Here is a 71,507-nt window from a genome sequence, read left to right on the forward strand (position 1 = left end):
GTTGTCAGAGCGCCTGGTTTTTCCAGAGCAGCTGGACAGCTGGACTTTGTGTGGGTACAAGGACGCTGAAAGGGATTATCCCACAGCCTGAGAATTGTGGCTGAGGCCAAAGCTGGGCCAATGAGCTGCCACCTGCTGGGGTCAGACCTCGAATCCCCCTCCCCTCCCCCAGAGCTTACTAAATCACTCACCAGAGATGGGGATACCCTCAAGTGGGGGCTGGCCTCTACCTCCCCACAGCCAACTGAGGGTCACCCATCCAAGCATCCCTCGTTCTTTCTTTTGACAAAGATTTGAGCAGCTACTTTGTGCCGGGTTTTGGAGATCAGCAACAGATGGAAACACAGGGAGAGAACTCCCAGAGGGCTCCAGCTGCGTCTTCTGCAGCCCTGGTGTTTGCAAATACAGAAACAAAGTCTGTTCTGACCTGGAGGATTCCTGGGGTGGGAGGCCCAGGGGAGGGGCTCTGGCTGGCTTGAAGGCAGGCTGGTGTGGTCAGTGGGGAAGGTAGTCCTGCACTCCCTCCTGGAGTTCAGAGGCCCTGGAAGGGAAGTGGACGACTCTATTGTTCTGGGGACCCAAGTGTTGATACAGGTAGGTGACAGGAGGCTGGAAGCTGTGGCATGCACAGGTGACTGTACCCAGCTGCAGGGCTGTGAGCCTCTGGCCAACTGGACGGAGACCTCCAGGCCTCTCTGAGGGTCCAGGGAGAGGCTCTTGCCCAGTATGCAGTCAGCCCCCTGGAGACCCAGCGGCAAAACAGAACTTCCTCTCCCCAAGTCCAAAAAACTAGTAGGAATGAAAAGACACGTGGCTTTTGTCCCTCCTCATCCCTATCTGCCACCCTGGAGGAGCTAGGATCCCGAAGAGGTCAGAGGGGACCTCTTGGAACCAGATGAGTCAGAAAGGTTGCCTGAACTGTATTTTAAATTAAAGGGACCAGTTAGCTATTGGTTGAGCCCTAGGTGTCAAGATGGAAGGGGGATTTCACAGCACTCGGTTGGATGGAAAGAATACACTGCGGGTTCGTTCCCTGGATGGAAACTTCACACATTAAACAATTCACTTCTTAAACAACACACAGTGCTCTTTCTGTGCCAGGCCCTCTTCTTTGTCTGTACATCTTTCATCTCATCTACACTTCACGACATCACCTCCAGATTACAGATGAGGAAGCTTTGGCACAGGTGGGTTGTGACTTGTCAAAGGTCACACCCCTGATGAACATCAGTCACAACTCAAAATCGACTAATATGCCATCATGCATCTTAATAACACACAGGCCAGTCGGAGCAGGTTTGTGGCAGATCTGGGCTGTGGCTGCCACTCGGAGGCCTGTGGTCTATCTTAATTAGGAAGCCCTGTGCGGGGTACTGCTGGGCAGGCCCACGGCCCACTCAGAGCCATGGAGTCTCACATGGGCAGGCTCTGGGAGTCAAGCCCACCCTCACCTCCACTGTACAGATGGAGCCACAGGGGACAGGAGCTTGGAGTCACCATGGCTCAAGCCTCCTGCCCACCTGACCATTGTCGTGGGAACAAGAAGGGGAAGGATGAAACTGCTCCTGCAGGTGTATCCGAAGGGGAGAGAAAGGGAGGGCTCTGAACTGGAGGCAGGACTAGTAGGCGCAGTCCCCTCCTCTGGGGGATGTCTGCCTGTCACCAGAAGTGGGCCATCTTATCGGGGCATGGACAGTTTGGCTTAACTTGGTCCAAAGGCCTCCCAGGCTTCATGGGTGGTGGGTGCTGACCAGGGTGCTGAAGCAGTACAGCGCTTCCTAACAGCCCAGCGAGGGAGAGGGAGGCGACTGGGAAGAGGATCCTTCTATTTTTGTTACACTAACTATTTTGGCCAGTGTTTCCTGGGGAATTCTTGGATTCGAAGCCAGGATTTCTATGGTCTTTGTGGCCCTGGGAAAGTCATTGTCCCTCATCTGCTCTGCATTTGTCCTATCACCTGTTCATGAACAAAAGTAGCTTCCATCTCACTAAACTTGGAAGGCCAAGGAGAGCATTCCCTGGGGCCAGGTGATGGGACCTGCACAGAGCCCAGGCCCAGCCCTGGGGCTCAGGGAGGCACTCAGGAGCTCTCCCTCTCAGTGGCTTCTGGGACCCATGCCTCCCCTGTGGCTCTGAGGTCGTGCCGGGTGGTTTCAGGCGCTCCTTTCTAACCCTGTTGCCCTGGGCCCTGTGGCTAGAGGTGGCAGTCCTTAGGAACATGAGGAACACTTTGCAGACAGGACCAATTTCAGAGTCTAGATTCTCCTGGGGATTACGCGACACCTTTCTGTGCTCACACAAGTCCTGACTGGGCTTTCCCGTTTCTGGAATGGGTTTTCCCTGGGGCCCTGTCCTTTTCTGGTTGTGAGGTCTGGGCACGGCAGAAGAGCACTGGCTTTAGAATCAGGCCAACCAGATGTGCCAGCCCTCAGGAGCATGCCTCCGAGGATGCTGACCACGTGTTCCTTGAGTTTGTGGAGAGCATTACATGAGATGGGAAACCAGCATACTCTGGGCACCTGATAAACACCTGCTTCCTGCACGGGGCATGGGGGAGCGCAGCTGTCTTCTCTTGAGCCCCATTTCGCCTATCCGTATAACCACAGCAGCAGCTGACACCCACCGAGCACCCTGACACCTGCTAATAAGACACAATTGGTGGGACCCTGCACCAATTCTGCAGGAAGGGGCAATGATGCAGATTCTGCAGATGAGGGAGCTGCACATGGTCAAAGGGGGTTCTGGGAGTCACACCCTCACCTGCCTGATTCTGAGACCCCTGTCTGGCCTTGAGCAATTATCAGACCTTTCCAAACCCTCATTTTCTGGACTAGAACATGGGAATATCTCATCATTATCATGATTGGAAAGTGTAGTGCATGCTGGGTGCTGAAATATTTAAAGACATACTTGAAATGCATTGGTGTGACCCACAGGATAAGGGATGAATGGATACTGGGGTTACTTGCATGCATTAATCATTACTTGCCATCAATCAAGAAGACTGAGTGACTCAATTCTTTACATGTGATATCCAGAGGAAGGAAAAGAACAAAAGTTTGTATACTTGAGTTTCTTAAACTTTAGTGTGCATATGAATCACATGGAGGACTTGTTAAAATGCAGATCCTCATTGAGTCTGGGGTGAGGCCCGAAATGCTAAACTTATAACAAGTTCTCAGGAAATGTCGTCTCTGCTGCTGCTTAGTAGTAAGGATGTAGACAGTCTTCCGGTCCTAGTTCTCAAACTTGCATGATCCCATGAATCACAAGAGGATTTGTGGTTAAAAAAAAAAAAAAAAACAGATTTGAAGGCCCTCCTTTGGTGGTGTGGATGGGGACTCTGGATGTAAGTGTACTTAGAACAAAGGTCTCAGGAGATAGGCTTGGGCAAGCAAGGTTGTAGTCCCCATTTATGTCACGGCCTGTGCTGATGATCACAGGAGGTTGGCTCACCAGACATTTGTCCCAGTTTCATCTTCCAGAATGCAGAGGTGGGAAGAGAGAGCAGGGGCATTTTCCTAGGATCCCTTGCTGTTAGGGTCTGAGAGGTGAAGTAGGTTCCAACAACCAGATGCATTCATTCAATTGAGCCTTGAGCTTGGAACTGAGCTGAGTGGGGCTGAGGTGGTAGTAGGAAGGCTACCCACTTTCTGGTGCAGATGGAGGTGGTGGTTGTGTGGCTCTGGAGTTCCCACTCTTCAGATAAAGGCAATGATGATGTGATCCTGCTGCTTTCTGGCCCCAACCTTTGGGTTAAAAAGCTAAATTGCTTATGCAGCTGAAACCCAGGACCAGCACTTGAGCAGGACCCTCCTACTCCCTGTCCCTCTGAACCCTGTCACACTGTGATTCTCTCGCACTCGCACTCGCCTTCCACGGCTCACCTGTAACAAAACCATCCGTGTGGCCACCCAGGGTCTTGCTAGACTGCCATCAGCAGGTGTTCTCTAAGCACCTCCCACCAGCGCTGGCTGCTGCCAGAGGGTGCTCCTACTTCCTGTCGTTGCTGCTTCTGGCTCTGCAGTGTCTGTCTTCAGTCACCAGGACCTTGCCACCCTTCACTGCCCGCCCTTGCCTTCTGACCCTCTTCAGGGCCACGCCCAGTGTGAGTGCCTTGTGAGATCCCAAGGGCAAACAAAGCCTGGGGATGGGATCCTGCAGGCAAGTCTCTGCTCTGGAGCAAAAAAGTTGAAGTGGCCTCTAGGTGTGCACCTCCGACTGACTCTGACGCAGAGAAGGCTGGGGGTACACATGGGGAATCCCTCCTCTCCTTGATCATGGGACCTGTCTTTATTGGAACTGCACCAAAGTGCGACAAGACCAGGGAAGAGAGTAGGAACTGCTCCAGATTCTAATTTCCGCCTGTGAAGAGAAGCATGGATCAAACAAACTGTCATTAAGGACAACAGAAAGAGAGGAAGGAGGGAAGCTGGTTCCAGAGAGTGAGGCTGAGTGGGACTTCCTGCCCATTCCCTAATGCGCCACCAGTGCGGCCATCTGCGCTTTGAGCATAGTATACTGTTGGGGTTGAGGCCTTAATAAACTCATGACTTTCAGTGGAGAATGGCAGAGTCTCAGGCCCAAGCAGGCAACGACAAGGAGAAACAGGGCCAGCTCCAGGAACTCGGGAGGAGAGAGGCCAAGGAAGAGCAGGGCCATGGGCTGATGCAGCCTACAAACAGGATCAGTGGTGTGGCACTTGCACACCAAAGTGGATGATTTGGAACCAGACTTTTATTCTAGGGATCAACTATGAAATTTCAAGCAAAAGTGATGGTGTCAATCACTAGATCTGAAAAGGTCACAGGAACTTCCCTAGAGAAAGGACCTGTCCTGTGTCATGTCCATCCTGGAACCATCCCCCAAAGTCAAATCCAACTCCTCTGTCTCACCAGCTGCGGTCATCCCGCGTGGCTATTATCAAAGCCATGGTTTGCTCCCCAAAGGTGAGTGGCTCTGGGCCCTGCCTTGCTTGGGTTGGGTCAAAATGTTCTGTTTTAAAAAACACAGAAGAAAAACCATGAGATCCAACTTGACACCCATTAGGATGGCTACCAGCAGGTAGATGAAGAATAACAAGTACTGGCGAGGATACGGAGGAACTGGGACGGTCATTCATTCACGTTGGAAATGTGAAATGATGGGCTGCTGTGGAACACATCTGGCAATTCTCAAAAAGTTTAACACAGTGTTGCAGGTGGTCCAGAATGCCACCCCTGGGTATAGGCCCAAATGCACTGAGGACAGCTGCCTGCACAAAAACTGTACGCTAGCCTTAATAGCAGCATCATTCCTAATAGCCAAAAAGTAGAAGCAACCCAACTGTCCGTCTCCCGGCAGACAGAATGTGATATATCTTCACAATGATTATTCAGCCATAAACAGGAACGAAGTTCCGATATGTATCACGACACGAATAGGTCTTCAAACACTGTGCTACGTGAAAGAAGCCGGACACAAAAGGCCACATGTTGAGTGACTCTACTTATGAGAATTGTCCATAAAAGGCAAGTCTTTAGAGACAGAAGATAAACTAGTGGTTGCCTGGTACTGGGAGGGAGGAAATGGGGGTGACTGCTAAAGTTTATGGGGCCTGGGGGGTGGTAATGGTGAAAATATTCAGGAATTAGATACGGCGATGATACGCACTGTGAATATACTACAGCCCACTGACCTTGGAAAGGGTAAACTTTGGGGGTATGTGAATTCTCAATAAAGCTGCTATTTAAAAAAAAAATAAAGAGGAACAGGTTATTATTAATGGCTGATGTTTATTGTTCAGGTTCCAATTTTGGAGGTTCTGTAAGATACACACTGAAACATTCCCATTTGCTCCGTGTGGGTTTCCCATGGTTAGGAGAAGAGTGGCCCAGAACAGAACAAGCCCAAAAGCTTGACTAGGAAGTTCCTCACGGTCCCGTTCACTCCCCCCACGTGACATCTAGGACACTGTGCTCCTTGTATCCTTGATACAAGAAGATCCACACTAAATGGCTAGTTCTGTAGATGAATCACTAAATTTTCTCTTTTTAGAAAACAGAATTATGTACATTATTAAAATATGACAAATTTGTTTTAAATTTACCTTTTCTTTGAATCAGGGCCCTAAGTTATCTACCTTCCCTGTGTCTGATGTTCCTTTAAATGCTTCTCTCAATAATTGCTTTTTTTTTTTTTTTTTTGGTACCAGGAATTGAACCCAGGAGCACTTAACCGCTGAGCCACATCCCCAGCCCTTTTTCCTATTTTATTTAGAGACAGGGCCTCACCGAGTTTAGAGCCTTGCTAAGTTGCTGAGGCTGGTATGAACTCACAATCCTCCTGCCTCAAGTCTCCCAAGCTGCTGTAAAGGCGTGTGCCACCACACCTGGAGCTGTTGTAGGGTTTTTTTGGGGGGTTCCGGGGATTGAATTAGAGGCACTCGACCACCGAGCCACATCCCCAGCCCTATTTTGTATTTTATTTAGAGACAGCATCTCACTGAGTTGCTGGGGTTCCCTGCTCCTCCCAAAGTTTGAGGCCACATTTGGATGGAGCCCATTCTCCTATGCTCTTGTGATCCTCCTGCCTCAGCCTCCTGAGCCGCTGGGATTATTACATGTGCCACCATGCCTGGCGCTGTTGTAGTTTTATGAGCAAAGTGCTCCAAGCCCCTTGGTTGCAGGTATGGTCCAATTCCAAAACAAAAACGAACATTCCAGTCTGCCAACCCTAAGGAAGACTATGAGCAATGATGGTGGTTACATCTTTGCCTGATGCCTGGGTCTTTCCTCATAGCGGAGATGTTTTAAAGACTTCAAAGTGGTCAGCTCCCTGTCTCTGGGGTCTTTTACTATGTCAATGCACATAGTGGGGCTTGCTGGAAATACCAGGGTACCTGCTCATGCAAGCCTGCCCCCCCAGGCCAGCCTCTACCTCGACCTGAGGCTGGCCCTCCTGCGCTGGTCAGTGGTTTACCCTATCCATTTTGGGGCTAAGCAGACAGACAGGGAATCTTAGGCCACAAAATCCAGCCTAGCTGATACCTCAGAAAAGCTACAGTGTCCAGCTGCTGTCTATAGGGGAATGACATGTCCTAATTTAGGGAAAGCGACCCAGGCATGTTGAAATACTGTCTGCACAAAGGGCACAGGGCCTTGACTTCGCGCCTCCGCCTGTGCTCTCTGGTGCTCTTCCCACCGCAGCACCGGCCTCAGCCCCGCACACGCCTGTCGGGCTCCAGCTTCAGAGGAGCTGGCGAACGGCAGAGGTCAGGAGGGCCAGACACAGGACACAGCACACAGCTTCCAGAGGCTGGGGCTCCCTGCTCCTCCCAAAGTTTGAGGCCACATTTGGATGGAGCCCATTCTCCTATGCTTTGTCTAGGTCCCCAGAGGGACAAATAACACCATTACAGATGCCACACAGACCTTGAGTTTTCACTCTTTTCCTCTGCCCAATCCTAGGGGTTGTGGCCACTCATGGAAAGAGACTCCAGAATATTGGAGAGCAGGAAAGGCACCTCCAATTTCACAGGTGGGGACAAAGCCCTAAAGAAGGGACTTCCTTCCAATCACTCAGTAAGTTATGGGGCAAAATGTGATTAAATTCTGTTTATTCCTCTGCTTATAGGCCACTGCTGTCCAGGCCCAGGCGATCCAGAGGGTTGGCCCAGAACAGGAATGGCCAGGAGATTTTGCTCTCATCACAATGATACAGTCTTTGCACAACGTGCCTGTCCTTGTGAGAGTCATCCTTGTGACCTATGCGAATTACAGTCACTCACTGCCATCCATGTAGCTAGATTCACCTCAGTAACGTCAGGAGCAACAGTGACATGAAAGGGGAGGTCGGGAAGAATGGGTTCAGATGGGAGGAGCTATTCAGTCCTATAGTCTCAGAGCCTAAATTCTCAAAACTGGAAGGAGCTATGCATTAATGTAGAAAGAAAAGTGGGAGACTGGCAACACGGACTCTGTATTGACATTTGGTTCTCAATAATAACATCCAAAATGCGTTCTGTTCTTATAGCATCAGGTGGAGGGTGTATGTTGCCGGAGTCTCTCTGGTGGTGGGAGAGACACGCTGATTTCTCTTGGGACCTATGTGCAGCCAGGTGGAGGGCTGCTGTACCTTGGCTCTGATAAGGGTCGGGGAGGCAATCCCAGCTAGCCTGCAAACACATGGGCAGAGTCCCTTGCCCCCAGCCCGCAAGAACACGGTTGTTGGTGGGGCCGGCGATGGCAGCTCCAGGAGAGTGGAGAGGAGGCTGGGATGTTACATTCTTGAGGCCTTCACAGGTACATGTCATCGAAGCCCGGCGGGGGGAGATGGTCTGGGTTCGGTCTGAAATGGAAAGAGGGGCTGGTGAGTTAGAGGGAGGGAGGGCCGAGGCCACACACCCCTCGCCTTCGTGCTCTCCAGAGAGGCTGGTGGCTGTGGAGTTGAAGAGCATGCACTTTACAGCCAGCAGCCTCCATTTCCATCCTGGCTCTCCTACGCTGGCTAAGTTAACCCAGCCCTGGGGTCTCAACTCTCACATCTATAGAGAGGACAGTACTCTCCACTGCCACAACGGCAGTGAGCTCCAGGCACATGTCGAACTGCACTACGTGTTAGTTCCTCCTGCACCCTGACAGCTCCCTGGAGAGAAGGGAGGCACAGAGGCACAGAGGGAAGGTAACTCCTGGAGGCTCCCGGAAGGCAGCGGGCAGGGCCTGGAGGAGAGCCCACACTCCTGGCAGCAGCAGCGGGGGTAGTGGCAATCCTGCTGGCGGCAATCCTGCAATGCTGAGCCGGGCTAAGCTGCCATGAGGTCGATTCTCAGCACACCTGAGCACATACTTACCCAGATGGGCTGGTCCCAATGGGCCCAAAGGGGTCAAAGCGAGCTCCTGGGGGCACAGCGCCTGGAGGAAGACGGTTTGGGAGGCCTGAAGATGGGTCAATAAGAGCTCTCGGGAAACCGGATCTCAGGGGATCCACAACCATGCCACCTCTCCGACACCTGAGGCAGAAAGGACAAAGGTAAGCAGCTGAGGAAGGGACCGCCCTTGGCACAGAGCCAGGAGGGCCAGAATGGACGAGGATGACTGGGAGGTCTACTCCAGGTGCCCCAGCAGGCCGTGCCAGTCAGAAGAAAGCAGGCAAAAGCAAGCCCACAGAGAGCACCTCTGCCCTGCGGAGGGGCTGGTGACAGTGCAGGAAGATGCGGAGGGCTCCCTATCCCTGCCTGTCTGTATCCCGGGGTCACCGTGATCGAAAGTGGGAGAACTCGCCAGTTGGTGCACAGCTGTCTGCACAGGCTCTGGGAGGCACTCCCCAAGGTCTAGGGCTAACCGGAGCATTGAGACGATTCACCAAGCTGGGTTTCCCGCCACATCCCTGAGAGCCACATGGCAATTTCTCACTGCCTGTGTGCTGCCCGAGTCCAGCTCCTGATGGCACCTGCCCTCGCGGAGTTCTGCAGACATGACCTCATGTGCTCAAATGAGGATGAATGAGCTGGTGCTCCTTAATCCTGCAGTCACATCTGAGTGGCACTGCAGAGTTCCATGATCTCCCTACTCTCCAGCAGCAGGATGACAAAGATGAAGGCACCTTTCTGTGAGGTTAAGAGCTAGTCTCAATCATGCAGAGGATGGAGCCTGGCTGGGGCGTGATAACTCTGCTGGGTGCAAGGCGACCCACACAGAATCTAACGGGGCCCAGAGACTTCCCTTCCGCATGGAGGTGCCATCTCCGTAGCCCTGAGCACCTAAGGTTTGGGCCCCGACGGTGCTTAACCCAGATCTGAAAGACCCTGTGTAGCTGGCATCCAAGGGAAGGCTACTGTCCCCCACCAGGTGCAGGGGACAGAGGGAGGACAGAAGAGCTGCCTGCTGGGCTTGCCCCATCCTCTCAGGCACTCAGGCCCTGCTGCAGCCCTGGGTGGGAGAGCACCCTAAGTGGCAGTGCCTTCTCAGCTGCCTGGCAGCAACTGCCTCCTTCACCCCGAAGGAGAGACTGATGAAAAGTTCTAAGATTAGAAGATGAGCTGGGGCTCAAAGCCACAAGAGCAACTGACGCTGCTGCCACCTCCCGAGTGGTACTCACCCAAAAGGGTCTAGGTCTTCTCCCCCGACAGCAAATGGGCCCAGGGGATCACACCTGAAACAAACAAGGGACAATTAGCGCAAGTCCCAGATCAGCCAGGTGCCTGGGCTCCCAGGGGCCTGACCCTGATGCTTTTGGGTCTGCAAATGCATTCCTAGCCCCAGGGGACAGGGGCGACACCTGCATAAGACCACAAGATGAGATATTTCAAAGTGGTCCCTGGCACAGATTGACACCAACCATTATCACAAGACCACTATGTGCGAAGAGCTGAACAAAAGCCGGCAACATGGAGGATCCCAGTTCATTTTTTTTCCCCCTTTTGCTATCCTGGGAATTGAACCCAAGGGTGCTTTACCATTGAACTACACCCCAAGCCTTTTGATTTTAAGACAGGGTCTCGGTAAGTTGCCCAATCTGGCCTTGAACTTGAGATATCCTCTTGCCCCAGCCTCCCAAATAATTGTGAAAAAGTGTGCACTGCCAAACCCAGCCAGGATCCTAGTTCTAGGTAAAGATATATTTTAACAGGGGCGACCTCCAGATACACTATTTTATCCACACCTTCTTCAAGTTTTTAAACTTTGTATAAAGAACCAAGAACTTTTACACCAGAAAAATATTGCTCAAAAACCAAACACTAAAATCACAAAGTTAAGACTGAAGAGCTTCCCAGGTGGAGAGAGAGGGCAGCACAGTCCCAAGCCACACACTGTGTCTCAGCCTTCTCTCCATCACCGCCCTTGCGTGGAGCTTCAGTGCCCCGTGTGCTGCGGGCCTGCTCTGCGCCCTCCCCACAGGAGAAGCACAGCCTACAAACCTCTCCCCTCTTCCTTGGAGGAAGCAAGGTACTGACTTCCTCCTTCCCTGAGAGTGCGTGATGAAGTGGAGCAGAAATGAGGGGACACTTTCTTAGAGCAACCCCGCAGCACCTCTACCCACACACAAAATGGCATCCCTCTTTCACTGTCATACATAGCTTCACATTCTTTGATCCAATAATTTTACACCTAGGTGTCCCCCTTGAGGAAGGAATAAGCATTCACGTTAAAATGCATCCATGAAGACCTCCATCAGGGAAACTGGAATCGGCCTCCCTAGGGACCAGTTAGGTCCAGCACCATCTATCCCTATATGCAGCCATGGAAACAAGAGAAACAATGTTCCCAGAATGCTTTAAAAATTATGTAGAAAATGCTCATGCTCGAGGCCCAAGTGTGGGGGGAGAGATCATCCAGAGCCCAGGGAACAACTGAGAAAAGTGCGTGGGGGCAGGGAGGGGACGACAGGTGTGAATAAAACTAGAGAGGAGCGTGCTGCAAGTGTGACCAGTGGCACTCGCTCTGGGGGTCAGGTTCTTCTTTGTATCTCCCATAAAGGATATGAAGATGAATGTAATAAAGCAAAAAAGGTTTAGTATTTTAAAATGCGTGCTTTGGAGGCTGCTCAGAGCCCTGGTGAGCAACACAAACCTGACGCTCTGGGGCCAGTGGGTTCCTGCCAGAACTGGAAAGCTGGCCAACGGCAGCTGATCTAAGCTTACAGGTAAGAAGCCACTAACTAGAGAAGAAATCCAAAATGCTTCTCCAGTCAGCTCCACCCAGAGGGCTGGAGAGGATACGGAAGTCTGGGTGGAACAGGGCCAGGATTCCAAGGAAAGGAACCCTTCCTGACCCAGGTTACTACCCCCCAGCCAGGGCTCATGGAGCCAGAAGTCATGGTTTCTGGTGGCCTCCAACATCATGGGCCTCTCTGAGGACAGGCCAGGTGGTGCCTGTGGGCAGCAAGCATCTTATCTAGCTCCACAAAGTGCCCCCTATAGGGCAGCGGACACAGGGCTCTGGGTGGTTGTTAAAATGCCTGGGGAAAGAGTCTGACTGTTCCTGAAATAGGAAGCCATTTTCATTTTTCTCTGACCACAGAGAATGAAAAACGCAGAAACAGAACAAGGAAGGCTGGAGGGGCAGCCACAAGGCCCACTGCAGCCATCTGCGCACTCAAAATTGTCACAGCATATTCTGTTCACAACAGTCTCACTGCAACACACGCACACTTCTGGGAACTCACGGTGCGTGTGCTTAGAACCCATTGGAAATAAATGGCACCCAGGATCCCTCTTCCTCTCCACAGCTCTTTTGGCCAAATCATGGTCCTAGGTGTGCTGATTGAGACTCTAGGGATTTAAGTTTTTTCTCTCTCTTTTTTTTTTTTTTTTTGTATATGGTCCTTGAGCTCAATCCCTGGCTCCACCATCCGGAAATCAACTGAAGGACAGAGGAAACTAGCCACTGAGGAATGGCGAGGTCCTCTGGGGCAGGATGTCCTGGCTGCCAAAGCGGCCCCTCTCCTCAGGGAGTGGGTGGGGGTGATCTGGAAGACACAGGATTCCCTCCCAAGGAGCAGCCCTTTTATATCAAAAGAATAAGCCTCCCTTGGGCATGAAAGTTCAGTTGAAAGGACTAAGGACTGGGAGCAAGAAGTATGTTCTGGACTTTGGGTTTGGCCAGCAGAAGCCTGTCACAAAACCTCTGTATTTTAAAATACAAAATCTAGCAGTGCACAGAGGCCGCCATGACAGTGAGCCTCGGTTTCTGGTTGGCGGGAAAGGCCTACGAGGATGGGCTAACAGCGGTCCTGCTATTTACTGTGAGCTTGTGTCAGATCCTGTGTTAGTTTTTTAAAATTTAGTTTCTGAAAGATGGATTGTTCAGATTCAGTTTTCTGAATAGGTAATGCATTCCCCAGTTTCAAAATTCATGAATAAAAAAGGATACAAAGGTTCATCATTTTGGGTCAGATGTTTTGAAATTCATAATTTTTCCCTGTATTTTGGAAAGGTCAGATGGGAATACCAACATATTTTGTTTATTACTTCTAAGAAGGGCCCTGTAACCAATATGCTAATATTTGTCCAAAATGAATGAATGAATATTCACATTTAAGTGGGATTACTGGAGATATAAAGAATTTCATCCACTTCAGGTTAGGTTTTGCCATCGGTAAGGGTTTTTTTTTTTATATTTATTTTTTAGTTTTTTAGGTGGACACAATATCTTTATTTTATATTATATGGTACTGAAAATTGAACTCAGTGCCTCATGCATGCTAGGTGAGCGCTCTACCACTGAGCCACAACCCCAACCCCATCAGTAAGTTTTGATACCAAGCAAAATAAACTGTTTTGATTTCAAAATTGTGGACAAGAGATTATGGATCTGTAATAACTAAAATTCTCCCTCTTACTCTTGTCCCCCAGCCCACCCAGACAATACCAGTTTCTTATATGTTCTTCCAAAGATACTCTGCATCTCTGCAAATATGCATCTCTGCTACTTTTGAAACAAACCAATGTGCCGAGTTCCCCGTACACATAGTCCCGTCCTCACTGCAGCCCTGACTGAACCTAGTTATTTTTCGTATTTTATACATGAAGCTCAGAGGGGCCAGGTTTCCTGCACAAGGCCACAGATACTAGTAAATGGCAGATAGGATTCACCCTTGAACTGCCCACCTCAAAAGCCCAAAATCTTTTAATGGGGTGTGTTGAGACTAGTTACCCTTCATGTAATTATTATTATGTTCAGATTTAGATTTAGCATTTTATTATTGGTTTTCCAATCGTTCCCTTTATACTCCCATTTCCTCTTTCTTGTAATTACTTCATTTTGTTTTTGACTATTTCTTTTTTTAAATTTTGTTTTAGTTGTAGATGGACACAATATCTTTATTTTGTTTACTTTTATGTGTGCTGAGGATCAAACCCAGGGCCTCACACATGCTAGGCGAGCACTCACCCACTGAGCCCCAGCCCCAGCCCCTTGTCTATTTCTTTTTTTGTGCAGTTCTTTTTTTTAGTGGTTTCTCAGAAAGATTTCAATATACATAACTTTTCACAGTATACTTAAAAATAACATCTTACCATTTCAAGTGGAATGCAGAAACTTCACCAGTGCACACGTCCTCCATTTGCCATCTCTATCTCACCGTTGTCATATACTATATTACTCTGAAAACCCTATCCCAGAATATCATTAATGTTTGCTTTCAACTATAAAACACACCTTAGAGAGCTCAAGAGAACATTCTATTATATCACCCAGTTATTTTCCGTTTCTATTGCTCTGGCTTTATTTCTGACGGCCTGTTTCCATCCAGTGCCATTTCTTTCTGTCTGAAGAGTTTCCCTTTACAATTCTTTTTGTTCTCATTTTCATTTCATTGAGACAATCTTAATATCCTTCAGAAATGAAGGCAAACTAGTCACAATGGATATCGAATTCTGGATTAACAATTCGCTTTTTCTCAACACTGTAAGAATATTGTTTTACTTTTTGTAATCTCCATGGTTTATGATAAGAAATTAATAATCAAATTCTTATTTCCTGTGAGTAATATACTGGTTTTCTCTAGTTGCGTTCAAGGTATTTGCCTTTACTTTTCCGCAGTCTGTGACATGTGACATCCTAGGCATGGACTTCTTCAGCTTTATCCTACTTATAATTTGCCAAGCTTTTAAGATCATTGGTTGATTTCCTTTGCTAAGCGGAGGTTGTCAGCCATGATTTTCTTTATGTATTTCTCTCTGCTGCACTCTTTCTGTGCTCCTTCTAGGACTCTAATGGCCCTAATGTGAGACCTTTTATAATCGTCTCACAGGTTTTCCCAGACTTTTAAAAATTTTTCTCTGTTGTTCAGTTCTTAGTTTTTACCGCTCTATCTTTAAATTAATAGACTCAAGTCAAATCGATTCATCCAATAATGGAGTAATTTTGTTGTATTTTTCAGTCCTAAAATGCCCACTTCATTCTTCTTTATATCTTCTATTTGCCTTTGTCTTTCTATCCATCATTCATTACAAGACTATGTACCTTCCCATCTTGTAGTATTTTTATAATAGCTGCTTTAAAGTCTTTGTCAAATAATTCTAACATGTGTGTCATCTTGGTATTGGCATCTGTTGACCGTCTTTTTGTGAGCTGAAATTTTCTTGGTTTTTTTTACGCCCAGTAATTTTGGACTTTATCCCAGACATGGTGAACATTTTGCTATGAAAGGAAGGGAGAATCTTGGTATTTTTATTTTAGCAGGCAATTAACCCAGTTGCATTTGGGCCCCAGCTTCTGGTTTCAACGTCAGTTCTGTTTTTAAAGCCTTTGTGGTACTACTAAGATCTGTGCCATGTATGTGCTATCGGGGGGTCAGTCGGGGACCTGGACGGTGGGCTCTCCTGAGGCTCTAGCCTGGAAGTGTTTGACACACTATTTCAGGAGCAGATCCGCTTATGGACAGTTTGCAAGGAAGGCCAGGAGTTCGTTCTGAGCGCTTTCCTCTCTGTTGTCTTTTGGTACTTTTCCAAGGGGATTTTTAAAAATTTTCAATGTGAATAATACAAAGTCCCCTTCCTTGACAGAACCCCCAGTGGCTTCCCACTGCCCCTGACCTTGGCCCCAAGGCTCTATGTAACTGGCCTGCGCCAACACCACTGTGGCACCTCCTCTCTCCACCCAATGGTGTACTGGGCTCCAGCCACTTGGATTTTCTCTTCCTTTGTTGAAAAACTAAAGCCATGATCATCATCTCTTCTGAAAGTGCTGACACACATGTCAGGAGGAGGAAACACTAAGGCTGAATCCGGCTCTAATGCTCACGAGCTGCATTGCTTTGGGCAAGCTGATCAACCTCTTGTGCTCAGTTTTCTTTTCTAGGAAATGAGGATAAGGATAGCAGCTGCCTCCCTGTCTTGTTATAAGGATTAAGAGAGACTACGTTTACATGTATTTTACACTTAATGTAACTCCTGGACACAGTTAGGACTCATTTAATATTAATCATGTTAGCATGTTAACTGTCACAATCTTATTGGATTCCTTCAGAGAAAAAAAATCTGGGGGTCCCAACCAGGTCGTTTTTCAAAACATTCTGATGGCTCCCAAGGATCACCCAAGGATCAAATCAGCCCCGCAGCACACACTGCCCCTGGGGTCGGGTCCTGTGTTTATTTGCCTTTTCTCCCTTCACATGCTGGCACAAGCAACCCCCACTCTGCCCGCCAACGTACAGACAAGATGGTTTCATGACTCCACTAGTACCCACTCTTCCCTTGGCCATAAAAGCCAATTTCCCCAATGTCATAACATTTTTATTGGTCTTTTAAAGTTTGGCTTAGGCATCATCTCTGTGAAGTCTTTCTTTCTATCCTGTCCCACTTCAGGCTAATTGCTCTTCTCTGAATTTAAGCACATCTCAGACATATTTCTGTCACTGTTTTTTAAAAAAGACTTACAGTCTGGACCAAAAAAGGCAATTAGCCCTAATTTAATGGAAACTCCTTGAAGGTTGGGCCATATCTCATCGTGTATTCCGTGCCTAGGGACACATGAGGGACACTTAAACAAAATGACTTGGGGAAAAAAACAAAGGCTTTAGTTAGCCTCAAGTTCCAATTCTGGCTTCACCAATTAACAGCTCTATGACCCCCTGGAAGTCACGAGATCTCCAAGGCCTAGTCTTTTCTTCCATAAAATACAGATAATATTGTCTATTTCTCAGGACTGTCACAGACATTAAAAGAGAATGTTTATTGCAGCACCCTGCCTGCTACATCACAAAGCAGTCAAGAAGTAGTGCCAATATTCTACTATTATTATAACACAACTTTCGGTTCTTACTGGCTGTGATGAAGCTAACTGTATAGGAACCTCAGCTCCCTTGCATGTAAAATGGAGCTCTTACTGATCTGATGGAGGTGTTGAGATATTAAATAAGAACATGTGGATGAAATGCCTAGCAGGTTGTTGAGAACAGGTAGTGCTCAATAATTAAACACGACATACAGAAATATTATTGAACTCACTTTGCTGTCCATGGGGAAGAACTATAAGGTTCAAGATTATTTGGCTCCAAGAGGAAAAGAAAGAGAGTAAAATTTAGGAATAAGTAATAATAGTTTCACAAGTAATAAAAATGAAAATTATTCAGGTGGCATAGGCAGAAGATATTCTTTTCAAAATATGCTACTGAATGAACTGGCTACCAATAGGGAAAACTATGAATTCTGTCCTGCACATAAAAATTTATTCTAAGTGGATTGAAGATCTAAAAAGGTAAAATGACAAACTTCTTAAAGAAAATATATGATATTTCTTAAACAAATCAAAACAATTACCAACTGTATAGGGAAAGACTGATAAGCTAGATTCTATTAAAAATCTAGAATGTTTTAATAAAAAACCCACCATGCACCGAGTAGAAAGACAAGCCACAGCGGGAAGGGAGATTCATAATATAAATATCTGGCAAAGTTAAGAATATATAAGGAATGCCTGCAAGTCATAAAATGCCAGGTGAACCAACAGAGAAAATGGACAAAAGATTGAATTATATCTTCACAAAAGAAGAAATCCAAATAACCAGCAAACCCAAACACAAATAAACAAACCTCCAAACAAACAAAAACTTCAAAAAGAAAAAAAAGACATCTGGCCTCTACTTTATCTTAGAAGCCTTTGGCTTTTTCCACTGTGTTGCCATCTGCATTGAGGGTGCAGAAGCCGGGGTGGGTGAGCAGCTAAGGCCTCAGCATGAACCAAAGCAGTAACGCCACCTAGTGGCCACATGCCTCCCTCACATCGCCCCCTCGCTTCCTGGACAGAGGAGTAAACATCAATTTTTTAAAAATTTCAATCTCAATTTTTGAGTACATGTCTTTTTAATATTGTATGATGACATGGGAAATATTGTATGCACACAGGACTTCTATTACATATAGTTATCTTGGAAAAAAAGTACTCATGCAGTTGTTTTTTACCTGAACTGCCCATTTGTGCAAGGAAAACCATTTCTACTAGGAAGAATGACAAACCATGATTACTTGACTTGGTAGTCAATATTTTCTCCAAAACAAAGTGTCCTGTTACTGGGCTGGGGTTGTGGCTCAGTGGTAGAGTGCTTGTCTAGCATGCACAAGACACTGGGTTCAATCTTCAGAACAACATTAAACAAACAAACAACAACAACAAAAACTAAACAAAATAAAGGTATTATGTCCACCTACAACTAAAAATATTTTTTTAAAAAGTATCCTGTTACTTCAAGGAAAACAAGGGACAGTATTTGCAGTCAATGATAAAATTCAAAACTTTAAGCAAAAAACAGTCAATTTGGAAATTTGTTTCCAACATGAGCTTGATGGCATTCTAGTATTCTGATGAGAATTACCAATGAAAGTGATTTTGGGATATTATAAAACAAAATGTATCATTCTTTTACCATATCTGTTAATCGATATTTTCCAAATGGCCAAATAACCTGATCTTCCAATATCGTGCATAGGGAGGGGATCCATTCAAAAAGCAGGATCCACAGTAGATTTTAATGTAACAGATGTATGCAAAGTTCACAGATATGGATTCAGATTCCACGTCACCAACCCTTCAAGAAACTATCAGTTATTAAGTTTTGTGTAATAGCAAAGAAGAATAGACACACAAAGAATATTTGAAAAAGTTATTAAACTACTCTTTTTTCCAATAAAATACCTGTGTAAAACTTTAACAAAAACTAGTCCCCTAAAGATTGAATTTCACAGGCACAAGCGAGAATCCAGCTGGGGTGTAGCTCAGGGGTAGAGCATGTGCTCAGAATGCAGGAGGGCCTGGGTTCTACCCCAGCATCAGTCAGACAGACAAACTGAATCTAGCTATCTTCTATTAAGTCAGATATTAAAGAAATTTTTTTTAAATGCAAAACTATATCACTCTTCTCACTAATTTTTTTTGTTTTGAAAAGATATTTTCATCAAAGTTTGTTATTTAGGCTAACATGGGTTGCTATTTTTAAATGCATGAGTAACTGGGTATTTTTAAAGTTTGAGTTGTGATTTCTAATGCAGTAAGTGTTGGTAGACATCCAATAAGAGCTCTTTGGGGGCTCCAGTAAGTTTTTGAGAGTGCAAGAGCATTCTTGAGACCAAAAAGTTTTCGATCCACCAATAAAGGGGGTACAACTCAAGGGTAAGGGAAGTATAAGAAAAAAAAAGTGACACACACACACACAGACACTATTTACAATAAGAAATTACAAATGCTTGAAATACCCCATAGAGGTCAGACAAAAGAAGAAAAATAATAATCAAATATCAGATACTAAAAAAGATATATTTAGCATTTTAGTAAATGGATTATAAATATTAAAAAGAAAATAGAACACAAACTCTTGGGAACATTCAAAAATCACATGTAAAGACTGAGATTAATAGTGAATTTAGAATCACATAAACAAGAGTTTTATATCTAAAAGTGTATTTTTAGTGAAGCTGGCTAAGCTCAGGAAAAACTGGTTTTTCAAAACAAGGGACTATGGGCTGGGGCTCAGTGGCAGAGTGCCTGCCTCGCACGTGAGAGGTCCTGGGTTTGATCCTCAGCACCACATAAAAATAAATAAATAAAAGATACTGTGTCCAACTACAACTAAGAAAATATTAGGAAAAAAAAAAAAAAAACAAGGGACAAGATTTGGGGCAGTTTCCTGACTATCTGAGGACAGATGAGCAAAGGGAAGTGGGTGAGACTTAAAATGACAAGAATAAAAAGTTAGGCTTAGATAGAAAAACCAAACCAAGTCCTTTCCTGATAGACAGTCTTTGCTCGTCTTTCCTAGAGCACTTGGGAGAGGGACAGACCTGCCATCAACGCTCAATTCCCCACTCCAGTGGCCCTTCCTCTCCAGCTGTACTTCTAACTCAGAAGCACCCAGCAACTAACAGCAGCAGGACACAAACCTAGTGGCAGACCAGGCTCCCTCGACAGGCTCCAGACACAGCGCACCCACACTCTGGAAGACAGACGTCTCTATCTAATGTTAGGGCAGACACCCGACTTGGGTGTGCATTTGGAGGTTTCCAGGTGTGAGACAGGTAGAATGTGGGTATGTCAGTGCATGGGGCAGGGATACACCTCGATGGCTGCTCAGGGTCTAAAAATTTTTACTTCAGGTCTAAAAATCTTCCCCCTCAACTGCTCTCTGGGGATTATTTTCTTAAATCTTGCCACCGTACTCTAATTAGATCACAGCCAGAGCACTTCATAGGGAGTGAGGACATCTGGAGGCCCAGCTCTGCCTCTTTATGAATGGCTGGTGACCTTAGGCAGGTCTTACTTCTGTTCCCTTCTGTGAAATAGGAGGTTACATCAGATACACCCTTCCCAACTTTTTCAATCACTCCTTATTGTTCTCCACTCTCACAAGAGGACTTAATATTTTCAAAGATTTTTGCCAAATAGGCTTATCTCCTATTACTTAAATAGAGGTATATAATTGCAAATCAGAGTAAAAAATCAATGGCAGTTCACATTTATCGAGTGCTTACAAGCCCCACAGGGAACTGTCCCTTCTACCCTGTCAACCCCAGCCTTACTACCTCAGCGTGGGCTCCAGACTGGGAAGTGCTCAGCTAGAGACTAAGGTCCCTGGTCTGTTGCCTTCTTCAAAGCAGAAGCCTGCAGTCTAATGCTGCCACCCTAACCTGCAGAGACCCTGGATGCGGCTCCCTCATGCAGCATGCTGTTTTGGAAAACTTCTAAGTTGTCGGAGAGGTCAAGACAAAATGAAACACAAGGAACACTGGAATGCATCCCCTTCCCAAAAGTCCTTCTACATCTTTGCATTTTGCCAAAAAGCCTGGCCCGGGCCCTGTACCAAGAGCTCTGGAATGAACAGCTGACTCAACGCCTGGGCAGTACCCTCGACTGCTGCACGCAAGCCCCAGAGAAATGACCCGGGGCAGACTCGGCTGTGCGCGGCCTCTGGAGAGGAGACCACGCAGCCTTCAGAACCACCTGCGTCTCCCTTTTCTGCCTGGATACACCAAGACTTGGACAGTTCTGTTGAACACTTGGAGGCCAGGGAGGCGGCAGAGCGGCCGGCTGGGAAGGATGGCCAGATCCTGCAGCAGAGGCACGGGCCACCTGTAGAGGACTGTACTCACCAGGGAGGCTGCCGGCTGGTGTGCGGATGGTGAGAGGGAATCCGGAGGGGGTCCACCTCTCTGGCTGTGGCAGGGGGGAACTCCCGATGGGGACTGCTCACACTAGCCTTGTCCCACTGCTCATGGATGGGTGAGATGATTCCAGACAGGATCCGAGACCGGAGCTCCTCACTGTTCTTGTAGGTCCTGCGGGAAGGAGATGAGGAGTCAGTAGCTTCTCGCAGTCCTCTGGCAACCCTGCATGCCGTGTTCTGGCAGCGGTGGCGGGGGCGGCGGCCGTGATGGCCCTTGGGCTGTCTGCAGCGGTGGGATCCGGCCGTCCGGGGGACCTGGGTGAGGGGGGCAACAGCCCGGCGCTGTCTCCGAGATTTGGGCCTAAGCTTCTTAGGCATCTGAGTTGCCCCTCCTCGCTTACCACCCCATTAGAAAGAGGTGAGGGTGTGGGGGCACAGGGCCTGGACTGGCTGCCTCTGCCTGCACCCCACCCCTCCTGCAGCCTCATTGTGTGTTCATCACCCCGTGTCATGGGAAGGGTCATGGAAGGGTGAACCAGTTCCTGATCTGGGCAGGCAGGGATCTGTGGGCTCAGGGTCCACTGCTGTCAGGAATGGGGGTCACTGGGAAGGCTGATTCTATCTTCTGTCCCTTCCTGCCTGGGGCTCCTTTTTCTGCCTGAGAGATAAGCAACGGGGTGGGGCTGAGGCGCTGGGACTCCAGTCTCCTGAGGTTTTACCACGAGCCACGGTCTGGGCCACAGGGCAAAGCACATAACTGAAATCACACAGAATGTGTTCCCTGAGCATACGGAGTCCCGTTAGCAATGCAACAAAAAGGAAGTCTTTAAATACAGGGACATTAAACAAAGCACACTTCTAGATAATCCAAGGATCAAAAAAGAAGACCTGAAAAAAATTATAACATACTGAATTAGAATGAGAACAACATATTAAAACATGTGGGGTCTAGCTAAGGACTGCTGAGAGGAAACGATCACATTCAGTGCATGCATCAGAAAACAGGAAAGGCTTCAGATCAATAACCAAAATTCTGACCTCAAGAACCTGGAAAACGGGCTGGGGAGATAGCTCAGTTGGTAGAGTGCTTGCCTTGCATGCACAAGGCCCTGGGTTCAATCCCCAGCACCACCACCCCTCCCACACACACAAAGAAGAACCTAGAAAAAGGAAAGAAAATTAAACCCAAAGCAAGCAGAGGTAAAGAAATAAGAAAGTAAGAAACCAGTAACATTGAAAACAGGAAAACAATAAGAGAAAATTAATGAAACAAAAAGCTGGTCCTTCAAAAAATGAATAACATCGACAAACTTCTATTAAAATTGACAAACATAAAAAAAGATAAGACACTAAGAATGAAATGGAATATTATAAAAGATCTGTAACCACTGAAAGGATAAGTGAATGCTAAGAAAAACTTAATCCAACAACTTAGAATAACTGATTCTTCCTAAACTATAACTAAAACATTTCTGAAATATATAATCTAAATAGTTCTCTTAGAGTAACTGAATTCATACTTAAGCAAGCCCTTCCCCCAAATCTTCAGTTGTAGATGATTACTTTTAAGTCTACAAGAATAAACACCAATTTTACTGTTGCTCCCAGAAAATATAAGAGGAGAGATGGTTTCCAAAGTCAGTTTATAAGTCAGTATTAGTCGAATATCAAAATCAGACAAAGCAGAAAAAAAAAAAATCCCTACAGACTAGCATCACCTATGAACTTAGAAGCAACCCCCCCCAAACAAAACATTAATCAACTAAATTCAAAAAATCTAAAAATTATATACCATAGAATTTATTCTAGGTATGCAAGGATAGTCTAATAATCACAAATTAATCCATGTAATCTACCATATCAATAAACTATAAAGTTCATATGATCATGTCTATTGTACAGAAAGAACAGTGGACACTAATTGATAGGATAGCTGGGTGTGGTGGCGCACGTCTGTAATCCCAGTGACTTGGGAGGCTGAGGCAGGAGGATCACAAGTTTAAGGCCAGCCTCAGCAACTTAGCAAGATCCTGTCTCAAAATAAAAATAAAAAAGGCTAGCGATGTGGTTCAGTGGTTAAACATGTCTGGGTTCAAACCCTGGTACCAAAAACAAACAAACAAACAAAACCCAACAAGATAAATCCATTCATGATTTAAAAAAAAAAAAAAAAACCTCAACAAATTAAGGAAGGAGGGAACTAAGAACAGAGGAAAACTTCCTCAGTTTAGTAAAGAGCATCAACAAAACACCCACAGCTACCAAGACACCTACTGGTGGAGAACTGAACACCTTGCCCCTAGTGTTGGGAACAAGGGAAGATGTTCTCTCACCAACTTGTGTACCATAATACAGGCACTTCAATAAGGCAAGAAAAAGAAGACACCTAAAGATTAGAAAGTGAGGAATAAAACAGTCTCTATTTGCCTATGACATAACAGTCTACCTTGAAATTCCCAACAAAATCTACCAGAAAAATTGCAAATTAAAACCTTTATAAGACACCACTGCACATCTGTCAGAATAATCACATATAACCAATGCTGGCAAAGATGCAAAGATGTGCATCACGCGCATACCAGTGGTGGGTACAAAATGGAACAGACACTCTGGAACAAAGATTTTGACTATCTCTTATAAAACTAAACATGAGATTATCATTGTTCTCTTGGGCATTTATCCCAGAGAAACGAAACTTACCACCACCCATAAGCTTGGGCAGGAATGTTCACAGCACTTCTATCTGTAATAGCCCAAAGCTGGAAACCATCCAGGTGTCCTTTAACCAACAGATGGTTAAGTTATGGCACATTCACACCATGAAATACTGCTCAGCAAACAGCATGAACAAATATTAATGTACATACGACTCAGATGGACCACAAGGATATTATGTTGAGAAAAGCCAATCTCAAAAGATTACACGTTATGTAATTCCATTTATAAACGTCAAAATGTTTGAAATGACAAAAATTCTAGAAATGAGAACAAATACCCAGGGGGTTAGAAAGCTAAGGTTGGGGGTAGGTATAGCTATAAAAGAGCATCAGCAGAGATCCTTGTGGTGATGAAAGTGTTTGGCTTCACTGCATCTAGTTAACAACCTGTGAGTGACACTGCAGGATACTTCTGGAAGACGGAGCATATCACTGAGTAAAATGTAAAATAGCTACAAGGGTCTACTAAGAACAGAGGAAAACTTCCTCAGTTTAGTAAAGAGCATCAAGAGTTTCTTAGAACTGCACATTAAGTCCACAATGATCTCAAAACAAAAAGTTTAATTAAAAATCATTATTATTATTGTACAGCTTTAAAGTGACTTGGGGACACAAGGTTAGGCCGGAGTTTCAGGCTTCTCCAGCACAGGAGGCCGGCGAGGGCAGGCGAGGAGCTGGGCGGAGGCCGGCCTGGGTCCTCCGGCCACAGCAGCTCGGCTCTTGCCAAAGCCAAGCCTGAAGAGCCTCACCGAGGAGAGCTCCACCAGCAGGAAGTGCACAGGCTGCGATGGCTGCGCAGGTCTGGGAGCCGGTGGCCCATGCCCCCCCCCCCCGCGAAAAACAGGGCTCGGGCTCCACACGGGGAACCTGGGCCACTCTGCGGCTTCTGGGGATAAAGCTCACTGCTCTCTTTCCATCAGAGGAGCTGTGGGACTCCGTAGAGGCTGTGTCCCTCCAGGTAGGTGTGTGTCAGTAGAACTTGGGCCTGACAGAAGAACGGCCAAGTCCCGGATTGGGTTTTGGTGGTGGCAAAAGACCACCCATCATCCCGTCTGACGGAGAAAAGGCGTGGCAGAAAGGACCCAAGTAGGCCGACACTCCTTCGCAAGTCCCAGCGACACTCCTTCGCAAGTCCCAGCGTACCCATGGAGGGGCACAACAGGGTCCTACCAAGAGGAGAGGAGCCGGTTGCAGTGACCAGGGGAGGGCCAGATGGAGGAAGGAGGCGGAGCAGCTGCGGCTGAAGCTGAGGGGAAGGGCTGGACGGTGGTGAGGTCTCCATGGAGACGATTCCTGGAGATGGAGAGTTTTTCATTTGCATATTCCTAGAGCTGGCCCAGACTGGCACTCCATGGCTGCTCCCCCTGTTCTCAGCACACCGCTCTGGCAGTGCTACTGCGGCTCTTACTCCACGGTAATCAAACAGGAAAACAGAACAAGACAAAACATCCTCCCCCACACACACAAACCCCAGGAACGAGCGTATTTAGAAAACAAACGGAGATTTAATGCCAACTCTCCCTGGGCTTGCAGGGTATATTCGAGGCTCTAATGAGCGTGAGCGGCCTGGACAGCTCCTGGGTTCTCCCATTGGTTTTGTCAATCTCTCTCCCAGTGGAATTATAGAATGAAGTCAAGAAAGAGACCACATTCCAAATGGCCTTCTCTTAGCATCAAGGGGACCAGGGGTCAAGCATGTGCATCACCCAGGAGAGCAGCTCTCTGCAAGGCCAGGGCCTGGCCCTTCCTTGTCTATTTAGAATGACAACAGACACAGACTTGCCCTCCAGGCAGCCTCTGACAGTGGGGAAGAAAAACTCCAAGAAGCTAATCAGAAAATCCTCAGGAAATCCTACAAGACTTTAAAACACCCATCATGGTGGCCAGGGGAGGTTTCTCTGAGGAACTGACATTTGAATTAGAGGGACCAATGAATAGATAGGAGTTGGCCGACCGAGGTTGGGAAGAACGCTCTAGGCAAAGGGGTCTGAAGAGGGCAGAAGGGAAGCGGCAGGTGGCTCAGACGGACAGGTAGGGGAAGGAGAGTGAGAGAAGGCTGGGGGTGGGGGGGGTGGACCTCAGGCTTCAAGGCCCATTAAGGATTTTGTTCTTTATTCTGGAGCTATGGATATTCACTGATGGGTTTTATTTTTAACAACTAAAACTATTTTTTTCTTACTGTGGTAAAATACACATAAAATTTACCATCTTAACCACTTTCAAGTGGACAGTTCAGCGACAGGAAGGACACTTGCACTGTTGTCCAACCATCACCACTGCCCCTCTCTAGAACATCTTCATTTTCCCAAACTGAAACTTCACACCCTTTTTTGACAGTAATCCACATTTGACAGTATTTTAATTTTCCAAAACTCCAAAAATCTGTTAACATTTATGTAAGTTTTATTCAAGAGGTAATATTTAAGAAGAGGTGAATTCTAAAAGAAAAATTTACCAGTTAACCACCCTACAGTAAAAGGTAGAAGTGGATGCCACTTATGACACATAAATAAATCCCACCTTAACATTTCTGAATAAAGCTGTAATCACTTCTCTGTCATTTAACTTTTGATATTTAATAAGGCTATGTGAATCGTGTTCAGAAACTTTGAGAACACACACAAACTTCAAATAGAAGTACCACCTAGGATTTTAACTTCAGGCTGAGTGCCTAGGATCTACAACTTAAGACTGCATATTACTATACGATTTCAATTTGAATCACCTTCACTATGTTCACCAAAATTATTTTAAAAAATAATTAGATCAGGGCTGAGGTTGTGGCTCAGCCACAGAGCCCTTGCCTAGCACATGCGAGGCCCTGGGTTTGATCGTCAGCACCACATAAGAATAAATAAATAAAATAAAGGTATTGTGTCCAACTACAACTAAAAAATAAATGTTTTTTAAAAAAATAGATCAATGGTAATCAAACAGGAAAACAGAACAAGACAAAACATCCTCCCACACACACACAAACCCCAGGAACGAGTAAGCGTATTTAGAAAACAAACGGAGATTTAACGCCAACTCTCCCTGGTGTTATAACTCAAATTATACTTCTAAATATTTAACATGGTAGATTCAAAACTAAATATTCAATGCCCCAGTTTTAAATTTTCTTTCAATATAATCCACGTTAATAACAAATCTTAAGAGCACTATCTGAAAATAAATCAGCTTTTTTCTAAAACTTAACGTTACATTACAGATTGCATTCTGTTCCATAATTCTGATAATCTTTTTAGGTAATGAAACAAGATCTTAAGATGATTCATTTCTTGGGAAATCTTAATGGCAGTCACTCAATAAATTCAGTCATTTTTGAAGTCACAAACACTCAAAACTGTTGTTGGTAATGACCAAGTTTCTGGGGTCTTTTTTTTGTGTGTGTGTGTGTGTGTGTGGTTATTGCTTTAGTTGGCAATATCTAAATTTAAGACAAAGAACATCTCCCATTAAGCCTTCCATGAAATATTACAAAATTCATACAGAAGATAGACTCATAGAGGCTAGCTATAAAGCTAGTGTTTTAAATAACTCATCCTTGAAATGGGTGCAATGTTTAGAGGATTTTGCTCTAAAATATACGCCCCTACTTTTCAATGTTCCCATTCAATAGGAGATTTGAGAAGCTTAACAGTTTTGCTATAAAAACTCACTATTCTTAACAAATCAAAACGTAAAAGGAAACCAATAAAGGACATATTTTTCACAGTTCACAATAAGTAAAAGTGCACTAAGTGTTTAAAAACTACATGTGACTATTTGGCATAGGTCATCTTTTAAAGGCTCTTGGAGGATCCCTGACATTACTTATTGTGGTCATGACTGTTTGATTATTAGCAACTCCTGGTAGCTGTGGATTGATAAGTCCCTGGACATTGCTTCTACCAGCATATGAAAGTTGGTGTTCCCTCGATTCAGGGCCAGTTTGAAGGCCATTTGCCACTGATCCAAATGTACCTGTACCTGTTACTATTCATGGAATCAGTCTTCTGTTCACTGTGAGCCCCTCTGTTCTGCGGTCCTTGATAATCTGGGCTGGGCTCACTGAAATTTGACACTTCTGAATAAACCATACAAATTCTCCAATTTTCTGAAGTTCGCTGCCCCTCCCAGTACAAAGCATCAGACATCCTTTCCACATGGATGTGTATCCCGGGTCCACAGACACTATCCCCTGGCTGAAGGAGACCCCCCATCTCAGCCCACACGGAACAGTGACGCTGCCTGTTTTATCTGCTGCTTTGCGCGATCTCACTTTAAGGCTGTCTTGGGTTATCTCCAGGAAAATAAAGATGACATTTAAGTTTTTCAGTCCGGGGTTAATATCTTTTATAAAAAGAGGTGGGCTGTTGACCCCACTCATACAGAGCAGTGAGCGGGGACAAGGCTTCCTACCTTCTCAGGTCTGGGGCAAGGGTGGAGGGACAACTGGGGCTGGGGTGGCCCAAAGAGAATTGTTGGGTTTTACGGTGAATTTAGTTTCTGAGGAACTGTCATTCTGCTTTTCACATCCCCTTCCCACACAGGGGTTCAAGTTTCTCCATGTTCCCTCTCTTGCTTCACAGCAGTCGACCTAATGGGCGTGAGGTGGTGTCCCTGGACGCTTTTAACTAAGATTTATAATCATGATCTAATCAATTTTTTTAAAAAGACTGGTCCTACTGCCGTGTGGGAAAGCCACTAAGGGTGGGTAAGCAGGAGGGACGTACATAAAGGACCTGCTCAGAATCTGCATGGAAGAGGGGAGAGACAAAGAGCAGGTGGCCTGAATGATGCGGGTGGGTGGTGTGGAAGTCTGAGGAGTGAGTCCAAGGTGGTTACTGCTGACTAAACAAATCAACACAACAGGGGTCGTGGGCAATTCCTAGTTCAGTTAATCTTTGATGATGGTGAATTTATAGTGATGCAAAGCTTCCTCCAGAATCCTGAGGTCAAAAAGGATGGGGAAAAAGTTGTTCCTAAAATGGAATAACTTCAGTACACTGATTTAAAAAAAACAACAAATATTAATCTAAGTTTTGAACATAATACTTTTGACTGCATACATTCTCGATGGGAAACAGTCAAAGAACAAAAAGAACTGGGAAGAAGTCACATCTGGATCTGTACTTAGTAGGCTTACTCTTGGTAGACAGTGGTAGGCAGTTTAGAAACTGCAAATTTTGGATCAAGTGAATGAGTAAATAAATTGATGCTGTTGGGAATCAGAGTTCTTGCTACAGGAGAAGGGAAATATAAGTTTGGAATAAGAGAAGAATCGTGTGATGTTAGATTTAAAACAGAGTTATCAGTTTGAACTCAAAATCTAATGAAAAAATGATTCCTGGGCTCTATTCACTCAAAGGGCCCAGAAGCTGTGACACCTTCATATTAATGAGCATGCCTGAGGCCCAGACTTTGGTTTTTAAATACTATTCTCCACTAAGAGAAATTAAGGCTCTCAGGGGAATGGCTGATTCCCAGCCATAGGCAAGGCAAGCACAAGGTACACTTAGAACATCATATTCTGCCAGAAAGTAGAAAATGCTCAAGGATGTTGTCAAAAGGATAATGGAGGCAGCTTGCAGGGACTCCCACTCTGGGACAACTTAAACATTCAAAGACTGATAAAAAAGAATCCAAATCCACCAGTCCATACTGACATTTAATAAACTAAAAATAATGGGGCAGGAAAAAAAATGGTAACTAAAAATGTAGAAAAAAAAAAGATAGACATAGAAAATGACTATTTTACAATCATCTCTGTAATAACGGATGCAGGCAAAAATCATATATAGATGTTGAATCACTGGGCAAAAGACCATCAGGAAACAGAACATCCATAGGCTGCTATCAGGATCCCAGATTATTTATTAAACACAGATGCCCTATGGCACAGAAATCTGGTGGACACTGTCTTCACACATGATCAAATTTAAGAACACCAATGATAAGATAGACTGGGTCCCGGATGTGAAGCAGTGAGGAGGATGCGGCTCACCTGTGAACTGTTGTTCTCAGCAATGTTCAACCTGAATCTAACGATGCAGAAACAACTGGATGAAGCCAATCATATGGAAACGATCTGCACATTTTGCACAACCAATCTTGAGTCTTCACAACTGTCAACATGAGGGCTGGGGGTAGGTATGTCTCAGTCTTAGTGCACTTGCCTGGCATGTGCGAGACTCTGTGATTCAATCCCCAGCACCGCAAAAAAACAAACAAGTTATATACATACATTTTGTGTGTGTGTGTGTGTGTGTGTGTGTGTGTGTGTCTTGAAAAGCAACAAAGGGAAAGTCTAGGAAACTGCTGGAATAAAGGGAAGTAAAGAGACATGAAAATGCAAGGTATGATTTGGGGATGGATGGATATGGGAAAACTAAAGGAGCAGCTACACAGGACGCTGTTGGGATGACTGTGGGAATCTGATCTTGGGCTGAGTATTAAATGACAGCATTGTGTCAGTGCTGCACTTCCAAGTGTGAAGACAGTATTAAGGTCAGGTCAGAGGATGCCCTGTAAGAACAAGGAGATGCACGCTGCAGTGTGCAGGGATAAAAGTTCATGACATCTGCAAATCATTCTCAGATGGTTCAAGAACAACAAAAAAATTTAAGAAAAGTAAGCAAAAGTGGCAAGACATTAAAAATTGGTGAATCTAAGTGATGGGCAATTGGGTGTTCACTGAGTACTGTTGCAAACCATTTCTTCTGTGGTGCTGCACATTTCAAAATAAAAAAGTTTAGGATTTAGAATGAGAAAACAAGCCACAGTCTGGGAGAAAATATTTGCAAAACACTTGTCATATAAAAGACTGTTAACCAAAGTATACAATGAACTTCTAAAACGACCCATTTAAAAAGTGAGCAAAGGATCTGCACAGATACTACATTAAAGAAGAAATATGAACAGCAAATAAGCATAAGCAAAGAAACTTCCCAACATGTCTCTAAGAAACTGAAAATTAAACAATGAGATACCACCGTTAGACTGGCCTAAATCTAAAACACTGACAAATCAGACGCTGGCAAGGGTGCAGAATGACATGAGCTCCCACCTTCATTCCTGGGGGGATGCAATGGTGCAGCCACTTTGGAAGACAGTTTGCATGGAATCATATTCCAGCTGCACGACCTTCTGAAAAGGCAAAACTATGGAGACAGTAAAAAGACCAGTGGTTGCCAGGGACTGAGGGAGGGGAAGGAACACGCAGAACACAGGGTTTTTATGGAAGGGAAACTACTCCACGTGATACTGCAGTGGTGGTGACAAGGCATTACACACCTGCCCAAACCCTCAGAATGTGTAACACCAAGAGTGAGCCCTCATGTGGACGCCATGATGTGGGATCATGATCTATCACATAGGTTCACTGACTATAATGGAGGCATTGTTCTGGTCCCAAAAGAAGAGGGGGCAGGCCCAGCGTCTGTGGAGTGGGGGTTCACGGGAACTCTGATCAGGCACAGGTCCTGCAGGAAGCCTACTCCCGACTGAGCCAATGGCCTGGCCCCACCTTTACTCTGGAGCCACTGAGCACTGTGGACTCCTGACTGCATCATTTTATTTCATGGGGCATTTCCTACGTGAATCCTGCCTTTAACAGAAACAAAAAGCAAACAAAAAAACAGAAAAGAGAGTTGAGAAGTGTTTGTGCCAAGGAGTGAAAAATTTTGTTAATCTCCCTTGAATCTCTGGACACCAAAACCTCATTCTTTATTTCTTGCCATTGGTTCTCAGTTTGGAAAAAAGACATCATTTAGAAGTACCTGTGGAAGTCACGCAGGTCTTCTGCACTGATATAATCATCCAAGTTCAGGGTCAAGTCTGCCACCTGCTGCGAGCCATATTCCTAGAAAAGTGAAATAGAAAATGAGAGACGAGGTATTTCTGGGCTAATGAGTGCATGGGTGGGAATAACAGCATACAACCTAAAAAATACAGATGTTCAAAGAGACACTGATGAGGACTCTTTGTAATACATGACACAGTCTTCTAATGCTTAGGGACTTCCTTGATATAGAAATACTGCCTTTCCAAGGCCAGACAATCTGTTTCCCAGGTTCTTTTGCAGACAGGATGCAGGTATGTAATTTTCTGGTTTGCAACTAAGAACCTTGTCTGATACGAGATCTAAATGTTCGTCAACAGGGAAAGGATAATGGAATACTATGTAGAAGTTAAAGCAAATGAGGTATACCTATGTGTGCTCCCAGGTGAAGGCCTCCAAAACAGAGTGAGAAAAGCAAAGGGCAGCAAATCACATTCTGCAGGATACCTTACAACACACGGACCACAAGACAAAACTTAACAAAAAGCAAGCTACTGCCCTCGTGGTGCTTCAGTAGCAGATCACTGACATTAAAGTAAAGCACCAGTAAGGACACAATCACAAGCTGGCACGAAAATAAAATGATGAAGTAGAGAAGCAGGATTTAGATTTTTCTGGCAGGTGGGGTGGGTAGTAGGAATGTATTTCTGAGTAAGTGACAAAAGAGGGGGGGGAGTCAGGCAGACTGAAGAGAAGGCGGAGGCTGCGTATGTGCGTGAGGTGGCAGATGGGAGAGGGTGGGGATTACAGCACAAGAAACATCAAGTGTACAGGGTGGGGATTACAGCACAAGAAACATCAAGTGTACAGGTTCCAAGGCAGCAAGAACGCTGCTCGCTTACAAAGCTAAAAGCAGCCCACTGGGGCTACAACAGCCTTTCTTCCTGCATTGTCCCTGAATGGCTTGTCTTGATTTCTTTAACCTGTGGAGAGAAGTCCCTCCTTTATAATCAAGACAGCGACCATCTTTGTGCACAAAGCATTTCTATGTTTAGGGTTCTCACCTCAGGATAAAGCTCTTGAAGTAGGGTCACTGGGCAAAGGCTTCAGGGACACTTACAGCTCTGCAGTCACTGTTAAATGGGTTTTAGAACAGCCACCCCAATACCCACTGCCATCCACAGACCCCACAGGTCTGAGACTCACCAGCACATTGATGATCATGCTGGTCTCCATGGTGATGGCTTTCACAAGGAGCTTCCTGGAGCCGTCCTTGGACTCATACCGGAGGACATACAGGTCTTTACTGTTGTTCCACCCAGCTGGCAGCAGCTCTGACTTCTTATCACTGGGACCTGGCTGAGAAGACATCGGGATTGAGGAGAAAGATCATGACCTCAGAACAGGGACCTACAAAGAATCTTACAGGTGATCTATCAGCACCTCTCACTTCACAGACAAGGCTACGGAGGTCAAGAGAGTGACCTGTCCAAGGTCATGCACCAGTTAGAGGTCTGGGGCCCAGGTATCTGGAATGTTCTCTCCCCCCTGGCTGTCTTTATGACACAGCACTGACACCTGTCAAGAACATGCAATCTCAGTTTAATAATCATCTCCCTCTCCATCACTGCCAATAATAAAGCTAATTAACTTAAGGGACACTGTGGAATTCTAAAGCACTGATTTTCAGGGTTTGGACCTTGATCTATGTGCCACAGGGTCACCAAAATGTTGACTAAAAACACCAACTGTTTAACAAAAGTTACAGATGATTTTCACATACACCTAAAACGTAATATACATACAAGATTTTAAAAATTACAAAGTGGAGGGCTGGGGTTGTGGCTCAGTGATAGAACACTTGATTGCCTAGCACATGTGAAGCACTAGGTTTGATTCTCAATACTGCATAAAAATAAATAAAGGTATTGTGTCCATCTACAACTAAAACATATACATAATATATATTTAAATACATATATGGGGGGTAGAGAGAGAGAGAGGGAGGGAGGGAGGGAGGTGTATGTGGCTACAAATTGCTTAGGAAAAAGAACATTGCAATCATCACAAAAGCCTTGGGTAGCAAATCCCCAAATTCTTCTTTCTTTCCCTTCAAGAGTAATACTACTCTGTATTTTTAAAAAACTTTTTTTCTCACGTTTCCTATAAGTTGTATTACTATACATGCAACCATAAAAATACAGTTTCCAATGTTTCTAAATTTAACACGAACAGCATCACTTCCACCAGTTGCCATTTTCACGTGAAGAGATTAATCCCTGCCAGTGCTTCAGTGTTTTTGCTATAGCTGATTCACATTCACCACTATGTGGCGCTCCATTGTGCGAATGGGCTTCAAGACTTGCTCACTGGCTGGTGGAAACAGACAAGTTTCCAGTTCACTTACTTTGCTATTATAAATAATGCTATGAACATCCTGGACACACCTGGCACACATTTGAGTTAATTTCTATGCCTGGAGGTAGAACCTTCTATTGATGAGATAAAATCAAATTGTTTACCAAAGAGGTGCTGATGTCTACTGCCACTAGCCCGGAGGGAGAGCCCCTGCTGTTGCACCTGGTCAGCAACACTGCTTTCATCTGACTTTTTCATCTTCCCACCTCACTGGTGTAAAATGCATCTACAAAGGAGTTATGATGTTTCTCCTTTCTTTTCCTTTTTAGATAACCTAGAACTTTATTTTCACACACTAAAGTTTGAGAAATAGTTAACTCATTTCTACAGTAAAAATGAACCGTGATTTCTGGGGGCAAGGGGGAGATTTCTTAACAAGATCCATACAAGATAAAAAATACTGCCATTGAAACTGCTGATAATTTACAGCTTCTGCTCAACAACAGGCAATATAAAGTCAAGACAGTCACGGTTAGGAAAAGACATTTGCTAGGCTGCAGAAAAACGAAAAGTCAGGCTGAAACAATGAGATAGCAGGGTTACACACACCTGTCAGACCGGTGTTACCCATTTGTTATTTTTTTATTTTTATTTTTTTACCAGACTTGTATGGGAGACTTCCAGGCACTGCTGGTGAGCATTTAAACTCCTTTAGGGAGTTTTTAAAATTTAAACAGCCCCTTTAGGGAGCAATCTGGTAGTATTTAGTAAAATTAGGTGAGTCAATATCCCATAACCCAAATTCCCTACTTCTGGAAGAACCCTGTGCAGTGATAGGACAAGGGATCTTCATCACAGCCTTAGCTTGGACAGCCAAGGAGGAGGTAAAAGGCAAAATACACTTACAGTGGGTTACTCTCTAGCAATCAGAATGAGCAAGGTAGATCTAATTGTAGTATTACTAATCAAAGTAAAAAATATGATTTAAAATCCAGAAAAAATGAGATTTACAGACCAGCACCATTAGTATAAACAATTTAAAAAGCACACAGAAAATGATATATGTCTTTTTTAAAAATTTCTTTTAGTTGCAGGTGGACATAATACCCTTAATGTTTATTTCTACGTGATGCTGAGGATCGAACCCAGTGCCTCACATGTGCTAGGCGAGCGCTCCACCACTGAGCCACAGCCCCAGTACCAATGTACATCATTTTATGGATGCATATTTATATTGCTCAGCATGGAGCAGGCAGACTGGGAAGATCTGTATTAATAAAAGTATGATGGGAAGGAATGGAACCAGAGAAGAACACCAACAAAGGCCAGAAACGCAAAACTCGACACACACTAAGGACAATAGGAGGCCACAATCGAGGACTGCTTAGGTTCTCTTCTTTGGTCACCCTGGTGCTCAGGAATTCATTAGGAGGAGTGGTCACAAGTCAAATTCAGGATGTCGCAATTGGCAGTGGTTTAAGAACTGGCTGGATGACAAATCAATTCATACTCCCGAAACGAAACAGAGGGACAAAAAACAAAAGTGAAACTAACCAATCGGTCCACTAAGGGAGAAGGAGAAACCATCTCCCACTCTGAACAGGGTACACTTCCTGTTACATGTTTACTGTTGTGGGTGAAGTTTTACTTTGGAAGCCAGGGATTTGATGACATGCCTTATCTTTGCTCTGTCGAGGGGTCTTTTAATTTCTATTACGCCCTCGTATACAGCATTCGTCTACCAGAACTGGAATGTGGGAAACCTGGCTGCTCACCACCTTTGCTTCCAGAGTAAAGTCCTGGAAGAACGACGCCTCTTGCTGAAATGGGACCTATGTTCCCCAGAAAACAGAGGTGGCACTATGAGACAGGCTCTGGTGTTATCAAGCCAAACATGGCATTCAGTTGCACTCGGGGCCCTCAGCTCAAATATCAAGTGTCCCAGAAAGCTACAGTTGGAATGTAGCCAAAGTGCACAGTCATGTAGTCTGACACCCTTGGATGAAAACTCTAAGACCTGGGGGAGCTGACACTCACTCAAGGTCACAGCACATGAGATATAAAGCTGGATTTGAGATTCAGAATTCTCAGCTGCCAGTCTATGGCTGGAGATTTTTCCCAGCCAGGTCCACCAAACTGGCCCCATGAAAATTTTTCTTGAGAAAGATCCTCAAAACCCCGGGGAGGAAGCATTCCTTAATAGCTGAGTGTTCACCCCAGTGCCTCTGGGCTTCAGCCAAAGAAACGAAACAGATCGTTCTGGGCATTTTCTCTTTCTTATAACCCTTAAATCCCCACAACACAACACAAAACCAATCTCTAATTTAACTCTACGGCCATCTCCATCCCCTGCCACTTAACCTGCCTGACATAGCTATAAAGCTCTCATGAGGAGTGGTGCTGACTTCAAGAAAGAAATCCAAATTCAAATGCTGGACTTCAGTTGAGGCCAACAGAAGTGCTACTCTTCAGTCAAGTTTTACAGACCAATCCTACTGCGCCAGAGGAGGCTAAACCAAAGAGAGCAGACAGCCTTGCTCTCTACTCAACTGTTGATGTGTTAGTCAAACAGACACTCTGGGGACACTGTTTCCCTCTTATCACCCCCAGGAAGATGGGGGCAGGAGGTGACTAGAGCAGCAACACAAACATCCTCTGAACTTGGCAAACACTATGGACTCAGCCAATTCTGCTGGCTCCAGTCTGAATATTAAACCTCAATAAACTAACAGGAAAGACACTGCTCCAGATGGCTTCTGCTCTGAATATGAGTACCCTCAACCAATGTGAGCAGAGGTCAAGTGCAACCTGAGCCTGCAGCCACTTCAGAAGAAAAAGCAAAAAGAAGCACAAACACAGCAGACTCTGTTGACAGTCCCGACACTCATTCCTTTGAGGGCATGTAAGGTTGAGCGCTGAGGTGGACAGGGGGACAGTGCCTTCCAAAACTCCCATTCCCCAGCTCTTTGGCCTCCCCAGAGAAGTGTGGAGCCGACTTTTTTTTCTGGTCCGCAGGAGCTTGACCCGTCACCATTAACTGAGGAGGTAGACTTTGGGAATCTGTCACAGATCTTTTTTTTTTTTTTAAACCACTATTGAAATGAGATTTGTTTACACATTTCATTTGAAAATTTTGGGGGCCTAGAGTATTTTGCAAGAGGGTGATGCCAGGGAAGACACCAACCCATAAGAACTGACATCCATAACCTGGCAAAGTGACAGACACAGGCGCTGACAGGATGTGCGGGGGGACAAGTGGGGGAGCAATTCTGCAGGGTTCATATATGCCTGTGAAGTGGTGAGCAGGGGGCCAGGTAAGCCCTCTGTGACAAGCTCTTGGTCCTGGACCAAGCTCTTGGTCCCCTGAGGAAAGGGTTATGATAGTGGGGCAGAGAACAAACCGACAGGCAGTAAGGTGGAGAGGGGCTTGAGGACAGGATGGAGCAGACCTGCTCCATCTGAAGAGTGCGACCAACGGGCAAGCTCCAGAGTAAATCCACATCTTACTCCACACCCTGTCCCGTCCCACACATCGGCTCTCTGAAGAACTTCCCAGGAGAAGTTGATATGAAGTGACTGGGCCAAGTGAAAGAGCTGTTAAAGACTAGAAAGCCAGAGCGGAGCAAGTCAAGAGCCATAGGGTTCCTGTTGGAGGAAATGTGCAGTGAAAGGGGACCCTGACACCGGGGAGTGGGGGAAGGCAGCATCTCTCCCAGGTCCCAAGGTCTGAACTGCTGGGAGGAAGAAATGTTCCCCTGTGTGTGTGTCTGCGTGTGTGGGGGTGTGTGTGTGTGGTTGTTGCCGACTCTGCTTTCCCAGCCTTTTCTTCTCTAGGGGTGTGTGTGAGAGGGTGTGTTGTTGTTGCTGCTTGTTTCCTCTTGTAGCCCATGTAAGCCACGAAGGATGTGTGCCCTTAGAGGTAGCAGTGGGCACACATCTGGGGTCCCAGTGAAATAGCTGAGACTGGGGGCGGGAGAGACAGAACTCAATGATAGTTCCTGTGCTCTGATTCTGCTGATGGGAGTAGTGCTAAAGGGTGTGGTGGTCTTGGTCCTAGCTCTATGGGAGAGAGGAATAGAAGCAGTAGCAGTGATTCAGGGGGATATCTGGCTAAATGCTTGGAATGTGTAAAGCACTTGTGGGGGCGGGGAGGGAGGGTCCAGAAAGCTATATACCTGAGAAAGATAAAAATGGGTTCGGGGCTTGAGAAATAAAGGTAAGAAATGAGAGGAAGGTTAAAATCTCACTGGGAGACACAAGGGGTGGGGTGGCTTGCTCCTCAGAGCTGGTCTTGGTTCTGGGAATGAGAGGACTGGGACAGTGAGGGTCAGGCCTGGAGTCCTGAGTGTCTGTGTGTATGTGGGAGTGTGGCTGGAAGGAGCAGATGGGAAACAAAGGGGCCAGGTCCAGTTTTCATAGGAAGGCTGATGTGATGGGGGTCACAGGGAAGGGAGACATTCGTGAGATGGGCTGAGTCCAGGTGTCCTGGGGGCTCTGTGAGGACATCAACAGGCCTCCAGCTGTTAAGAAGCAGAACCTATGGATGAGAGAACAGGAGGGGCTGACCCTGTGGGGAAAACTATAGCTAGGAATCCTAACCTAACCCTCACACCCAGGATGTATGGGTACATGTGTGTGTGAGCTGATGATGACGGGGCGACTGTGCCCAGAGCCCTTCAGTAAAAGGTAAGAGTGTGTGAGCCCACCCAAAACCTCATGTTCGGATCCAGATGTCCCGTGGAGGCTCGAGGTGGGAATGGAGGCAGTTTTGAGTCCGGCCTCCCCATCCCTGCTCCGTGACTGTGTGGCCAGAGTTTAGGGGGAGCAGGTGGGCTGAGGACTCTGGGGAGATACACCTTGTCTCGGGGTCAGATCCACAGAATCCTGGCCCGAGCGACCGCCAGGCTGAGCTGAAAACTTTCTGTCCCCCGGTTTACAAACCAGGCTGTGCCAGCTGCGCGGGGAGGGGTCCCGGGCCCCAGCGGCGTCAGGATCCCCCGGGCCCGGACCTGGGGTGACGGGCAGAGGCCAGGCGCTCGGACGAAGTCTTTGGCCTCCGGGATTCGGCAGAAGACAGCTCCCCCCTCCCCAGCGGACGGCTCCGCGGCGTACCTGGTCGCCGGTACCCAGGCCGTAGTAGCCGTGCGTCACCACCTCCCAGTGCAGGAAGCAGACCAGCGCGTCCTGCGTGCAGGTGATGGACGGCGCCGCCGACTCGTAGAGCACCTCCAAGCCCGCCATCAGTGCGCTCGGCTCCTGCGGGCGGAAGGAGGAAGGTAACACTTCAGGGCTGGCTCCGCCCACGCGTGGCTATAACTCCGCCCCGCCCTCCTGAGGCTTCTGCCGGGTTTCTCCCGACGACCCGAAGGGAGCAGTCCGGGGGCGTCAGAGCAGCCGCCGGAAGTAGTTCCAAACGGCAGCGCAGCTTCTCTAAGAGTGCCGGGCTGGAAACGTGAGCCGGGCACTGAAGGGTTCCCAGAGGGAGTCCGCGCACGGGGCGTGGCCTCTCAGAGCCGGGATCGAGTTCTCCCCGCAGCCTGCAGGACCGCTGCGCGCTGAGCGCTGAGTCCTGGGAGAGGACACCTCGCTGCAAACTAGATTTCCCATCCGCAAAGTGGGTGGGGCTAAGCCGGGAAACAACTTAGGAAATGTGGGGAAAATTTATTTATTAGCACGTATGCAGTGCTTGCTACGAGTCACCTTATTCTAAATCCTTTTCTTGTATACATGGGTTGACCCCCACCCCGAAGTGGTAATACCACTAAGGAAAATCGAGGTACAAAGGGACAATTTGACCTCGATGACACAGCCAGCCAGTGAAGGGCAGAGATGGTACTGGAATCTACCAGTCTGGTTCCTAGGATAGCTTTTATTATGGTGTTTGTTGGGTGCTGCATCCTGTGCCAAAAGCTTACTTTGTTCTTTAAACAAATCTTATATTCTGTTATCATCCCCATTTTGCAAGTGACAAAACTGCTCAGAGTTGAAGCTACTTCCCTAAGAAGATGGGAGCTCTGGACTATAGAACTGAAACTCCGACCCACTACCTAATTTAATCTTTTTTAAAAAAACCTATCTCCTCCATGATTTTTACCACCTATTATATCTTCAACAAGTTTCTTGAAGTCCCATTATTGTTTTTATTCAAATTTATTTTTCCACATCCAGTCAGCATCATGGTTCGTGCCACCCACTGTTCTTTCTCACTTGGATGCCTGGTGTCAGCCTTTGAACAACATCCCTGTCTGTCTATAGACTGTTTTGCACCCTGAAACCAGACAGAATCTGTTAGAACACAAGTCAGATGGTGTCCTTCCACTCAAAACCTGGCAGAGTTCCCACCAAGCTCAAAAGGAAGAGTCCTCCCCAGGGAACCTATGTATGGTCTAACCCCCACTGCCACCCCAAACTGTCCTTCTGAATCAGAATATCAGTGGAAACACACCTGGAGGCTAACCTGTAGAAATATTAATAAGAACCCCATCAGGGCCTATTTCATATAAAAGATCTTGAGGGTCCCCTGGGGGAACACCTCCAAGCCATTCCTTTGTCCCTGAGGTAGAAATCAGAACACGGGGTGAAGCTGGATGGAAGTTATAGGAAGGCCATAGTCTTGGTGCTGTTTTCAATGCCTGTTTTACATCCATTTTGCTCCATGCTCTACCCAGAACTGAGATAGGGATTTAGGATAAGGGAAAAGGGAAATATCCTCAAGCCATTGCAATGCAGAATCAAGCCACTGAGATGCAGAAAACACTGTTGCAAACAGCCCATGCCCTGGCAATACAAAAGCACAGGAAAACTGGCTTCACCCTGGATCCACTTCCAGTCCAGCCCCTGATACAGCCCTTCTATAAATATTGGACCGCAGGCCAAGTCAGGGCTGCTTCTCACTCTGCAGACTGCCTGCATTCTCCCTTATGTGTATCTACCTTCTTATATAAACCTCTGTCTGTGCCTTTATCTGGCTAGTGTTGAAATTCTTTTCCATCCTTTGGGCCCAGAGTTGAGTTTCCTCTCTCTTCTGGGAACTCCTTAGACCTGTCTCCAGGGACCTCTCTTCTCCTGTGACACTGCCATACATTTTAACCTCTAAACACTAAGCAAATAGTTGTTCTACTGTATTGCTTAGGGAAAACAAGTTTGAACTTATTCTGTATGGACATAGTTTTTTCTTTTTTTCCTGGATATCTTCTATCCCCTGTTGGTTGAATCTGCAGATAAGGAATCCACAGATACAGAGGGCCAATTGTACTTCTTGCTCTGCCTACAGCACTCTTTTCCCAAACATCTTCATGGTTTGCTCCTTTATTTTAAATATGGTAGTTCCTTACCTCACTTTCTACCATCTCAGCAGAGGGCTTCCCTGGCCATTCATCCAAAACAAACTTCTCCTGTTTTTTCCCCCCATTTCCATGCTTTTCTGAAAGGCATTCAGTGTAACCTAACACGATAGTAAGTATTTATCTATTTGCTTATTTACTTGTAACTTTCTTCCCACTAGACTGTGAGAGAGAGCAGGGACCATGTCTGTCTTGTACACAGCTGAACCTGAATGCCCTCTGGGCTTGGTCCATACTTAGTGACTGAAAGAGGGAATGGATACAGAATGAGAGAATTCTTGATCTCAAGTGGGCCAGTCTCACCCCATCACCGCCACTGACACTGTCCACGGGCCTTGCCTCTCCAAACTCTGTGTTCTTCCATTTTCCCTGGGGTGCCCCGATTCTTGAACCCCATCTGTAAAGCTTCCAGATGAGCAGCCTGAGGAGCAGTTCGGCTGAAGGAAATAGAGACTTACAAAAACTTCAGGGAAATAGGGAGCTCAGGAATCTGACCTGTTGTAATCTCCCTTATCTGCCCAAATCCCCCTGCTCCCCCAAAAGCCTGCCAAAAGTAACCAACCGACTCCTCCCGTGACCTGGTCCTGCTAAACCCTATAAAACGCAGGCACTTGGAGCCCCCCGCCATTTTTCCCTTTTGAAAACATGCTCCTCTGTGGCTTAATAAAGCATTGCTGATCCCTTGAGTCCTTTCTGGGTTTCTTCTTCTTTGTGTTCTCTCTCATGTGCTTTCTCAGGTGTGCTGACCACACTCGGGATGCTAGGCTGACGGCCATGGCGCTCCTCTGTGAGACGTACTTCCCATGACATAAAGCTCTTTCCACTGAGAAGCCCTCCATTTTCAGTCTGTCCTGATGTTTGGTCCCTTCTACTACTCATGTCTCTCCCCAGTTATGAAAAATTCCCACAGAGCCATTCATTCCCCCAATACCTTCATAGGCTGGGAGGCCATGGTGGGGTCCCCCAGGCTGTGGACCACTGAAATGTGTCCCCCAGTGGCAGCCCTGATCTCAGTTCGTGCTGCAAGGCAGGCCTAGATGAAAAGCCATAATTCTGTCCCTACGGAGCTCACGTCTAGTGGTTAAAAAAAAGAGTTATAAACAAAGGTAACCTGGCGTGAAAACTGCCATGCCAGAGGAGTGCTAGGAGGTCTCACAAACACACAGGAGGGATCTAACTCAGAGTGAGGGAGGGCTTCTCAGTGGAAAGAGAGTTCTAGCCCACGGCCTAGAACTTCAACCAGTGGGACCCTGTCATCTTGCACACCATTAATTACTCTCTCTCTCTCTATCTGGGTGTCACTGGGGTGCCAAAGTGAGAAGGGTGAAAGTCCCAGGAGCGAGGAGAATTTTATCTTGGAAGTTGCTGGAATTGCTGGTTCTTGATAACGTAAAGCAGACCAGCTTTGGGGCGGTTTTGTGATGGCTTTAACCCCTTGGCTCCACACAGTTTTGCCTGCGGTTGCTTGTGGCCTGCATCTCACAGAGCTTGGGTCCCCTGTTCCACAGCATCATCCTGTCTGAGCGGAGCTGATCCCAGGGAATAGCAGGAGAGGAGTGGGAAGGGAGGTGGGCAGGGAAGGGGGTGCAGGACCTGTCAGTCATCTCCGCGGGCAGCTGGGTCTCACTGCTTCTGTGGGACAGGTCTCAGAGTTGTCCCAGTTGAGAACATGGGAACTGGGATTTCCTTTTCACTCCTACCTGATCTGTCACAGGTGAGACCTGCTTTCTGGGGTCATGGAGAGTCCTCAGGCAAGAGTCGTAGAATTTAGAGAAAGTAGGCTTGGGTGCTTACAAGTGACTTCAGAGGGGGAGAAGGGCATTGAAGCCGCCTCAGCTGTGGTCCTCCCAACCTCCAACTCAGGGTGGGACAAGCCTTCTAAAGTCTGTGTCCAGCAGCCAGCGGGCAAGAGGCATTAGCCTTGGGCTGAGCTGTGACTCCTGCACCAGCCAGTGGTGTTCTGTCCACCCTGAGTCCCAGGGTCTTTCAAGAATGGGGGCAAATGGGAGGATGTCCTGGGACTAGAAGTGCCCCGGTCCATCCAGCACTTTCTGTGGACTCACCTACATCAGCAAGAATCCCAATCTGCCCTGCGAGTTCTGGGAGCGGCTGAGAGGAGAAGCAGGTGGCAAGTGCCTCCCCCACTGGGCCCCCACCACCTGGGCAGAACAGAGCCCATAGCAGAGACCAGGGCCCCCAGGGAAGGGAAGAACTTTCAGGCTGCAGCCACCAGTTCCTGGTTGCTAAGTGACAACAATGTGGGTATTCCAAGCTCCTCTGTGTTCCTGGGAACCATGAAGTTGAGCTAAGGGCAGGCCCAGGGCACGGAGTTGGAGTCACTCACTCACCAGCAAGTTCTTCTCCTTTGGCCAAGCGTCAGCTCCACCACCTCACCTCCTCCGGGACGCTAACTTGACACCCAGAGATACTCGGCATCTTTGGCGCCCAGAGAAAACGACTTTTTAAAACTGTAATTCTAAAGTAATAAGATTATTATTAATTTTGGGAGGGGATATTGAATTGATACTGGGGATTGAACTCAGGGGCACTTAACCACTGAGCCACATCCCCAGCTCTTTTGTGATATTTAGAGACCGAGATCTTGCTGAGTTGCTTAGATCCTCAGTAAGTTGCTGAGGCTGGCTTTGAACTTGCGTTCCTCCTACCCCAGCCTCTGGAGCTACTGGGATTATAGGTGTGCGCCACCACACCCGGCTCCACATTCTGCTCTCTATCTCTGTGAATTTGACCTCTCTAGGTATCTCTTTTAAGTGAAATCATCCAGTATCTATCCTTTTTGTGACTGGATTATTTCATTGAGCATGATTCCCTCCAGATCCATCTCTGTTTGCAGCATGTTTCAGAATCCTTCTCTTTCTAAAGGCAGAATAGTATTCCATCATCTGTATATTCTACATTTTGTTTATTCATTCATCCACCCAAATGTAGGTTGCTTCCACCTTTTGGCTATTGTGAACAATGCTGCCGTGAACACGGTTGTACAAATGTCTTTCTTCAAGATCCTGTTTGCAAATCTCTGGGGCTCTGTATCTACAAGTGGAATCACTGATTCCTGCGGTAAGTCTACCAACAGGCTGTTCTCTGGAGAAGCTGCCGACAATGCACAAAGGTTACAATTGCTGCACATCTGGTCAACGTTTGTTTTTGTTTTTTATTTTATTTTTTATAGTAGTCATCCTAATGAGGTGGTCTCTTACTGTGGTTTCTATTTCCATTTCCCCATGATCCCTGAGGCTGAACATCATGTCCTGTATTTATTGACCATTTGTGTATCTTCTTCAGAGAAGTATGGATTCATATTTACTCATTTTGAACTGAATTGTTTTGGGGGTGTTTATGTATTCCCTTATCTGATATATATGATTTGCAAATTTTTTTGGTTGTTATTGGTATCAAGGATTGAACTCAGGGCACTCAACCACTGAGCCACATTCCCCAGCCCTGTTTTGTATTTTATTTAGAGACAGGGTCTCACTGAATTGCTTAGTGCCTTGCTTTTGCTGAGGCTGGCTTTGAACTCGTGATCTTCCTGTCTCAGCCTCCTGAGCCCCTGGGATTACAGGCGTGCGCTACCATGCCCCTGCTAATAGTGTCTTTTGATGCACAAAAGCTTTTAATTGTCCTCAAGTCTGGGCTGGGCGGGCTGCCTTGGAAGAGCAGGGTTTCAGTGCGGCCCTGTGGACCACAACTGGAGGCCATTAGCTAGCACCCCGCACCCCTCACAGTGCTTGGCCACGTGTTTCTTGAAAACAGATTGGCCCCCTCCACGGCTGACACATAAAAAATACTCCTTTGGCCTGGCTTTTCTGCTCATCAGCTTGTCTGAGACTCATCCCTGTTATCCTTTGGATCTCTCTCTCCCTTTTTTATTGCTGAGTGATATTCTACTGTATGGATATATCAGAGTTTATCTGTTCCCTCATCAATGGACATCTGGGATGTTTCTAGTTTCTAGTGATTACCATTCATGCAGCGGTGGACCTTCCCGTAAGGGGGGTCGTGATGTCGACAAACATTTTCATGAGTCACTGGTCCATGGTGGTAGTGTATGTTGGTAATGTGACGGGGGAGCCAGACCTGACTATAAAATGAAATTGAAAGAATATTATGATGAAGAACCAAAGTCTGCGCAAGGGGCCAATCCCTCCCCAGCAGCTTCTCTGGAGGGAACCTGATTACCACGGTCCCTGTCTATTGAATCGTAAACATCCACTGTGACCGGCTTTCAAGGCCAGAGATTCCTCAGGTGTCTGTGAAAAGGAGTCATTTCTTCTTCCACTTGTGACTTGCTGAACTCTGTAGGAACGTAGCTACATCATCACTTCCTTCCTAGGCCAACGAACTGCCTTCCAAGCTGTGACCTCACAGGCCTGGTTCTTAGGACTGTAGCCTCAGGGAGGTAAACTCTAGTCATCTGGAGTCACGGCTGCCTGTGCTGAAGGCCACGTCACAGTAACTCCTGCACTGCGTTCTACACCTGTGAACTACTTATCAGAAATTCCCTGTGCATGGTTTTTGGTCAGGTAGGCTAAGAATTCAAACCCACCCAAGTTGCAATGGTTAAGAAACGATGTCAAATTTCCTATAAAAGCCCCCATGTTGCCGGGTGCGGTGGTGCATGCCTGTAATCCCAGAGGCTTGGAGGCTGAGGCAGGAGGATTGAAAGTTGGAGGCCAGACTCAGCAATGGTGAGGTGCTAAGCAACTCAGTGAGATCCTGTCTCTAAATAAAATACAAAATAGGGCTGGGGGTGTGGCTCAGTGGTCGAGTGTCCCTGAGATCAATTCCTAGTACAAAAATAAATAAATAAAAGCCCATGTAACCTCAACTCAGGGCACAGAACTTGAGAGCACTAGCTCATCTGGTGTAATAAACCTGTTTTTCAACCCTCAGAGTGGTGCTTGGTCTCTTGCTGAGCACAATTTCCATAACAATAAGATCTGCCAAAAGGATCTCCAAGGTGGTTGTACCCCTCCACCCCACCAACCTTGAGCCCCAGTTGCTCCCCATCAGCAGGAAAAGATTTAATATGAAAAAATGTGCTCACAAAACCATTGGATGGATTGGAAGGTAAAGATTAGGGGAAGTTTTCAGAGATCCTGGATGGTCCATGCAGAGACAAGGAAAGCCACAAGAGGGCGCCCCGGCCCACCTAAATGGCCACAAAGGGCAGCCACGCAGGGCAAGGCACAGGTCTCCTATGAGGCCCTTTTTGCAGAGACATCCAGGGAAGCTCTGGACATGGCCCCCAAAAGGAACGTCTAACAGTCAATCTTCACACCTGGAAATTCTTGCTTTTAACTCTGGGCATCGGTGACATCAGGGAGAGACAGTCCTCAGAGAACCCAAGCTCCAGGGGCACCGAAAATCTGTTTCTGAGGGAGCAAGGACCAGGAGGGGTAGTCTTCAGGACCACTCTGTAAGAATCGGGCACTGGTAGCTACGGCCCTATTAAAAGATCATTTTCAAGCCAGGCCGAGTGGTGCACACCTGAAATCCCAGTGACTTGGGAGGCAGAGGCAGGAGGATCGAAAGTTTGAGGCCAGACTCAGCAACTTAAGGAGATCCTGTCTCAATATAAAAAAAAATGAAATAAAAAGAACTGGGGATATAGCTCAGTGGTGAAGTACCCTGGGGTCCAATCCCCTGTATAAAAGAACAAAAATAAAAACATAATTTTCAGAAAAAAGCTAAAATCATGACTGTCATGTCGCTATAGCTATGAAATGAACATCTTTGAAGATTTGGTTTTACTTGTTAAACATGAAGGAACCTCACTGATATTATAACTGGCTCAAAGGAAAAGTAATAAAAGCACATGGAGTAGAGAAGTAGAATTATAAATGAAGGATTATGTGGTTTCCCACTAAGGAGAGGGAAGGTGGTTCCATCAGACAAGACCTAGTTCGTGTGTTTGTCTGTGATCTTCCGTTTACAAGGAGGCAGGAAACAGCTCAAATGAGCAGAGTCAGAAGGTCCGGAGAGGCCAGCTTCTCATGCTGGGGAAAACAGCACTTCTCAGTTTTCCTGGGACTTGGTTTCCTCATCTGTAAAATGGGATTCACAGCTGCATTTCCTCCTTGAGTCGTAGGGAAAGGGGAACAAGCTGGTAGAGGCTGAGGATGAGCTCACAGAGAGCGAGCTACTGTCTCAGGGCACTCGACCACCGAGCACACCCCAGCCCTGTTTTGTATTTTATTTAGAGACAGGGTCTCGCTGAATTGCTGAGGGCCTCACTAAGTTGCTGAGGCTGGCTTTGAACTCGAGACCCTCCTGCCTCAGCCTCCCGAGCCTCTGGGGTTCCAGGCGTGGCCACTGCGCCCTGCAAGCTGCCGTCTTTCAGAGCTCCAAACTCTTCCTGCAGCAGTGACCACATGTGGCTCAGATGCCCCGTTGGTGAGTGGCCTCATTTTCTCCTCCTCACAACCCACTCTGAGGGAGAGACCGTGATCAGAGGGCCGAAGCTCTCAGAAGTGGTGGCACTTGCCCGGGGCCACTCCGATAGTCACCACAAACTGGGTGAAAACCCAGTTCTGTGCAGCTCACAGCGATTTGATTCTGTGGAGTGCCCATGTGACCTTGGTAGCTGGGCCTCCTCCTGCCCGTCTCTCCAGGAGGTTGGGTCAGCCAACCCCGGGACGCCCTTTCTCCCCTCCCTGCGCTCTGTGGGGTACTTCCCAGCTGCCAAGCTGACCAGGCCACAGCAGCTCTGGCATCGGCCTGGCAGGTGGTGGCATGGGTGTGGAGGGTCAGGGACGATGTCTAGCCTCCAGCAGGTGGGCCTCAGCCTGTCCAGGACGGCCAGGGTTTCCACCTTCTTCACACGGCCTGGTGGCAAGGGCTGGCCCTGGTTGGACTTGAACGAGAGCAAAGGAAGAGATGTTCCCGGGGTTGAGCCCCAAGTCGGCAGCGAGGCAGGAACAAAGGCCGAGTCCAGCTCCATCTGCATCGGTGTCCCCCCTGCCTTGGCGGTGGCCCAGCTGTCACCCGGCTCAGCACTGTCATCTCAGGGCATCTCTGTGCCACCTGCAGCAGGAAAGTCCTCTTGCTTTGGGGCAGGGCCTCCGATGTCCCCAGCTCCAAGCCAAGCTCTCTGCAGGGCCAGGAGGAGCCCCGGTCTTCAGACTCAGTTTGCAGCTAAAGCTCGCCGGGCAACAGCAAGTTTATTTGTTTATGTAACAAATTGTCCCAAGGGAAAAAAGCAAAGCAGAGAGGCTCGGGGCGTCGGGGTGAGGCAGGCCAGGGGAGGCCAGGGGAGGCCAGGGGAGGCCAGGGGAGGCCTCACTAACAAAAGACATTGGAGCAAAGACGTGAAGAAGTGAGTCGGGAAACGTCCCAGGCCCAGGGAACAGGGACCGCACCGAGGGTACCTGGCCTGTGTGTCCAGAGCCCAGAGAGGGAGACGCGGGGCACGGGGTGAGGTCAGGGGGTCACAGGGAAGCCAAATATCAGCAGGGCCTTGTAGCCTAGAGAAGGAGGGAAATACGTGCTCAGGGAAGTCCTTCAGCCCTGGTCCAGAGCAGAGCCAGAGCAATCTGAGGGCTGCTGCTGCCCGCCAAGGAAGGACTCTAGGTAGACAGGGCACCCTCTGTAGCAGCAGTGCCCAGGCCTGGCCCCAGCCAGGGGTCCCAACTTTATGGGACAGTCTGGGGTGTGCACTCCAAGTTCTGGGGAAACCCCAAACCCCGGGACAGAACAGACGCTCTCGGTCACTGCTTCACTTTACACACGGAGAAACTGAGGCCGAGGGAAGGAGTGGGCCCTCCAAGGCCCACGTGATGGGGACAGCAGCAAAGTGGGACTTGAGGAGTCTGTGGGAAGCTGGTTCTCTTGCCAGCCGTGGGATAAAGGGCTTTAAAAAAAGAAAATCCAACTTCCTGATTCCTGGAGTCCGTGTGGCTTTCTCCATTCTGGCAGGACAGAAATGCCAGTGAGCACACCAGCCCTAGAGTCCAGCTGTTGGAATCCTGGCTCTACCACCTGTTGGCTGTGTGACCATGGGCAAGTCGCTTCACCTCTCTGGGCCTCAGATTCCTCATCTGTAAACATGGAGATAATGATAAAAATAACCCCCGCCTCATGGGGTTGTGTTGAAAATGAAATGAGGCAATGTCTACAAAAGAATTAGGGCAAAGATGTAATCAGTGACGACTGTGGGACTGTGGAGCTAGACTTGCAAAAACTGTCTCTTCCACAAGTGCAGCAAAGAAACTGGCAACGGTCGGTGGTCAGCGTCGACCTTTTCAGAACTCCCAAGATGAATCAAGGGCTTGCAGCAATTGAGGGATCACTTATTCGTTGTTCTTATTTGCCTGTCACATCCTCCACTTCCCAGCTCTATAATATGAGTTATAAATAAGAGAACCAAATAGAAATTTCGAAGCTAAAAGTACAATAATTAAAATAAAAAAGTCACTAGGACACAACAGAAAGTTGGGGCAGCCAACTTGGGAATCGGCAGCCACATTCAGAGTGAAAACCAGCAGTCTGGCAGCCACCACCAGAAGGGACAGAATGGGGTGGCTCCTTCAAAGCCACAGTCCCGGAGAACTGTCATTAGTTGGTGTATCCAGTGGTGGCCAGAGGACTTCCCTCGCAAGGTTGTCTTTGCTCCACCTGACTCTGAGCCTGCCCAGTGCAGGAAGTCTCTTCCCTATCACCAACATTTACAGGCAATGACTTAATTTGGGGATTATTTTGGTGATGGTAAAATTTGGGACAAACAATAGGCTAATCAAAAAACTTAAAAGAGGGCTGGGGATACAGCTCAGTGGGTAGAGTGCTTACCTTGCAGGCACATGGCCCTGGGTTCAGATCCCAGCACCACACACACAAAAAAACTTAAAAGATGAACAATGAGATGTTCACAGGAGCCTTTAAAAACTCTGATATCTTTTAGCTGTGTAATCCTGTGCGGCAGCCATGTTTGGTCTTCTCAGGAGTTGCCTACACATTCTCGACTTATTGTTAGGTCATTGCCGCGCAATTTCCGTTTTTTTTTTGTTACATCTTTTCTTTGGAATACTTTTGGTTGACCTTTTTTGGATTGATTTGGTTTTCTACTCACCTTGTGTTTAGCCCATCGGGGCCCCGGATACCTGGCATATTTTTTTTCCCCTTGGCCCAACCGGGTTGTGGATACCGGCCTTTTATTTTTATTTATTTACTTTTTAAAATGTGCCCTTGGGGACTGTGGATACCTACTCTTTATATGCATATATTTTATTGGCCCATCCAGGCTGGGGATACCTGCTGGGTCTGTCTCATCTGAAAGCCTGCCCATCCGGGGCTGCGGATTAGCCCATCGGGGCCTCGGATTTGCCCATCGGGGCCTCGGATACCTGCTTGCCCATCGGGGCCTCGGATACCTGCTTGCCCATCGGGGCCTCGGATACGTGCTTGCCCATCGGGGCCTCGGATACCTGCTTGCCCATCGGGGCCACGGATACCTGCTTGCCCATCAGGGCCTCGGATACCTGCTCTTATTTTTTTTTTTTCTTTTTTCTTTTCGATTTGCCCATCGGGGCCTCGGATACCTGCTCTTATTTTTTTTTCTTTTCGATTTGCCCATCGGGGCCTCGGATACCTGCTTGCCCATCGGGGCCTCGGATACCTGCTTGCCCATCGGGGCCTCGGATACCTGCTCTTATTTTTTTTTCTTTTCGATTTGCCCATCGGGGCCGCGGATACCTGCTTGCCCATCGGGGCCTCGGATACCTGCTCTTATTTTTTTTTTTTTTCTTTTTTCTTTTCGATTTGCCCATCGGGGCCTCGGATACCTGCTCTTATTTTTTTTTCTTTTCGATTTGCCCATCGGGGCCTCGGATACCTGCTTGCCCATCGGGGCCTCGGATACCTGCTTGCCCATCGGGGCCTCGGATACCTGCTTGCCCATCGGGGCCTCGGATACCTGCTCTAATTTTTTTTTCTTTTCGATTTGCCCATCGGGGCCTCGGATACCTGCTTGCCCATCGGGGCCTCGGATACCTGCTTGCCCATCGGGGCCTCGGATACCTGCTCTTATTTTTTTTTTTATTTCCTTTTTCTTTTCGATTTGCCCATCGGGGCCTCGGATACCTGCTCTTATTTTTTTTTCTTTTCGATTTGCCCATCGGGGCCTCGGATACCTGCTTGCCCATCGGGGCCTCGGATACCTGCTTGCCCATCGGGGCCTCGGATACCTGCTTGCCCATCGGGGCCACGGATACCTGCTCTTATTTTTTTTTTTTTCCTTTTTCTTTTCGATTTGCCCATCGGGGCCTCGGATACCTGCTCTTATTTTTTTTTCTTTTCGATTTGCCCATCGGGGCCTCGGATACCTGCTTGCCCATCGGGGCCTCGGATACCTGCTTGCCCATCGGGGCCTCGGATACCTGCTCTTATTTTTTTTTTTTCTTTTTTCTTTTCGATTTGCCCATCGGGGCCTCGGATACCTGCTCTTATTTTTTTTTCTTTTCGATTTGCCCATCGGGGCCTCGGATACCTGCTTGCCCATCGGGGCCTCGGATACCTGCTTGCCCATCGGGGCCTCGGATACCTGCTTGCCCATCGGGGCCTCGGATACCTGCTCTTATTTTTTTTTCTTTTCTTTTTTCTTTTCGATTTGCCCATCGGGGCCTCGGATACCTGCTCTTATTTTTTTTTCTTTTCGATTTGCCCATCGGGGCCTCGGATACCTGCTTGCCCATCGGGGCCTCGGATACCTGCTTGCCCATCGGGGCCTCGGATACCTGCTTGCCCATCGGGGCCTCGGATACCTGCTTGCCCATCGGGGCCTCGGATACCTGCTTGCCCATCGGGGCCTCGGATACCTGCTTGCCCATCGGGGCCTCGGATACCTGCTTGCCCATCGGGGCCTCGGATACCTGCTTGCCCATCGGGGCCTCGGATACCTGCTCTTATTTATTTATTTTTTTTTCTTTTTTCTTTTCGATTTGCCCATCGGGGCCTCGGATACCTGCTCTTATTTTTTTTCTTTTCGATTTGCCCATCGGGGCCTCGGATACCTGCTTGCCCATCGGGGCCTCGGATACCTGCTTGCCCATCGGGGCCTCGGATACCTGCTTGCCCATCGGGGCCTCGGATACCTGCTTGCCCATCGGGGCCTCGGATACCTGCTTGCCCATCGGGGCCTCGGATACCTGCTTGCCCATCGGGGCCTCGGATACCTGCTCTTATTTATTTATTTTTTTTTCTTTTTTCTTTTCGATTTGCCCATCGGGGCCTCGGATACCTGCTCTTATTTTTTTTTCTTTTCGATTTGCCCATCGGGGCCTCGGATACCTGCTTGCCCATCGGGGCCTCGGATACCTGCTTGCCCATCGGGGCCTCGGATACCTGCTTGCCCATCGGGGCCTCGGATACCTGCTTGCCCATCGGGGCCTCGGATACCTGCTTGCCCATCGGGGCCTCGGATACCTGCTTGCCCATCGGGGCCTCGGATACCTGCTTGCCCATCGGGGCCTCGGATACCTGCTCTTATTTTTTTTTTTTTTCTTTTTTCTTTTCGATTTGCCCATCGGGGCCTCGGATACCTGCTCTTATTTTTTTTTCTTTTCGATTTGCCCATCGGGGCCTCGGATACCTGCTTGCCCATCGGGGCCTCGGATACCTGCTTGCCCATCGGGGCCTCGGATACCTGCTTGCCCATCGGGGCCTCGGATACCTGCTTGCCCATCGGGGCCTCGGATACTTGCTTGCCGATCGGGGCCTCGGATACCTGCTCTTATTTTTTTTTCTTTTCGATTTGCCCATCAGGGCCTCGGATACCTGCTTGCCCATCGGGGCCTCGGATACCTGCTTGCCCATCGGGGCCTCGGATACCTGCTTGCCCATCGGGGCCTCGGATACCTGCTTGCCCATCGGGGCCACGGATACCTGCTCTTATTTTTTTTTTTTTCCTTTTTCTTTTCGATTTGCCCATCGGGGCCTCGGATACCTGCTCTTATTTTTTTTTCTTTTCGATTTGCCCATCGGGGCCTCGGATACCTGCTTGCCCATCGGGGCCTCGGATACCTGCTTGCCCATCGGGGCCTCGGATACCTGCTCTTATTTTTTTTTTTTTCTTTTTTCTTTTCGATTTGCCCATCGGGGCCTCGGATACCTGCTCTTATTTTTTTTTCTTTTCGATTTGCCCATCGGGGCCTCGGATACCTGCTTGCCCATCGGGGCCTCGGATACCTGCTTGCCCATCGGGGCCTCGGATACCTGCTTGCCCATCGGGGCCTCGGATACCTGCTCTTATTTTTTTTTCTTTTCTTTTTTCTTTTCGATTTGCCCATCGGGGCCTCGGATACCTGCTCTTATTTTTTTTTCTTTTCGATTTGCCCATCGGGGCCTCGGATACCTGCTTGCCCATCGGGGCCTCGGATACCTGCTTGCCCATCGGGGCCTCGGATACCTGCTTGCCCATCGGGGCCTCGGATACCTGCTTGCCCATCGGGGCCTCGGATACCTGCTTGCCCATCGGGGCCTCGGATACCTGCTTGCCCATCGGGGCCTCGGATACCTGCTTGCCCATCGGGGCCTCGGATACCTGCTTGCCCATCGGGGCCTCGGATACCTGCTTGCCCATCGGGGCCTCGGATACCTGCTCTTATTTATTTATTTTTTTTTCTTTTTTCTTTTCGATTTGCCCATCGGGGCCTCGGATACCTGCTCTTATTTTTTTTTCTTTTCGATTTGCCCATCGGGGCCTCGGATACCTGCTTGCCCATCGGGGCCTCGGATACCTGCTTGCCCATCGGGGCCTCGGATACCTGCTTGCCCATCGGGGCCTCGGATACCTGCTTGCCCATCGGGGCCTCGGATACCTGCTTGCCCATCGGGGCCTCGGATACCTGCTTGCCCATCGGGGCCTCGGATACCTGCTCTTATTTATTTATTTTTTTTCTTTTTTCTTTTCGATTTGCCCATCGGGGCCTCGGATACCTGCTCTTATTTTTTTTTCTTTTCGATTTGCCCATCGGGGCCTCGGATACCTGCTTGCCCATCGGGGCCTCGGATACCTGCTTGCCCATCGGGGCCTCGGATACCTGCTTGCCCATCGGGGCCTCGGATACCTGCTTGCCCATCGGGGCCTCGGATACCTGCTTGCCCATCGGGGCCTCGGATACCTGCTTGCCCATCGGGGCCTCGGATACCTGCTCTTATTTTTTTTTTTTTCTTTTTTCTTTTCGATTTGCCCATCGGGGCCTCGGATACCTGCTCTTATTTTTTTTTCTTTTCGATTTGCCCATCGGGGCCTCGGATACCTGCTTGCCCATCGGGGCCTCGGATACCTGCTTGCCCATCGGGGCCTCGGATACCTGCTTGCCCATCGGGGCCTCGGATACCTGCTCTTATTTTTTTTTCTTTTCTTTTTTCTTTTCGATTTGCCCATCGGGGCCTCGGATACCTGCTCTTATTTTTTTTTCTTTTCGATTTGCCCATCGGGGCCTCGGATACCTGCTTGCCCATCGGGGCCTCGGATACCTGCTTGCCCATCGGGGCCTCGGATACCTGCTTGCCCATCGGGGCCTCGGATACCTGCTTGCCCATCGGGGCCTCGGATACCTGCTTGCCCATCGGGGCCTCGGATACCTGCTTGCCCGTCGGGGCCTCGGATACCTGCTTGCCCGTCGGGGCCTCGGATACCTGCTTGCCCGTCGGGGCCTCGGATACCTGCTCTTATTTATTTATTTTTTTTTCTTTTTTCTTTTCGATTTGCCCATCGGGGCCTCGGATACCTGCTCTTATTTTTTTTTCTTTTCGATTTGCCCATCGGGGCCTCGGATACCTGCTTGCCCATCGGGGCCTCGGATACCTGCTTGCCCATCGGGGCCTCGGATACCTGCTTGCCCATCGGGGCCTCGGATACCTGCTTGCCCATCGGGGCCTCGGATACCTGCTTGCCCATCGGGGCCTCGGATACCTGCTTGCCCATCGGGGCCTCGGATACCTGCTCTTATTTTTTTTTTTTTTCTTTTTTCTTTTCGATTTGCCCATCGGGGCCTCGGATACCTGCTCTTATTTTTTTTTCTTTTCGATTTGCCCATCGGGGCCTCGGATACCTGCTTGCCCATCGGGGCCTCGGATACCTGCTTGCCCATCGGGGCCTCGGATACCTGCTTGCCCATCGGGGCCTCGGATACCTGCTTGCCCATCGGGGCCTCGGATACTTGCTTGCCGATCGGGGCCTCGGATACCTGCTCTTATTTTTTTTTCTTTTCGATTTGCCCATCAGGGCCTCGGATACCTGCTTGCCCATCGGGGCCTCGGATACCTGCTTGCCCATCGGGGCCTCGGATACCTGCTTGCCCATCGGGGCCTCGGATACCTGCTTGCCCATCGGGGCCACGGATACCTGCTCTTATTTTTTTTTTTTTCCTTTTTCTTTTCGATTTGCCCATCGGGGCCTCGGATACCTGCTCTTATTTTTTTTTCTTTTCGATTTGCCCATCGGGGCCTCGGATACCTGCTTGCCCATCGGGGCCTCGGATACCTGCTTGCCCATCGGGGCCTCGGATACCTGCTCTTATTTTTTTTTTTTCTTTTTTCTTTTCGATTTGCCCATCGGGGCCTCGGATACCTGCTCTTATTTTTTTTTCTTTTCGATTTGCCCATCGGGGCCTCGGATACCTGCTTGCCCATCGGGGCCTCGGATACCTGCTTGCCCATCGGGGCCTCGGATACCTGCTTGCCCATCGGGGCCTCGGATACCTGCTCTTATTTTTTTTTCTTTTCTTTTTTCTTTTCGATTTGCCCATCGGGGCCTCGGATACCTGCTCTTATTTTTTTTTCTTTTCGATTTGCCCATCGGGGCCTCGGATACCTGCTTGCCCATCGGGGCCTCGGATACCTGCTTGCCCATCGGGGCCTCGGATACCTGCTTGCCCATCGGGGCCTCGGATACCTGCTTGCCCATCGGGGCCTCGGATACCTGCTTGCCCATCGGGGCCTCGGATACCTGCTTGCCCATCGGGGCCTCGGATACCTGCTCTTATTTATTTATTTTTTTTTCTTTTTTCTTTTCGATTTGCCCATCGGGGCCTCGGATACCTGCTCTTATTTTTTTTTCTTTTCGATTTGCCCATCGGGGCCTCGGATACCTGCTTGCCCATCGGGGCCTCGGATACCTGCTTGCCCATCGGGGCCTCGGATACCTGCTTGCCCATCGGGGCCTCGGATACCTGCTTGCCCATCGGGGCCTCGGATACCTGCTTGCCCATCGGGGCCTCGGATACCTGCTTGCCCATCGGGGCCTCGGATACCTGCTCTTATTTATTTATTTTTTTTCTTTTTTCTTTTCGATTTGCCCATCGGGGCCTCGGATACCTGCTCTTATTTTTTTTTCTTTTCGATTTGCCCATCGGGGCCTCGGATACCTGCTTGCCCATCGGGGCCTCGGATACCTGCTTGCCCATCGGGGCCTCGGATACCTGCTTGCCCATCGGGGCCTCGGATACCTGCTTGCCCATCGGGGCCTCGGATACCTGCTTGCCCATCGGGGCCTCGGATACCTGCTTGCCCATCGGGGCCTCGGATACCTGCTCTTATTTTTTTTTTTTTTCTTTTTTCTTTTCGATTTGCCCATCGGGGCCTCGGATACCTGCTCTTATTTTTTTTTCTTTTCGATTTGCCCATCGGGGCCTCGGATACCTGCTTGCCCATCGGGGCCTCGGATACCTGCTTGCCCATCGGGGCCTCGGATACCTGCTTGCCCATCGGGGCCTCGGATACCTGCTTGCCCATCGGGGCCTCGGATACTTGCTTGCCGATCGGGGCCTCGGATACCTGCTCTTATTTTTTTTTCTTTTCGATTTGCCCATCAGGGCCTCGGATACCTGCTTGCCCATCGGGGCCTCGGATACCTGCTTGCCCATCGGGGCCTCGGATACCTGCTCTTATTTTTTTTTCTTTTCTTTTTTCTTTTCGATTTGCCCATCGGGGCCTCGGATACCTGCTTTTATTTTTTTTTCTTTTCGATTTGCCCATCGGGGCCTCGGATACCTGCTTGCCCATCGGGGCCTCGGATACCTGCTTGCCCATCGGGGCCTCGGATACCTGCTCTTATTTTTTTTTTTTTCCTTTTTCTTTTCGATTTGCCCATCGGGGCCTCGGATACCTGCTCTTATTTTTTTTTCTTTTCGATTTGCCCATTGGGGCCTCGGATACCTGCTTGCCCATCGGGGCCTCGGATACCTGCTTGCCCATCGGGGCCTCGGATACCTGCTCTTATTTTTTTTTTTTTCTTTTTTCTTTTCGATTTGCCCATCGGGGCCTCGGATACCTGCTCTTATTTTTTTTTCTTTTCGATTTGCCCATCGGGGCCTCGGATACCTGCTTGCCCATCGGGGCCTCGGATACCTGCTTGCCCATCGGGGCCTCGGATACCTGCTGTTATTTTTTTTTTTTTCTTTTTTCTTTTCGATTTGCCCATCGGGGCCTCGGATACCTGCTCTTATTTTTTTTTTCTTTTCGATTTGCCCATCGGGGCCTCGGATACCTGCTTGCCCATCGGGGCCTCGGATACCTGCTCTTATTTTTTTTTTTTTTTCTTTTTTCTTTTCGATTTGCCCATCGGGGCCTCGGATACCTGCTTGCCCATCGGGGCCTCGGATACCTGCTTGCCCATCGGGGCCTCGGATACCTGCTTGCCCATCGGGGCCTCGGATACCTGCTTGCCCATCGGGGCCTCGGATACCTGCTTGCCCATCGGGGCCTCGGATACCTGCTTGCCCATCGGGGCCTCGGATACCTGCTTGCCCATCGGGGCCTCGGATACCTGCTTGCCCATCGGGGCCTCGGATACCTGCTCTTATTTATTTTTTTTTTTTCTTTTTTCTTTTCGATTTGCCCATCGGGGCCTCGGATACCTGCTCTTATTTTTTTTTCTTTTCGATTTGCCCATCGGGGCCTCGGATACCTGCTTGCCCATCGGGGCCTCGGATACCTGCTTGCCCATCGGGGCCTTGGATACCTGCTCTTATTTTTTTTTTTTTTCTTTTTTCTTTTCGATTTGCCCATCGGGGCCTCGGATACCTGCTCTTATTTTTTTTTCTTTTCGATTTGCCCATCGGGGCCTCGGATACCTGCTTGCCCATCGGGGCCTCGGATACCTGCTTGCCCATCGGGGCCTCGGATACCTGCTTGCCCATCGGGGCCTCGGATACCTGCTTGCCCATCGGGGCCTCGGATACCTGCTTGCCCATCGGGGCATCGGATACCTGCTCTTATTTTTTTTTTTTCTTTTTTCTTTTCGATTTGCCCATCGGGGCCTCGGATACCTGCTCTTATTTTTTTTTTCTTTTCGATTTGCCCATCGGGGCCTCGGATACCTGCTTGCCCATCGGGGCCTCGGATACTTGCTTGCCGATCGGGGCCTCGGATACCTGCTCTTATTTTTTTTTCTTTTCGATTTGCCCATCAGGGCCTCGGATACCTGCTTGCCCATCGGGGCCTCGGATACCTGCTTGCCCATCGGGGCCTCGGATACCTGCTCTTATTTTTTTTCTTTTCTTTTTTCTTTTCGATTTGCCCATCGGGGCCTCGGATACCTGCTTTTATTTTTTTTTCTTTTCGATTTGCCCATCGGGGCCTCGGATACCTGCTTGCCCATCGGGGCCTCGGATACCTGCTTGCCCATCGGGGCCTCGGATACCTGCTCTTATTTTTTTTTTTTTTCCTTTTTCTTTTCGATTTGCCCATCGGGGCCTCGGATACCTGCTCTTATTTTTTTTTCTTTTCGATTTGCCCATTGGGGCCTCGGATACCTGCTTGCCCATCGGGGCCTCGGATACCTGCTTGCCCATCGGGGCCTCGGATACCTGCTCTTATTTTTTTTTTTTTCTTTTTTCTTTTCGATTTGCCCATCGGGGCCTCGGATACCTGCTCTTATTTTTTTTTCTTTTCGATTTGCCCATCGGGGCCTCGGATACCTGCTTGCCCATCGGGGCCTCGGATACCTGCTTGCCCATCGGGGCCTCGGATACCTGCTGTTATTTTTTTTTTTTTCTTTTTTCTTTTCGATTTGCCCATCGGGGCCTCGGATACCTGCTCTTATTTTTTTTTTCTTTTCGATTTGCCCATCGGGGCCTCGGATACCTGCTTGCCCATCGGGGCCTCGGATACCTGCTCTTATTTTTTTTTTTTTTCTTTTTTCTTTTCGATTTGCCCATCGGGGCCTCGGATACCTGCTTGCCCATCGGGGCCTCGGATACCTGCTTGCCCATCGGGGCCTCGGATACCTGCTTGCCCATCGGGGCCTCGGATACCTGCTTGCCCATCGGGGCCTCGGATACCTGCTTGCCCATCGGGGCCTCGGATACCTGCTTGCCCATCGGGGCCTCGGATACCTGCTTGCCCATCGGGGCCTCGGATACCTGCTCTTATTTATTTATTTTTTTTTCTTTTTTCTTTTCGATTTGCCCATCGGGGCCTCGGATACCTGCTCTTATTTTTTTTTCTTTTCGATTTGCCCATCGGGGCCTCGGATACCTGCTTGCCCATCGGGGCCTCGGATACCTGCTTGCCCATCGGGGCCTCGGATACCTGCTTGCCCATCGGGGCCTCGGATACCTGCTCTTATTTATTTATTTTTTTTTCTTTTTTCTTTTCGATTTGCCCATCGGGGCCTCGGATACCTGCTCTTATTTTTTTTTCTTTTCGATTTGCCCATCGGGGCCTCGGATACCTGCTTGCCCATCGGGGCCTCGGATACCTGCTTGCCCATCGGGGCCTCGGATACCTGCTCTTATTTTTTTTTTTTTTCTTTTTTCTTTTCGATTTGCCCATCGGGGCCTCGGATACCTGCTCTTATTTTTTTTTCTTTTCGATTTGCCCATCGGGGCCTCGGATACCTGCTTGCCCATCGGGGCCTCGGATACCTGCTTGCCCATCGGGGCCTCGGATACCTGCTTGCCCATCGGGGCCTCGGATACCTGCTTGCCCATCGGGGCCTCGGATACCTGCTTGCCCATCGGGGCCTCGGATACCTGCTTGCCCATCGGGGCATCGGATACCTGCTCTTATTTTTTTTTTTTCTTTTTTCTTTTCGATTTGCCCATCGGGGCCTCGGATACCTGCTCTTATTTTTTTTTTCTTTTCGATTTGCCCATCGGGGCCTCGGATACCTGCTTGCCCATCGGGGCCTCGGATACTTGCTTGCCGATCGGGGCCTCGGATACCTGCTCTTATTTTTTTTTCTTTTCGATTTGCCCATCAGGGCCTCGGATACCTGCTTGCCCATCGGGGCCTCGGATACCTGCTTGCCCATCGGGGCCTCGGATACCTGCTCTTATTTTTTTTTCTTTTCTTTTTTCTTTTCGATTTGCCCATCGGGGCCTCGGATACCTGCTTTTATTTTTTTTTCTTTTCGATTTGCCCATCGGGGCCTCGGATACCTGCTTGCCCATCGGGGCCTCGGATACCTGCTTGCCCATCGGGGCCTCGGATACCTGCTCTTATTTTTTTTTTTTTCCTTTTTCTTTTCGATTTGCCCATCGGGGCCTCGGATACCTGCTCTTATTTTTTTTTCTTTTCGATTTGCCCATTGGGGCCTCGGATACCTGCTTGCCCATCGGGGCCTCGGATACCTGCTTGCCCATCGGGGCCTCGGATACCTGCTCTTATTTTTTTTTTTTTCTTTTTTCTTTTCGATTTGCCCATCGGGGCCTCGGATACCTGCTCTTATTTTTTTTTCTTTTCGATTTGCCCATCGGGGCCTCGGATACCTGCTTGCCCATCGGGGCCTCGGATACCTGCTTGCCCATCGGGGCCTCGGATACCTGCTGTTATTTTTTTTTTTTCTTTTTTCTTTTCGATTTGCCCATCGGGGCCTCGGATACCTGCTCTTATTTTTTTTTTCTTTTCGATTTGCCCATCGGGGCCTCGGATACCTGCTTGCCCATCGGGGCCTCGGATACCTGCTCTTATTTTTTTTTTTTTTCTTTTTTCTTTTCGATTTGCCCATCGGGGCCTCGGATACCTGCTTGCCCATCGGGGCCTCGGATACCTGCTTGCCCATCGGGGCCTCGGATACCTGCTTGCCCATCGGGGCCTCGGATACCTGCTTGCCCATCGGGGCCTCGGATACCTGCTTGCCCATCGGGGCCTCGGATACCTGCTTGCCCATCGGGGCCTCGGATACCTGCTTGCCCATCGGGGCCTCGGATACCTGCTTGCCCATCGGGGCCTCGGATACCTGCTCTTATTTATTTTTTTTTTTTCTTTTTTCTTTTCGATTTGCCCATCGGGGCCTCGGATACCTGCTCTTATTTTTTTTTCTTTTCGATTTGCCCATCGGGGCCTCGGATACCTGCTTGCCCATCGGGGCCTCGGATACCTGCTTGCCCATCGGGGCCTTGGATACCTGCTCTTATTTTTTTTTTTTTTCTTTTTTCTTTTCGATTTGCCCATCGGGGCCTCGGATACCTGCTCTTATTTTTTTTTCTTTTCGATTTGCCCATCGGGGCCTCGGATACCTGCTTGCCCATCGGGGCCTCGGATACCTGCTTGCCCATCGGGGCCTCGGATACCTGCTTGCCCATCGGGGCCTCGGATACCTGCTTGCCCATCGGGGCCTCGGATACCTGCTTGCCCATCGGGGCCTCGGATACCTGCTTGCCCATCGGGGCCTCGGATACCTGCTTGCCCATCGGGGCATCGGATACCTGCTCTTATTTTTTTTTTTTCTTTTTTCTTTTCGATTTGCCCATCGGGGCCTCGGATACCTGCTCTTATTTTTTTTTTCTTTTCGATTTGCCCATCGGGGCCTCGGATACCTGCTTGCCCATCGGGGCCTCGGATACTTGCTTGCCGATCGGGGCCTCGGATACCTGCTCTTATTTTTTTTTCTTTTCGATTTGCCCATCAGGGCCTCGGATACCTGCTTGCCCATCGGGGCCTCGGATACCTGCTTGCCCATCGGGGCCTCGGATACCTGCTCTTATTTTTTTTTTTTTTCTTTTTTCTTTTCGATTTGCCCATCGGGGCCTCGGATACCTGCTTTTATTTTTTTTTCTTTTCGATTTGCCCATCGGGGCCTCGGATACCTGCTTGCCCATCGGGGCCTCGGATACCTGCTTGCCCATCGGGGCCTCGGATACCTGCTCTTATTTTTTTTTTTTTTCCTTTTTCTTTTCGATTTGCCCATCGGGGCCTCGGATACCTGCTCTTATTTTTTTTTCTTTTCGATTTGCCCATTGGGGCCTCGGATACCTGCTTGCCCATCGGGGCCTCGGATACCTGCTTGCCCATCGGGGCCTCGGATACCTGCTCTTATTTTTTTTTTTTTCTTTTTTCTTTTCGATTTGCCCATCGGGGCCTCGGATACCTGCTCTTATTTTTTTTTCTTTTCGATTTGCCCATCAGGGCCTCGGATACCTGCTTGCCCATCGGGGCCTCGGATACCTGCTTGCCCATCGGGGCCTCGGATACCTGCTGTTATTTTTTTTTTTTTCTTTTTTCTTTTCGATTTGCCCATCGGGGCCTCGGATACCTGCTCTTATTTTTTTTTTCTTTTCGATTTGCCCATCGGAGCCTCGGATACCTGCTTGCCCATCGGGGCCTCGGATACCTGCTCTTATTTTTTTTTTTTTTCTTTTTTCTTTTCGATTTGCCCATCGGGGCCTCGGATACCTGCTTGCCCATCGGGGCCTCGGATACCTGCTTGCCCATCGGGGCCTCGGATACCTGCTTGCCCATCGGGGCCTCGGATACCTGCTTGCCCATCGGGGCCTCGGATACCTGCTTGCCCATCGGGGCCTCGGATACCTGCTTGCCCATCGGGGCCTCGGATACCTGCTTGCCCATCGGGGCCTCGGATACCTGCTTGCCCATCGGGGCCTCGGATACCTGCTTGCCCATCGGGGCCTCGGATACCTGCTTGCCCATCGGGGCCTCGGATACCTGCTTGCCCATCGGGGCCTCGAATACCTGCTTGCCCATCGGGGCCTCGGATACCTGCTCTTATTTATTTATTTTTTTTTCTTTTTTCTTTTCGATTTGCCCATCGGGGCCTCGGATACCTGCTCTTATTTTTTTTTCTTTTCGATTTGCCCATCGGGGCCTCGGATACCTGCTTGCCCATCGGGGCCTCGGATACCTGCTTGCCCATCGGGGCCTCGGATACCTGCTCTTATTTTTTTTTTTTTTCTTTTTTCTTTTCGATTTGCCCATCGGGGCCTCGGATACCTGCTCTTATTTTTTTTTCTTTTCGATTTGCCCATCGGGGCCTCGGATACCTGCTTGCCCATCGGGGCCTCGGATACCTGCTAGCCCATCGGGGCCTCGGATACCTGCTTGCCCATCGGGGCCTCGGATACCTGCTTGCCCATCGGGGCCTCGGATACCTGCTTTTATTTTTTCTTTTTTTCTTTTTTCTTTTCGATTTGCCCATCGGGGCCTCGGATACCTGCTCTTATTTTTTTTTCTTTTCGATTTGCCCATCGGGGCCTCGGATACCTGCTTGCCCATCGGGGCCTCGGATACCTGCTTGCCCATCGGGGCCTCGGATACCTGCTTGCCCATCGGGGCCTCGGATACCTGCTTGCCCATCGGGGCCTCGGATACCTGCTTGCCCATCGGGGCCTCGGATACCTGCTCTTATTTTTTTTTTTTTTTCTTTTTTCTTTTCGATTTGCCCATCGGGGCCTCGGATACCTGCTCTTATTTTTTTTTCTTTTCGATTTGCCCATCGGGGCCTCGGATACCTGCTTGCCCATCGGGGCCTCGGATACCTGCTTGCCCATCGGGGCCTCGGATACCTGCTCTTATTTTTTTTTTCTTTTTCTTTTTTCTTTTCGATTTGCCCATCGGGGCCTCGGATACCTGCTCTTATTTTTTTTTCTTTTCGATTTGCCCATCGGGGCCTCGGATACCTGCTTGCCCATCGGGGCCTCGGATACCTGCTTGCCCATCGGGGCCTCGGATACCTGCTTGCCCATCGGGGCCTCGGATAACTGCTTGCCCATCGGGGCCTCGGATACCTGCTTGCCAATCGGGGCCTCGGATACCTGCTCTTATTTTTTTTTTTTTCTTTTTTCTTTTCGATTTGCCCATCGGGGCCTCGGATACCTGCTCTTATTTTTTTTTCTTTTCGATTTGCCCATCGGGGCCTCGGATACCTGCTTGCCCATCGGGGCCTCGGATACCTGCTTGCCCATCGGGGCCTCGGATACCTGCTCTTATTTTTTTTTTTTTCTTTTTTCTTTTCGATTTGCCCATCGGGGCCTCGGATACCTGCTCTTATTTTTGTTTCTTTTCGATTTGCCCATCGGGGCCTCGGATACCTGCTTGCCCATCGGGGCCTCGGATACCTGCTTGCCCATCGGGGCCTCGGATACCTGCTCTTATTTTTTTTTTTTTTTCTTTTTTCTTTTCGATTTGCCCATCGGGGCCTCGGATACCTGCTCTTATTTTTTTTTCTTTTCGATTTGCCCATCGGGGCCTCGGATACCTGCTTGCCCATCGGGGCCTCGGATACCTGCTTGCCCATCGGGGCCTCGGATACCTGCTTGCCCATCGGGGCCTCGGATACCTGCTTGCCCATCGGGGCCTCGGATACCTGCTTGCCCATCGGGGCATCGGATACCTGCTCTTATTTTTTTTTTTTCTTTTTTCTTTTCGATTTGCCCATCGGGGCCTCGGATACCTGCTCTTATTTTTTTTTTCTTTTCGATTTGCCCATCGGGGCCTCGGATACCTGCTTGCCCATCGGGGCCTCGGATACTTGCTTGCCGATCGGGGCCTCGGATACCTGCTCTTATTTTTTTTTCTTTTCGATTTGCCCATCAGGGCCTCGGATACCTGCTTGCCCATCGGGGCCTCGGATACCTGCTTGCCCATCGGGGCCTCGGATACCTGCTCTTATTTTTTTTTCTTTTCTTTTTTCTTTTCGATTTGCCCATCGGGGCCTCGGATACCTGCTTTTATTTTTTTTTCTTTTCGATTTGCCCATCGGGGCCTCGGATACCTGCTTGCCCATCGGGGCCTCGGATACCTGCTTGCCCATCGGGGCCTCGGATACCTGCTCTTATTTTTTTTTTTTTCCTTTTTCTTTTCGATTTGCCCATCGGGGCCTCGGATACCTGCTCTTATTTTTTTTTCTTTTCGATTTGCCCATTGGGGCCTCGGATACCTGCTTGCCCATCGGGGCCTCGGATACCTGCTTGCCCATCGGGGCCTCGGATACCTGCTCTTATTTTTTTTTTTTTCTTTTTTCTTTTCGATTTGCCCATCGGGGCCTCGGATACCTGCTCTTATTTTTTTTTCTTTTCGATTTGCCCATCGGGGCCTCGGATACCTGCTTGCCCATCGGGGCCTCGGATACCTGCTTGCCCATCGGGGCCTCGGATACCTGCTGTTATTTTTTTTTTTTCTTTTTTCTTTTCGATTTGCCCATCGGGGCCTCGGATACCTGCTCTTATTTTTTTTTTCTTTTCGATTTGCCCATCGGGGCCTCGGATACCTGCTTGCCCATCGGGGCCTCGGATACCTGCTCTTATTTTTTTTTTTTTCTTTTTTCTTTTCGATTTGCCCATCGGGGCCTCGGATACCTGCTTGCCCATCGGGGCCTCGGATACCTGCTTGCCCATCGGGGCCTCGGATACCTCCTTGCCCATCGGGGCCTCGGATACCTGCTTGCCCATCGGGGCCTCGGATACCTGCTTGCCCATCGGGGCCTCGGATACCTGCTCTTATTTATTTATTTTTTTTTCTTTTTTCTTTTCGATTTGCCCATCGGGGCCTCGGATACCTGCTCTTATTTTTTTTTCTTTTCGATTTGCCCATCGGGGCCTCGGATACCTGCTTGCCCATCGGGGCCTCGGATACCTGCTTGCCCATCGGGGCCTCGGATACCTGCTCTTATTTTTTTTTTTTTTCTTTTTTCTTTTCGATTTGCCCATCGGGGCCTCGGATACCTGCTCTTATTTTTTTTTCTTTTCGATTTGCCCATCGGGGCCTCGGATACCTGCTTGCCCATCGGGGCCTCGGATACCTGCTTGCCCATCGGGGCCTCGGATACCTGCTTGCCCATCGGGGCCTCGGATACCTGCTTGCCCATCGGGGCCTCGGATACCTGCTTGCCCATCGGGGCCTCGGATACCTGCTTGCCCATCGGGGCATCGGATACCTGCTCTTATTTTTTTTTTTTCTTTTTTCTTTTCGATTTGCCCATCGGGGCCTCGGATACCTGCTTTTATTTTTTTTTCCTTTTCGATTTGCCCATCGGGGCCTCGGATACCTGCTTGCCCATCGGGGCCTCGGATACCTGCTTGCCCATCGGGGCCTCGGATACCTGCTCTTATTTTTTTTTTTTTCCTTTTTCTTTTCGATTTGCCCAACGGGGCCTCGGATACCTGCTCTTATTTTTTTTTCTTTTCGATTTGCCCATTGGGGCCTCGGATACCTGCTTGCCCATCGGGGCCTCGGATACCTGCTTGCCCATCGGGGCCTCGGATACCTGCTCTTATTTTTTTTTTTTCTTTTTTTCTTTTCGATTTGCCCATCGGGGCCTCGGATACCTGCTCTTATTTTTTTTTCTTTTCGATTTGCCCATCGGGGCCTCGGATACCTGCTTGCCCATCGGGGCCTCGGATACCTGCTTGCCCATCGGGGCCTCGGATACCTGCTGTTATTTTTTTTTTTTCTTTTTTCTTTTCGATTTGCCCATCGGGGCCTCGGATACCTGCTCTTATTTTTTTTTTCTTTTCGATTTGCCCATCGGGGCCTCGGATACCTGCTTGCCCATCGGGGCCTCGGATACCTGCTCTTATTTTTTTTTTTTTCTTTTTTCTTTTCGATTTGCCCATCGGGGCCTCGGATACCTGCTTGCCCATCGGGGCCTCGGATACCTGCTTGCCCATCGGGGCCTCGGATACCTGCTTGCCCATCGGGGCCTCGGATACCTGCTTGCCCATCGGGGCCTCGGATACCTGCTTGCCCATCGGGGCCTCGGATACCTGCTTGCCCATCGGGGCCTCGGATACCTGCTTGCCCATCGGGGCCTCGGATACCTGCTCTTATTTATTTATTTTTTTTTCTTTTTTCTTTTCGATTTGCCCATCGGGGCCTCGGATACCTGCTCTTATTTTTTTTTCTTTTCGATTTGCCCATCGGGGCCTCGGATACCTGCTTGCCCATCGGGGCCTCGGATACCTGCTTGCCCATCGGGGCCTCGGATACCTGCTCTTATTTTTTTTTTTTTTCTTTTTTCTTTTCGATTTGCCCATCGGGGCCTCGGATACCTGCTCTTATTTTTTTTTCTTTTCGATTTGCCCATCGGGGCCTCGGATACCTCCTTGCCCATCGGGGCCTCGGATACCTGCTTGCCCATCGGGGCCTCGGATACCTGCTTGCCCATCGGGGCCTCGGATACCTGCTTTTATTTTTTATTTTTTTCTTTTTTCTTTTCGATTTGCCCATCGGGGCCTCGGATACCTGCTCTTATTTTTTTTTCTTTTCGATTTGCCCATCGGGGCCTCGGATACCTGCTTGCCCATCGGGGCCTCGGATACCTGCTTGCCCATCGGGGCCTCGGATACCTGCTTGCCCATCGGGGCCTCGGATACCTGCTTGCCCATCGGGGCCTCGGATACCTGCTCTTATTTTTTTTTTTTCTTTTTTCTTTTCGATTTGCCCATCGGGGCCTCGGATACCTGCTCTTATTTTTTTTTCTTTTCGATTTGCCCATCGGGGCCTCGGATACCTGCTTGCCCATCGGGGCCTCGGATACCTGCTTGCCCATCGGGGCCTCGGATACCTGCTCTTATTTTTTTTTTTTCTTTTTTCTTTTCGATTTGCCCATCGGGGCCTCGGATACCTGCTCTTATTTTTTTTTCTTTTCGATTTGCCCATCGGGGCCTCGGATACCTGCTTGCCCATCGGGGCCTCGGATACCTGCTTGCCCATCGGGGCCTCGGATACCTGCTTGCCCATCGGGGCCTCGGATACCTGCTCTTATTGTTTTTTTTTTTCTTTTTTCTTTTCGATTTGCCCATCGGGGCCTCGGATACCTGCTCTTATTTTTTTTTCTTTTCGATTTGCCCATCGGGGCCTCGGATACCTGCTTGCCCATCGGGGCCTCGGATACCTGCTTGCCCATCGGGGCCTCGGATACCTGCTCTTATTTTTTTTTTTTTTCCTTTTTCTTTTCGATTTGCCCAACGGGGCCTCGGATACCTGCTCTTATTTTTTTTTCTTTTCGATTTGCCCATTGGGGCCTCGGATACCTGCTTGCCCATCGGGGCCTCGGATACCTGCTTGCCCATCGGGGCCTCGGATACCTGCTCTTATTTTTTTTTTTCTTTTTTCTTTTCGATTTGCCCATCGGGGCCTCGGATACCTGCTCTTATTTTTTTTTCTTTTCGATTTGCCCATCGGGGCCTCGGATACCTGCTTGCCCATCGGGGCCTCGGATACCTGCTTGCCCATCGGGGCCTCGGATACCTGCTGTTATTTTTTTTTTTTTCTTTTTTCTTTTCGATTTGCCCATCGGGGCCTCGGATACCTGCTCTTATTTTTTTTTTCTTTTCGATTTGCCCATCGGGGCCTCGGATACCTGCTTGCCCATCGGGGCCTCGGATACCTGCTCTTATTTTTTTTTTTTTTCTTTTTTCTTTTCGATTTGCCCATCGGGGCCTCGGATACCTGCTTGCCCATCGGGGCCTCGGATACCTGCTTGCCCATCGGGGCCTCGGATACCTGCTTGCCCATCGGGGCCTCGGATACCTGCTTGCCCATCGGGGCCTCGGATACCTGCTTGCCCATCGGGGCCTCGGATACCTGCTTGCCCATCGGGGCCTCGGATACCTGCTTGCCCATCGGGGCCTCGGATACCTGCTCTTATTTATTTTTTTTTTTTTCTTTTTTCTTTTCGATTTGCCCATCGGGGCCTCGGATACCTGCTCTTATTTTTTTTTCTTTTCGATTTGCCCATCGGGGCCTCGGATACCTGCTTGCCCATCGGGGCCTCGGATACCTGCTTGCCCATCGGGGCCTCGGATACCTGCTCTTATTTTTTTTTTTTTTCTTTTTTCTTTTCGATTTGCCCATCGGGGCCTCGGATACCTGCTCTTATTTTTTTTTCTTTTCGATTTGCCCATCGGGGCCTCGGATACCTCCTTGCCCATCGGGGCCTCGGATACCTGCTTGCCCATCGGGGCCTCGGATACCTGCTTGCCCATCGGGGCCTCGGATACCTGCTTGCCCATCGGGGCCTCGGATACCTGCTTTTATTTTTTATTTTTTTCTTTTTTCTTTTCGATTTGCCCATCGGGGCCTCGGATACCTGCTCTTATTTTTTTTTCTTTTCGATTTGCCCATCGGGGCCTCGGATCCCTGCTTGCCCATCGGGGCCTCGGATACCTGCTTGCCCATCGGGGCCTCGGATACCTGCTTGCCCATCGGGGCCTCGGATAACTGCTTGCCCATCGGGGCCTCGGATACCTGCTCTTATTTTTTTTTTTTTCTTTTTTCTTTTCGATTTGCCCATCGGGGCCTCGGATACCTGCTCTTATTTTTGTTTCTTTTCGATTTGCCCATCGGGGCCTCGGATACCTGCTTGCCCATCGGGGCCTCGGATACCTGCTTGCCCATCGGGGCCTCGGATACCTGCTCTTATTTTTTTTTTTTCTTTTTTCTTTTCGATTTGCCCATCGGGGCCTCGGATACCTGCTCTTATTTTTTTTTCTTTTCGATTTGCCCATCGGGGCCTCGGATACCTGCTTGCCCATCGGGGCCTCGGATACCTGCTTGCCCATCGGGGCCTCGGATACCTGCTTGCCCATCGGGGCCTCGGATACCTGCTCTTATTGTTTTTTTTTTCTTTTTTCTTTTCGATTTGCCCATCGGGGCCTCGGATACCTGCTCTTATTTTTTTTTCTTTTCGATTTGCCCATCGGGGCCTCGGATACCTGCTTGCCCATCGGGGCCTCGGATACCTGCTTGCCCATCAGGGCCTCGGATACCTGCTTGCCCATCGGGGCCTCGGATACCTGCTTGACTATCGGGGCCTCGGATACCTGCTTGCCCATCGGGGCCTCGGATACCTGCTTGCCCATCGGGGCCTCGGATACCTGCTTGCCCATCGGGGCCTCGGATACCTGCTCTTATTTTTTTTTTTTTTCTTTTTTCTTTTCGATTTGCCCATCGGGGCCTCGGATACCTGCTTGCCCATCGGGGCCTCGGATACCTGCTGGCCCATCGGGGCCTCGGATTCCTGCTTGCCCATCGGGGCCTCGGATACCTGCTTGCCCATCGGGGCCTCGGATACCTGCTCTTATTTTTTTTTTCTTTTCGATTTGCCCATCGGGGCCTCGGATACCTTCTTGCCCATCGGGGCCTCGGATACCTGCTTGCCCATCGGGGCCTCGGATACCTGCTTGCCCATCGGGGCCTCGGATACCTGCTCTTATTTTTTTTTTTCTTTTTTCTTTTCGATTTGCCCATTGGGGCCTCGGATACCTGCTCTTATTTTTTTTTCTTTTCGATTTGCCCATCAGGGCCTCGGATACCTGCTTGCCCATCGGGGCCTCGGATACCTGCTTGCCCATCGGGGCCTCGGATACCTGCTCTTATTTTTTTTTTTTTTTCTTTTTTCTTTTCGATTTGCCCATCGGGGCCTCGGATACCTGCTTGCCCATCGGGGCCTCGGATACCTGCTTGCCCATCGGGGCCTCGGATACCTGCTTGCCCATCGGGGCCTCGGATACCTGCTCTTATTTTTTTTTTTCTTTTTTCTTTTCGATTTGCCCATTGGGGCCTCGGATACCTGCTCTTATTTTTTTTTCTTTTCGATTTGCCCATCAGGGCCTCGGATACCTGCTTGCCCATCGGGGCCTCGGATACCTGCTTGCCCATCGGGGCCTCCGATACCTGCTTGCCCATCGGGGCCTCGGATACCTGCTTGCCCATCGGGGCCTCGGATACCTGCTTGCCCATCGGGGCCTCGGATACCTGCTTGCCCATCGGGGCCTCGGATACCTGCTTGCCCATCGGGACCTCGGATACCTGCTTGCCTATCGGGGCCTCGGATACCTGCTCTTATTTATTTTATTTTTTTTTTTTTCTTTTCGATTTGCCCTTCGGGGCCTCGGATACCTGCTCTTATTTTTTTTTCTTTTCGATTTGCCCATCGGGGCCTCGGATACCTCCTTGCCCATCGGGGCCTCGGATACCTGCTTGCCCATCGGGGCCTCGGATACCTGCTTGCCCATCGGGGCCTCCGATACCTGCTTGCCCATCGGG

At 48.6% G+C, this 71,507-nt stretch overlaps 1 protein-coding gene and 1 pseudogene across 2 annotated transcripts; both read right to left on the reverse strand.

The window, feature by feature from the left end:
- Positions 1-7,940: 7,940 nt before the first annotated feature.
- Positions 7,941-39,249, reverse strand: Psmf1 (proteasome inhibitor subunit 1). Of its 2 annotated transcripts, none has more exons than XM_027954089.2 (7): positions 39,028-39,249; positions 32,764-32,916; positions 31,556-31,638; positions 21,062-21,247; positions 10,078-10,131; positions 8,831-8,989; positions 7,941-8,328 (listed from the first exon to the last, which is right to left on the reverse strand). In XM_027954089.2, exons 1-7 carry the CDS (start codon positions 39,154-39,156, stop codon positions 8,277-8,279), a joined length of 816 nt encoding a protein of 271 aa, XP_027809890.2. In that variant the 5' UTR covers positions 39,157-39,249; the 3' UTR covers positions 7,941-8,276. The 2 variants fall into 2 exon arrangements, with proteins under 2 accessions (XP_027809890.2, XP_027809896.2); XM_027954095.2 differs by having other exon boundaries at positions 32,764-32,912; positions 39,028-39,096.
- LOC139704766 (SOSS complex subunit B2 pseudogene) lies at positions 25,591-31,541 on the reverse strand (annotated as a pseudogene).
- Positions 39,250-71,507: the final 32,258 nt, after the last annotated feature.

Source organism: Marmota flaviventris, chromosome 2 (assembly GCF_047511675.1).
Source record: "Marmota flaviventris isolate mMarFla1 chromosome 2, mMarFla1.hap1, whole genome shotgun sequence".
In the NCBI taxonomy this organism is placed as follows: Eukaryota; Metazoa; Chordata; class Mammalia; order Rodentia; family Sciuridae; genus Marmota; species Marmota flaviventris.

Coding starts and splice junctions, on each gene's coding strand:
- Psmf1 (XM_027954089.2), bottom strand. CDS start 39,156: ATGGCGGGCTTGGAGGTGCTCTACGAGTCGGCGGCGCCGTCCATCACC. Junction 31,639..32,763: donor GCATGATCATCAATGTGCTG/GTGAGTCTCAGA, acceptor TCACTTTTCTAG/GAATATGGCTCGCAGCAGGT. Junction 10,132..21,061: donor ACCAGCCGGCAGCCTCCCTG/GTGAGTACAGTC, acceptor TGTTTGTTTCAG/GTGTGATCCCCTGGGCCCAT.